Here is a 72,089-nt window from a genome sequence, read left to right as displayed (position 1 = left end):
AATAAAACATTTTCTAAAATTAAAAATCTTTGTTGAAACTTGATGCGGGATTTTCCTCTAGCTTTGACCGACACTAACTCGCCATTACCAACTTTAAGCTTTAACTCTTCTGGAAGCAGATTTTCCCAAGTTTCAAGCACCGATGAAGAACATACATGGTTAGTAGACCCAGAGTCAACAATCCAAGCGGATTTGTCGTTCTCTAAAGCACATGATTCAAAGACAAAAGCATTACCTTCGTTTGAATTTTTTAGAAGCCGGGGACATCGTTCTTCTTGATGTCCCTTTTCATTACAATTCGAACATAGAAGATTATGTCTGATAATTGTACTTGAGGAAGCAGCTTTGCTAGAGCCTTCATGCTTAATCCTTTTCCTCTGATTAAGATTTGCAAACCCAGGAGGACCCATTGCAATCAGATTCCGTTCATGGGCTCGTAATTCTGCTTCAAGCTTGTCCATGTCGGAGGAGTTGAAATTGTTGATCATGTAAGAAACAACAAATTCATTATACTCGGGAGGAAGACTATTAAGAATGAATTGGACCCATTGTTCTCTTGATAAATCAATCCCTAGTAGATTTTCCTTTTGGAACTTAAGATTCATCATCAACAGGTGCGAGTTTATGCAACTACCAGGATGCATTTTCACACTATAGAGTTCTTTTGCTAAGATATTAACTAGGAGAGGATCAGGGTGAGGGTTATTCATATTGGCACTACAACACATCAATAAAACAGAAGTAAGGTTTTGGTTCATAAATTCATTCAAATGTTCAGAAAATAACAAATAATCACATATGTTATAAAAATACTAAATCTAACATAGTTTATTTTTCAAGGTTTTCAACAAACTGATACAGTGTCCCGTTTAGGCGAGAGTCAAAGCATCATCCATTGAATAGAGTTGTCAACTCATCTAAAATGATAATCATTCTAGCAACCTTTTATTCGATCAAGATTGGAATTCAGCATTGTCCCGTTTAGGCGAGAGTCAAGGCAATTCTATCTTATGAGCTTCCACCATTGTTTCATATTTTGCAAGTCAAATATGGTCGCCACCATTAGGGTGATCTATAGCATATAAAACACTTACAAAGCTACTTATCTTTTGAGATTAAACGGTGCGAACTTGCTAATGAACGTTCTTCCATTAGGGAGGATTACTCACTAAAACAAACGCTATGTAAAACCAACAATGGAGATCGAATATCTCTTGATTAAAGCTCATTATTTTAAAATATGTATTTTATTTAATCATTTACTCCGTATAATAATAATGAAAAATTACAAATTAAAGTTGGTTTAAATAAAAAATCAACTTTAATTAAATTTCAATTATTATTTAAATTCGAAAAATAAATTCGAATAAAATGGAACAAATTTGAAAATATCTTGTTTAAGTTGTTTTAGAAGAATCTAAAAAATCAACTTAAATATCTTTCAAATTAGATTTAATTAAATAAAAATTAAGTTGTAACCACTTAATTTTGAAAATATTCCATTTTAAGTTAATATTTGAAAAAAATATCAACTTAAAAAATATCTAAAGAATCTTAATAACCAATTCCTAAAATTCCTCAACTTAATTTTGAAATTTTAAATTCAAAAGATATTCAGATTTAAGTTGATTAGTTATAGATAACTAAATATCAACTTAAATAGGAATATTTAATGAAAAATTTAAATTAAGCTTCAGAAAGAATCTAGATGGTTATAATTCTATATTTAATTAAATACAAGAAAATACATATAGTTTAGCTTAGAATAAAATCCTTTAAACTATGGTTTTCTTAAATTAATTTCAAAATAAATGAAATTAATTATGTTGCTAATCAATTTTATTAGGTTAAACTAGTGTAATTAACCTAGTACAGTTATTCAAATCAGGCAAATGAGCCTTCACAATTGGGGTAGTTCATGTGAGGGGGTGCTGGGTTCAATATGTCGTACCCACTTCTATGGCTCTCAACTCTCACACAAGGCCCAAAAGAGAGGAATTTAACCTTAAAATGAACAACTGTTATTAATTGAATAGGCCCAAACCTAAATGGGCCTAAATAAAATCTATCAAAAACTATGATGTTTTATTTAGCAACAACAACCTATATGCATCTATAACAAAATTAAACATATAGGCTCACACAGGCACACAATTTGGATGGATCCTATCATGTTGCTAGGTCATACACAGATGAAAGAAGATTGTAAAAATTACTTGTTACAAATTATTTACTCGACCAATGGAACCATGAGTTAAAATCAGATCATTGGATCTGTCAACAAGTTAACCATGGCTATTTGCAATCAAGCAATAATAGGTTTTATAAAACTTACAAACAAGCTAAAACACATACTCCTCCAACAAGGTTAGCTGGATAGTTGGATGTAGGATTTATTTAATTTTAAATAATTAAATTTTGAAAAATAATTTTTTAAAAAAATTATTTTCGAAAAATAATTTTTTAAAAAAATTATTTTCGAAAAATAATAATAATATAATAAAATATATATATTTTCGAAATTAATAAAATAATATTTAAAATTAAACCTACAATTTTGAAAAATTAGGTTTCAACTAACCTAAATATCATTTCAAAATTTGCTAACTACTTTTAAAAATTTATTTTTATTTTATAAATTAAATATTCAATAAAAATAAAAAAGATAAATAAATATCTTTTTCAGATTTTATGATTTAATTTAAATAAATAAAATAACAAAATTTAAAAGTTAGTAAAATATCTTACTTCTATTTAAAATTATATGATTATACAGTTATCTTATTTTAAATTTAAATAAGGTCAAATTATTTTAAAAAAAATATTTAATTTAAAATTTAAAATCTGACCTTAAATTTAAAAAATAAGATTAGATATAATCAAATTTAAAATAAGATAGATAATTAAGCAAAAAACATAGATATTTACTATTTTCAAATTCAAATTACACTAATATCATGAATTAATTTAAAAAAAATTAATTAATTTAATTATGATATTTAGAATTGAATTAGGAATAGTAAATATCTAAATACAAAACTACACAAAAAATCGGAAGTAAAATCCATGAAATAGCATGAAAAATTGAAGAAAAACGAAAAAATTACGAGCTGTACGGACAATATGCATTGCATACTGTCCGCGCGCGCGCATCAGCATGCATGACCGAGAAACCTCGGCGCAGGAGGTTGCTAGCAGCCTCTCCACGCGCGCGAGGCTCGGTTTCAGACAAGAATCTTGTCTGTGCGCGTGTTGTCCGAAGGTTGCCCCTCGTCCGCGCGCGGGTGTGATGATGCACGACTCCTGATATTTTTCGAAACTTCAAAAAATCATAACTAATTCAAATTAAATCGAAATTGAGTTCTGTAAAAAAGTAAATTGCTTAATTTTTTCCATACTATCCAATAGAAATAATTCCAGAAACAGATATTCAATTATTGTTCACGAAAATTCACAAACATCAATCAATCATCAAACAACACTCAAAACAACATGATACCATCCAAAACATCAAACAAATCGTTTTAAGTCCAAATTTCTTGCAAGCAAATCAATTACCATAGCTCTAAGGCCAGTTGTTGGAAATTATTTTACCAGGATCTTAGATCTACTCATGTTGCTATAATTTATAAACACTACGCAAGTATACGCAATCAAGTAGTAAACTCACACAGGTGAGGTCGAACCACAGGGAATTGGACTAATTACTACTAAATTATACTATTGATTCTATCTGGTAAAAGAATACTTTTATGAATTAAATAAGACAATTCAGGAAATTAAAAATAACAAAGGAAGATTAATCAAGATAAGAAAATAGGGAGACGAATCCTGTTGTTAAGTTACCAATGTTAATGTCTAAATGCTATCCTTCTCTTGAAGTGAATGACAGATTATGAATTAACCTAGCTCTTTTCAGATCTTCTAGGTTCTAAATCTCATGCTCTCTAATTAATCTCTTAATTAAACTAACATGAAATCAGCATTAAGCAATAATCTAAATGTCACAAAGGCTATGTAAATACTTTCATTTCACATCAAAACCTAGACTATCCAATTTTAGCATTCTCAATTCTCACTTTTCAGATTTCGAATTGAGATCATAAAACATGCAAAAGGTGATCAATCTTGCACATGGAAATTAAACACAAATATGAATAGTGTTCACAATCAAGATGGAGGAATGGCAATTATCCATTAACTAGGAAAAGCTTAAACAACATTCATCATTCTCCCTAAATAGGAGTTTAGTTCAAAACATCCATAATCAAATCCATAATTAACATTGAAATAGAAAAGAACATAGAAAAATTAAAGAGAAGAGAAAGAACTAGTTGAAGCAATTGATTCGGGTCGCCACAAGCCGCTCTTCTAGCCTCCTCCTTTGTTTCTAGGGTTCCAATTCTGAATAATCCCTAATTTTCACGAACTCTCTCTATTTAAACCAAATCTCATCTTTAAAATTCGTGAAATTACGAAACTGCCCAAAAATCCCGTCACTGGGGTCCCCGTCGCGACTGGCAAAGCCCCCGCCGCGACGGGGTTAAGCAGCGAATTCTTGAAAATCTTTCTGCCAGTTCCCGTCGCGACTGGGATATTGCCCGTCGCGACGGGATTTGGCAGCAACATATTTTTTTTTATTTTTCTTCTCAATTCTTTCACCACTTGTCCTCAATTCTTGTAAATACTTTCTTTAAACACCCGAGGACCTGAAACAAAAGAATCAAGCGTAAAATAGTCCTAAAACTAGAAACAAAGAGTGAAAACTAACCGAAAATACGACCCGAAACTTAGACTAATTTTAGCCTAACAAATTCCCCCAAACTAGATTCTTACTCGCCTTCGAGTAAGATAAATACTACTAACTACTAATCTACTAACTACGCTATCAGATAATCACAATACTACTGCCTCATGTGTTGTTCTCTTCTATTGCTCAAACTAGAATTTCAATTCCACCAACTCTAACAATTAATTTAGATGCTCAGTTTGTCACATACTGCACAAACACAAGATGACTTGACGCTCGAAACAATGTTATAATGGTTTTACTCTTTCCAGCCATTCCACTACCCGATAACTCATATGCTTGCATGCTTACCTCTCTCCACTAATGTTGACAACATCCTTTCGGAATCAATAGGGCTTTTTGATGTTTAGAGAGTATGGCTTAGATATTTGGAGAATGAAAAACAATTTTGGCTAAAGATATCATAAGCACAAAAATAACCCACAAGCTTCTTCCCACAACTAACCATGATTGAGAATTTTTTTTCTTTTCCCAACATCACTGAATTTTATTATTTTTCTTGAATCATGTTTTTTTTTTCAGTTTTTTTTTTCAGTGATATTGATCTTACCAAATATCTGTTTTTTTTCTCAATCTTGCAAGTTTTCTTTTTTTTTTTTTTTTTTTTTTTTTTTCTATCTGCTCTCACACCATGTATTTTCCTCCCCCAAACTAATTGTATAGCTTATGATATCATTGATAAAATAGTGAGGACAAAATTAACAGTGTGGATACATGTATTTCGGTTCAACAGGTGAAGAACAAAACAAGTTTAGGCTCAAGAGGGTTAACTAAGGATAATCATTTCATGGTAGGCTTGAAAGGCTCAAACTATCCAACAAATGCCTAAATCATATTCCTATTGAATGTTGTCAAGGATTTCGCCTCAAAAGAATAAGACATGCAAGTTCTAAGCTATCCTGTCAATCTTACCACAAACCATAGTAAAACAATTATAACATATTTCACAGATCGTCAAATTGCATTCTTACCCATGTTTCTAAGCATCCAAACTAATCCAAAGAGTTAAGAGAATTAAGCACACAGTTATTTTGCAATTTTAGAGCACATTACATTAAACAACAGCACACAGTTATCTTTTATCTTATTGCCATTCCTAACTAAAACAGAAAACTAAAGCTATAAAATTAAAAATGCAACTTAAAAATGCAGAAAATAAAATTTTTAAATCCCTCCCCCCAAACTAAAGATTCACATTGTCCCCAATGTGTTATTATACTCAAGGTGAGAAGGACTTACCTGAACCCCCATCAGAAGGGGTTTGGCCTCAATACTGCTTCAAATTGGATCAAGTCCACCTCTTGCATCCAATAGGGTCCTTGTACCAAATGAAGAAAATTGACCTCCAATGTTGCTAATTTCAGAGTTTTGCACAAGAGTAAGTTCACCTTTAGAACAACCACACATCAATCTTTTCCAACGACGTCGAATCGTTCGAAGTCTCTCTTTAGGCTTTGCTCTCTTCTTATCATCTTTAACAAAAGAATCCTTCACCATCTCAATCTTGCAAAAGGTAGGAATGTCGGTTGGGGTAAAAACATTAAAATTGACCTCTTCATCTTGCACTCTCAACTTTAACTCTCCCTTTTGAACATCTATTAATGCTCGGCCCGTGGCTAAGAATGGTCTTCCCAAAATAATGGGAATAGTTGAATCTTCCTCCATATCAAGAATTAGGAAATTAGCAGGGAAGATAAACTTACCAACCTTCACCAGTACATCTTCAATTATCCCACGAGGATGAGTCAAAGAACGATCCGCTAGTTGTAAAGTCACTGTTGTGGGCTTTGCTTTTCCCAATCCTAGCCTTTTGAAGACAGACAAGGGCATTAGATTAATGCTTGCTCCCAGATCACATAGAGCTTTAATTTCCACCGAACCCCCTATAGAGCATGGAATATTGAAACTACCCGGATCTTTAAGCTTGGGCGGTAGTTTCTTTTGCAAAATGGCGCTACACTCCTCAGTTAATGCCACTGTTTCATAGTCCTCTAATTTTCTCTTCTTAGACAATATCACCTTCATGAACTTCACATAGCGGGGCATTTGTTCCAAGGCTTCAACAAAAGGAATGTTGATGTGTAGTCTTTTAAAGACCTCTAGAAATTTTGTGAACTGCTTGTCTAGATTGGTCTTTCGGAGTCTCTGAGGATAGGGTATTTTCACATGATGATCAATACTGATTGGTGGAGACTGCTGTGGTGGTGCTGGACTATCAGTAATCTTCTTATCTGATGATGCTTGAGTTGGTGTTGTTTGATCTTTAATCTCTTCATCCACTGGCTGTATCATCTCAGGCCCATCATATTTCTTTCCACTCCTTAAGGAAATTTCTTTACATTGTTCTTTTCCTTTTGCATCATTAGTGCTAGGCGAATTTACTTGAGCTTGTTTTTCCACTTGAGTAGCCAATTGTTCCATTTGAGTTTCTAGAGTTTTAATAGAGGCTCTAGTTTCCATCATGAATTGGAGCAATAAATCAGCTTGGATAGTGGAGCCTCCACTAGAACTTTGTTGTCGCAGCTGTTGTTGGTTTTGTTGGGGTTGGTTTCTCTGCTGGTAGAACCCCTGTTGGTTGTGCCCATAATTATTGTTTTGGGAATAGTTTCCAATGGCTTTTGCTTGATCCATTGGCAAATCATCCACATCTGCCTGACACTCAGAAAAGAGATGGGGACCTCCACATATCTCACAAATTACTTGAGCTTGTTTGGCTTGCACTGCGATCAGCTTTGTTAGGGCCTCAACCTGAGCTGTCAGCTTTGTAATGGCATCCACCTCTAGCACACCAGCTACCTTCTTAGTTTGACTCCTTTCAGTTGGCCACTGCTGATTGTTTAGAGCCATCTCCTCCAATAGATCATAAGCCTCATTAGCACTCTTTCTCATAAAGTGCTCCACCGAGCTGCATCTATCAGGGTTCTAGTGTTACCAACCAACCCGTTATAGAAATTATGAACCAACATCCACTTCTCAATACCATGATGAGGACACTTTCTGATTAAGTCCTTGAACCTCTCCCAAGACTCATAGAGAGACTCATTCTCTTGTTGACAGAAATTGTTGATCTCTCCTCGCAGCTTAGCAGACTTTGCTGGGGGAAAGAACTTAGACAAAAATTTAGTTGCTAAGTCTGTCCATGTTGCTATGGAATTTGGTGGCAAGGAGATTAACCAGCTCTTGGCTCTTTCTCTAAGTGAGAATGGAAACAGTCTCAAACGAATGGCATCATCACTAACTCCATTGACTTTAAAAGTCTCACAAAGTTCCATGAAGTTCGAGAGATGCAGATTAGGATCTTCAGAAGGGAGGCCACCAAACTGAACTGAAGACTGTACCATTTGAAGTATGGCAGGTTTGATCTCAAAGTTATTCGCATCCACTGCCGGTGGCCTGATGCATGACTGAACCCCCGTAAGAGTTGGGAGGATGTAATCTCTCAAGCTACGACCATTAGCTTGATCTTCCACGGCACCACCATTATTACCGTTGTTTGCAGCATTATTCACAACATTAGCGTTGTCAGCCATGATTTCTAGTGTTTCAGCAGGTGCTGAAACTCTCTCTTGCCTTTTGTTCCTCCTGTTTCTCCTACAAGTTTTCTCGATTTCACGGTCGACGGGTAACACAACTGCTTGCCCTTGGCGGCGCATGCACTCAAGATACCTGAAATAGATAAAAGTAGCTTTGCAAGAGACGGGTTAGAAATTCAGCAAGAGAAATAAACCAAAGTAGAAGTTAGTATAATTTTGTCTAATATTAATCTTTAAACAATTCCCCGGCAACGGCGCCAAAAACTTGTTGCTATAATTTATAAACACTACGCAAGTATACGCAATCAAGTAGTAAACTCACACAGGTGAGGTCGAACCACAGGGAATTGGACTAATTACTACTAAATTATACTATTGATTCTATCTGGTAAAAGAATACTTTTATGAATTAAATAAGACAATTCAGGAAATTAAAAATAACAAAGGAAGATTAATCAAGATAAGAAAATAGGGAGACGAATCCTGTTGTTAAGTTACCAATGTTAATGTCTAAATGCTATCCTTCTCTTGAAGTGAATGACAGATTATGAATTAACCTAGCTCTTTTCAGATCTTCTAGGTTCTAAATCTCATGCTCTCTAATTAATCTCTTAATTAAACTAACATGAAATCAGCATTAAGCAATAATCTAAATGTCACAAAGGCTATGTAAATACTTTCGTTTCACATCAAAACCTAGACTATCCAATTTTAGCATTCTCAATTCTCACTTTTCAGATTTCGAATTGAGATCATAAAACATGCAAAAGGTGATCAATCTTGCACATGGAAATTAAACACAAATATGAATAGTGTTCACAATCAAGATGGAGGAATGGCAATTATCCATTAACTAGGAAAAACTTAAACAACATTCATCATTCTCCCTAAATAGGAGTTTAGTTCAAAACATCCATAATTAACATTGAAATAGAAAAGAACATAGAAAAATTAAAGAGAAGAGAAAGAACTAGTTGAAGCAATTGATTCGGGTCGCCACAAGCCGCTCTTCTAGCCTCCTCCTTTGTTTTTAGGGTTCCAATTCTGAATAATCTCTAATTTTCACGAACTCTCTCTATTTAAACCAAATCTCATCTTTAAAATTCGTGAAATTACGAAACTGCCCAAAAATCCCGTCACTGGGGTCCCCGTCGCGACTGGCAAAGCCCCCGTCGCGACGGGGTTAAGCAGCGAATTCTTGAAAATCTTTCTGCCAGTTCCCATCGCGACTGGGATATTGCCCGTCGCGGCGGGATTTGGCAGCAACATATTTTTTTTATTTTTCTTCTCAATTCTTTCACCACTTGTCCTCAATTCTTGTAAATACTTTCTTTAAACACCCGAGGACCTGAAACAAAAGAATCAAGCGTAAAATAGTCCTAAAACTAGAAACAAAGAGTGAAAACTAACCGAAAATACGACCCGAAACTTAGACTAATTTTAGCCTAACAACTCACAAGTATGTTGATTAACACCCTAAATATGAAATTCTAAAACGATTATGAATTAAACACATATAAAGTATTAGAAATCTTACATTGGGTGCAGCAGAATTAAATGTCTCATTCCGTTCAGATCTCTAACCCTTGTATCCTTTCTGTCGCAGAGTATTATCAAGATCTGAACCTGGATCTCTTTCTCTCCTTCTTTAGTGCTGAAACTCCTTCTTGTTGAATGTCTTTCTTCACAATCTTCCTCACTATGATTGAGGTATCACTTGATGTGTGTGGGCACTACTCTAATCACTAAGTGGTTCAAAATTATGAAGGAAGAAGAAGAGTAAGAAGTGGCGGCTAGGGTTTAGAAAGAGAAGGCTCAGGTTTTTCTTTGAATGAAAGTGTGAAAGTTAAGTGTAAATTTCCTGAAGCCTTCACTATCTATTTATAGCATTCACTAGGGTTAGGTTTGAATTATTTGGCATTAAAATAATGAAAATATCAGATGATAAACCCTATAAAAGTGGCCGGCCATGGCTATATGGATTTGGGCCTCACTTTTGCAATTTTGCAGTTCTATCATTTCTGCATCTCATTTTCTCAAAAACGCCAATTTTCAAATTCAACCATTTAAATGCCAATTCTAACTATTTGATAACTATAAATAATTATTAAATAATATTGTCATTTATCATATTTATTAATTGAACCATACAAAGTATCATAATTAACAAATATGCCCCTAAAACTCTTTCTTTACAATTTCGCCCTTACTTAGTGAAAATTTCACAAATAGACATAGTCTAATTTGAGAATTATAATTGATTAATCAAAACCAATTATATGAGTCTTACAAGCAATATTATCTCAACTAGTGGGGGGACCATGGGTCTATATAACCGAGCTTCCAATAAGCAGATCAAGAATTTATAACCTAAATTCACTGACTAATTAATTCTTCATTGAATCCACGCATAGAACTTAGAATTGCACTATCAGTATATAGAATGCTCTATATGTTCCACCATATAGACACATCATTAGTTATCCATTGTTATAATCCTAATTTGATCAATGATCCTCTATATGAATGATCTACACTGTAAAAGGATTAGATTACCGTTACACCCTACAATGTATTTTATCCTTAAAACACTTGACCTTGTATAAATGATATTTCAGCTTATGTGAAATGAGTACTCCACCATTTATTTTCGTTTGGTCAAGCTCGAAGGAGATCATCCTTTACTTACTATTCGCCAGATAGAAGCTATAGATTCCATGTATATGTTAGCGCTTCCACTCAATTGCACTACCGTGTTCCCAAAATGTACGTATCACCCTGACCTAAAAGTAGGCTTAACTAACAAATCAAAGAACATGAATAATCTCTTAAGATTGAGCGTAATCATAACAGGATTAAGATCATTTGATCTAGGATCAACTAGGCGATATTGACTTGAATAGATATTACGGTAAGTTTAATAAATCTAAGTCAAAGTTCAATATCGGTCCCTTCCGATGCATACTCCATGCACCCAACCTGAGCTTTACTTTAACCAATGCTCTGGAAAGAACATAGCATTTCTCCAAATGCAAGTACACTTTGTTGTAGATTATCATATCAGTAAAACCCTGTGTCTGATAAATCTAGGAATCTTTATTCACATAGTCATGTTTACTTTCCAATGTGTTGACAACACAATAAACAGGATCAAGTATGTGAAAAGGGTTTCAGATGAATTTATAAATCAAATAGACAAGCAATTGATAACATGAACCAAAACATACACAAATGAATGAAAAATACTTCTGTTTCTTTATTGATGTTGAATAAAATTGATTACATTCAAATAGAGTTTTATTTAGGGCATAAAACCCAACACAACTGGAATTCTTGAGCGAGAAAATGCAACCTTTAAGGAGGAGAACGCAACATTTAAGAGTGAAAATGCCGCAATAAAATCACAAATGGAGTCACTGAAGGCTACCATGACGACTCCTGGTGTTGCTCAAAGTCGTTATCGAGTTCCAATTACACCAATGGCATCACTAGACTTAACTCCTATAAGAACAGAGACCCAAGTCTCTGATCAGTAAACACTCAGAGGGACATCGACTCTAATGTTAGGAAGTCATTCTGTCGTAGGAGGTTCTCAACCTCAGCAATCTGAACATACTGATATGCAAACAGATGGGACAAACACTGGAGGTCTAACGACCAGCAACGTGGCCTCCGACCTGCCTACGATCAGTCTCCCTACAACTGGCCTACCTACGGTCAGCCTTCCTACAACTGGCTTGCCTACAGTCAGCCTTCCTACAACTGGTCTGCCTATGGTCAGCCTTCCTACAACTGGCCTGCCTACAGTCAGCCTCCCAACGACTAGCAACTTGGGGGTTAGCACTACAACATCTGATCCTTCAACAACGTCTCCTCTTGAAGGAATCCCACCATCACAGGTAACTGCCACACAGGTTATGCTAAACTCCAATCTGATTCCATCTTTTGTTGATGCATGTCATACCACCATTCATACTCTAGCTTAGGAGGATTTGATTGAATGAGCAATCGCTCGGACGTTCGAAGGGATGGAAGCAATGATCCAACGTATCCCAGGGGTTCCAACACCAATAAAGAAAAGTTTGCCTAGCAGTTTTGCCGACTCACCTTTTGTTGATGCCATTGCATTGGTCGAGATGCCAAAGAAGCTTGTCTTCCCATTAATGAGGATGTACGACGGAACAACCGATCCAAATGATCATATAGCTAGTTATAAGCAAAGGATGTTCACTGCCGCCATCCCTCGTGAGTTGCGCGAGGCATGCATGTGTAAGGGGTTTGGGTCTAGCTTGGCTAGCCCAGCCCTCCAATGGTATATGAATTTACCCAATAATTTGATTTCTTTTTTTGCTCAATTAACGGATGTTTTTGGAGAACAATTTGCGAGCAGCAGGAAATTGGAGACACTATTAGATGACCTATACCGCATCAAACAAAGGAGAGGCGAATCCTTACGAGACTATGTGGCAAGATTCAATGCTGAAAAAGTTTCCATCACAACATGCAACGTGGACACAACCATTACTGCCTTCCGTAAAGGCATGCTGATAGAATTTAACCCTTACAAAGAATTGACAAAATATCCATGCAAGACAATGGAGGACGTGCTTGCCAAAGCTTGGGCGCAAATCAAGTGGGAGGAAGACGAATCCAATAGACAATCGACAACATCCTACTCTTAGTCTCACGATAGTAGAGTACCAAAGAGGGTAGAGCGACGCCAGTCCTACCATTATTCAAAACCTTATCCAACCAACAAATCACGGTCATACAGAGATAGCGAGAACTCCACCCAATCACACAGACCAAGGGATTACATTGCCAAGACAACACTACCTCGACGGATGAGGGAATCTGACAAGGGACCGATTCCTGAATACAACCTAAACATTAGCCTTGTCGAAGTAGTTGTAGTAATGAAGGGAATGGGAAACCAAGTCAAGTGGCCTGAAAGGATTAAAAAACCAGCAGCAATGCGCGACACGACAAAGTGGTGTGAATTTCATAATGACCACAGACATACCACTCCAGAGTGCGTAGCATTAAGGTATGAAGTGGATGGACTCTTGCGCAAAGGTCAATTGCGAGATTTTTTATCAAACAAGGGAAAGACGATCGTGACGGAAGCAGACAAGAGGCCGATAACACCACCAGAGCCACCTCAGCACACCTGGACATGTAATGTCATCTCTGGAGGATCAGAGGTCAGCGGCATAACATACTCAGCCGCTAAGAGGCATGCACGCGAAATAGTCGGATAGAGGGTAGACCAAAGAAACAACCAGCAACCTATAACGGCCAAACCATCAACTTCATGGACGACGAAGCTTGAAATTTTCTTAATCCTCACCATGATGCTTTAGTCATTTCTTTATTTATTTCGAATTGTTTTACTAAACGTATACTGATCGATAACGGTAGCTCTATTAACATCTTATTTTTGAATGCTCTCAGGGAGATGGGGATCGACGAGGCCACCATCATCCGCAAGTCCACATTATTGGTTGGGTTCAGTGGAGAGCAGAAACACTCAGTCAGCGAGGTTATACTCCACGTTTTTGCAGAAGGAGTCAACCTACAGACGAAGTTCCTTGTAGTTGACTCTCCATCAGCTTATAATGCAATCTTGGACCAATTGTAGATCCATTCCATGAAAGCTGTGCTATCTACATACCACCAAGTGATCAAGTTCCCAACCAAGTGGGGAGTGAAAGAAATGTGGGGAGCCTAAAAAACTGCTCGTGATTGTTATCAAAACTCGCTAAAGAGAAATCGACAACATTATAGCAACTACAACAGTTTAGTCCGACCTTTGCACCAGATGAACCCATTATGGAAGACCTAGATGATGTGTGCATTAGCAAGGAGTTCCCAAACCATAAAGTCCAGATTGGAACAAAGCTTACACCTGAGTTTCGAGCTAGGCTGATCGAATTCCTAATCAAACGCCATCACTGCTTTGCATGGTCCCATGACGACATGACATGTATTGATTCTAACATTATTGTTCACAAGTTGCAGGTTGACCTTGATTACCCGCCGGTCAGGCGAAAAAGACGTAAATTTGCACTCGATTGCAAAAAGGTGATAAATGAAGAGATACAAAAACTAATCGACGTGGGATTAGTTAGAGAGGTTGACTATCCCGACTGGTTAGCAAACGTAGTAGTTCTCAAGAAGAAGAATGGAAAATGGAGGGTATGTATCGACTTTACTGATCTCAACAAGGCATGTCCAAAGGATTCATTTCCATTTCCTCACATCGACATAATGGCAGACGCAACAGCTGGACATGAATTGTTGAGTTTCATGGATGCCTTCTTCGGTTATAACCAAATCTTAATGCATCCCAATGATCAAGAAAAGACATCATTCATAACTGAGCGAGGGACTTTTTGCTACAAAGTCATGCTGTTTGGACTAAAAAATGCAGGTGCCACGTACCAAAGGCTGGTCAACTGAATGTTTGCTGATATGCTTAGAAAGACGATGGAAGTTTACATCGACGACATGCTTGTCAAATCTTTAGCAGCAGAGAATCAACTCGATCACCTCAAGCAAGCATTCCAGGTATTAGAAAAATACAATATGAAACTTAATCCTACTAAATGCTCTTTTGGTGTCTCTTCAGGAAAATTCTTAAGTTACCTCGTCACAAAAAGAGGGATCGAAGCAAATCTAGACCAGATAAGATCAATCAAAAATATACAATCTCCAAAGTCAATCAAAGACATTCAACGTCTCAACGGAAGGATAGCAGCACTCAGCCATTTCATTTCAAAATCATCTGACTGTTGCCACTTATTCTTTTCAACTCTCAAAAAGACCAAAGACTTTGTGTGGATGGAGGAATGCGAAGAAGCGCTAAGACAGCTCAAGAGCTATCTCACCCGCCTACACTCCTAGCAAAGCCAAAGGATGGAGAAACACTGTACATGTATCTGGAAGTTTCAGAAGCAGCGGTCAGCGCTGCACTAGTTCGAGAAGATGAAGGAAAGCAACAACCAATTTACTATGTTTTGAAGACATTGCTAGATGCTGAAACAAGATACACTCAGCTGGAAAAATTGGCCTTAGCACTTGTCACAGCAGGGCGCAAGCTCAGGCCCTATTTCAAGTGTCATCCGATAGTGGTGCTGACCCAATACCCACTCCGTAGCATTCTACACAAACCAGAACTTTCTGGACGCATGACCAAGTGGGTTGTTGAGCTCAGTGAATACGACATAACATATCAACCGAGGACAGCCATCAAGTCACAGTATTGGCAGATTTTATTGCTGACTTTTCTTGTGTTGGACAGGTACAAGTAGAAAAGGAATTATTATGCTTAAATGAGCAAACAAACTCGACATGGATGCTAGCGGTAGATGGATCAAGCAATAGCAAGGGGAATGGCCTAGGAATCGTCCTTACCTCCCCTTAAGGAGATGTTATCCAACGGGCAATCAAATGTGACTTCAAACTTACCAACAATGAGGCTGAATACGAGGCGTTAATCGATGGGCTAGACCTATCCATTGAGTTGAATGCCAAAACCATTGAAGTCATGTCAGATTCTCAACTTACCGGAAACCAACTCAACGGGTCATACTAGGCCAAAGATTCAAAAATGGCATCCTACCTCCAGATTGTTCAAGACAAGATTTCAAGATTCACAAAATTCACCATTAACCAAGTGTCAAGACTAGAGAACAACCACGCCGACACTCTTACTAATCTCGGCTCATCTATTCAAACCAAAGATGGAGTCACAATTCTTGTGGGGATAATGCAATGGCCAGCGACATGGAAAGCCAATGAAGATGTAAAAAGTCTGACTCAACAAGACAACTGGATGACACCAATAATGCGGTACCTAGAGGATGGAACCCTTCCACATGACAAGAACAAGTCAAGAAAACTAAGAGCTAAAACGACCAGATTTACACTATACAATGGGAAACTCTACAGACGATCATTCTCAGGGCCATTGCTCAGATGTCTCTTACCGGCTGAATCCAATTACATTCTCCAAGAGCTACATCAAGGGGAATGCAGAAATTACTCAGGCCATTAGAGTTTATGCAACAAAGCTCTAACAATAGGCTACTATTGGCCAACCATGCAAGCAGACTCCTATAATTTTGTTCAACAATGCGACAAGTGCCAAAGGTTTGCTCAAATATCTCATCTACCTCCAGAGAAGCTCCACTCTTCACTTACACCTTTGCCATTTATGAGATGGGGGATGGACATTGTAGGCAAGATGCCAACTACTCCAAGACAAAGGGTATTCATACTTGCCTTAACTGACTACTTCACCAAATTGGTAGAAGTTGAAGCCTTTGCACAAGTTAGAGATCGAGAGGTAAAGAACTTTATCTGGAAAAGCATGATATGCAGGTTTGGAATTCCAAAGGAGATAGTTACGGACAACGGTTCACAATTCATAAGCAAGGACTTCCAAAACTTTTGTGTAGAATGGGGGATACAATTATCATTCTCAACTCCACGATACCCTCAAGCAAACGGACAAGCAGAATCAACCAACAAGATAATAGTCAACACGCTCAAGAAACGACAAGAGAAAGCCAAAGGGAGATGGGCAGATGAGTTACTAGGGATACTGTGGTCTTACTGGACAATAGCAAAGACCTCGACTGGAGAGACCCCATTTGCATTGACATATAGAACTGAAGCGGTCATCCCGGGGGAAATTGAAATACCAACCATTAGATATGAACACTCGACGGATGATCTAAATCAATAGAGCATGAATAGAAAACTGGATTCGTTAGATGAAAAGAGAGAACAATCGCTCATCAGAATAGCAGCATACCAGCCAAAGGTGGCCCAACATTTCAATAAGAACATTAGGGTCCGACAATTCAAGGAAGGAGAATGGATACTACGACGAGTGTTCCAAAAGACGAAGGAAGAAGGAGCAGGCAACTTAGGACCCAATTGCGAGGGGCCTTACCAGATTACAAAGATAGTTGGCAAAGGGGCATACAAACTCCGAGCAACAGATGGAAGAAACATAGGAAATAGCTGGAACGTTGTACACCTTAAGAAATACCATTTCTAATCACATGTGTGGCAAAACAATGCCCCCCCTTGTACACTCTCATTTTACGTAGTGGATTTTTGCATGCTTTGCCCGTGGTTTTTTCCCGAAAGGGTTTCCACGTAAATACCTGTGTTAATTATTTTAAGTGTTTGTTATATTTTAAAGCTCAAAACGTAAAGTAAAAGCAATATCAAACGAGGCACACTCAACCCAACTATTTACTTATGAAATAAGTGATAGGAGCTACGCTCGACCCAAATATTCACTTATAAAATAAGTGATAGGAGCTACGCTCGACCCAAATATTCACTTATAAAGTAAGTGATATGAGACACACTCAACCCAACTATTCACTTATAAAATAAGTGATAAGAGCTACGCTCAACCCAACTATTCACTTATAAAGTAAGTGATATGAGCTACGCTCAACCCAACTATTCACTTACAAAAGTAAGTAATAGGAGCTACGCTCAACCCAACTATTCACTTATAAAATAAGTGATAGGAGCTACGCTCAACCCAAATATTTACTTATAAAGTAAGTTATATGAGCCACGTTCAACCCAACTATTTACTTATAAAATAAGTGATAGGAGCTATGCTAGTAAAAACACAATTAGTAACACGTTTTTTTTAACTATAGAAAATTAAAAGACAACACTTTTAAAAGTGTTGCCTCCTAATGTGTTACTAAAAGTGTTAATATAAGACAACACTTATAAAAGTGTTACCATATATTGCTAATTAAAAAAAATACACAACAACATTTTTATTAAAGTGTTGCGAATTTAATTTCATTAATCAACCTTTAATATAACAATATTAATTAATTTTTTTGAAAAAAATATTAATTATATATTTTCTATAATTACAAATTTTTTCAAATAATTATTTATTATTTAAATATATCCATATCCATAATTATTTATTTTATAAATTATAAAAAATAAAATTTCATTCAATAAAATTCATGTTTAATTACAATAAAAAATTTCAGTACATAAAATTCATACATATAAATGTTCTTTTTATAAATATTGCATTAAATACATTGCTATATAATTGGTACAAACGCAAAAATATATGTTCCAAAAAGTTTAATTCTTCTTGAAAGTTAGAAGTTGTTCATCTTTATTTTTTGACAAATATACATATATGCACTTATCCATTTCATGAACACTGCAAAAAAGAAAAAAAAATAGCATTATTATATATTTAAGAGCAGTAGAAAGTGAGTAAAAAATTATATATAACATAAAATGTATGAGTCTGTTGGTTTACCTTAATCATTATCATTCTATATAAATATAATAATGGATGAGAGCTTATAAGTGAGAAATGAGCTAATGTTAGAGCTCGATCCATTCACTTTAAGAACATAGGACAAGAAGTATATCTGCAAGAGAGAAAAAACAAAAATGAAAATATGAGTTAATGGAATAACCCAAATGATATTTATCATATTACCCAACCCAATAATATTTTCACAGAATTAAAAATAATTATATATAAATATATATTATAATAATTGTTCAAACATATCCTTTAGAACCTAAAAGGTAGGAATTTGAATTAACAATCGACTACTAGAATGACTTCCTACCTATATAATATAGGATAATTTTACAATGTACCCCCTTAAAAGAGATGTACTGATGCACCCTCTACTTATTTCGGCATCTAGAAAAAAATTTAGTCTATTTTTTTTTCATATTCATGTACGTTATAGCTATTTAAGATATCCTACAAAATTTTGAGAAATTCGGAATAATTTACAATATAGAAAACAATGTTCAAACAGTCTATTTTACACGCGTATAAAATAAAATAGTCACGCGTGCAACACACTACTTGAACGTAATTTTCAGCGTGTTAAACTTTTTCAAATTTCTTAAAATTTTGTAGGATGTCTTAAATAAGTATAATTTACATGACCATGAGAAAAAATTTGACTAAAAAATTATTTCGCATACTAAACCAGATAGAGATGTATCGGTGTATTCTTTTTAAAGGGGGTGCATTATAGAATTTCCCTATAATATATGTATATATAATAAATATATAGTATAAGCATCATAGATTTTTTTGAGAGATTATGATAGTTTGATATCTCTTTGGTGGTTTTACGAGAATGGCAGTTTTTATTTTTTTTCCTCATTAATAGAAGCCATATGAATAGAAGATATATGAATAGAAGTTAAAGAGTAGTTACAATCCACTAAATATTAATTTGATTCTAATTTGAATTACTTTTTTATTTTTTTTATTAATTGTAATTATATCTAGCAACACTTATTTAAAAGGTGTTTTTTTTTTTTTATTTACATATAGGTATTAACAACACTTATTTAGAAGTGATGCTATTGCTTATTTTTTATTTACTTAAAAAAAATAAATTTAAAAATCTGAGAGTTATTAGCAACAATTATTTATCAAGTGTGTCAAAATATAAAAATAAATAAATTAACAACATTTTTTAATTGAGTGTTGTTGAATAAGTGTTGGTAATTGCAATTTTTGTAGTAGTGGCGCTCAACCCAAAATATTCGCTTATAAAGTAAGTGATATGAGTTACGCTCAACCCAACTATTCACTTACAAAGTAAGTAATAGGAGCTACGCTCAACCCAACTATTCACTTACAAAGTAAGTAATAGGAGCTACGCTCAACCCAATAAAGTAAGTAATAGGAGCTACGCTCAACCCAACAAAGTAAGTAATAGGAGCTACGCTCAACCCAACTATTCACTTACAAAGTAAGTAATAAGAGCTACGCTCAATCCAACAAAGCAAGGCCGTCTCAAGGTATTGAGCGGCCTAAAGCGAAATTTAAAATGAGGCCTTTCTTTCATAAAAATTTAAAATAAATATTATTTAAATTATGACACAATATAAATTTTAACTTTTTTTTATCACCATATAACAAAATTTTTCTCACCACGTAAACTTACTCTATAAAGTAATATTTAATTACTAAGAGCATGCATATCTATTAAAGTGTTATATATTTTAGTACTCTTGTTAAAAAAAATCAATAGTGTATAAAAAATTATGTCTATTTTTTTTAAAAATATATACATAACTGTAAAAATTTAAGAACATACATAATAATTAATAAATATATTTTGATTTATAATTAACAGTATTATTTTTGATGAAAAAATGGTTAATACTAAACATGCAAAATACACTTTAATATAAATTTTTGACTAATATTTTATTAATTTTTTATTATCATATATTTTTTTTTTATTTTAATAATTTGTACCTTGAAATACTGTATATATAGGTCACTAAGAAAATTAAATAAGTGTATGTACTATTCTTGACGAAAAAATAGTTAGTATTAAACATGAAAGATAAACTTTAATATAAATTTTCAATTAATATTTTATTATCATATATATTTTTTTTTTCATTTTAATAGTTTGTACCTTGAAATACTATAAGGCCACTAAGAAAATTAAATATATGTAAAACTATTTAAATTGTAAAATAACCACAAATGAAGGATTTTCAAGTAATATTTCACTAATTTTTTACATTAAATATGTGTAAAACCATTTAAATTGTAAAATAACCACAAAATGAGGGAGTAAAGGATCGAACCAACCACCACAACATTGATATTCTCAACCGCTTACCATTTGTGCTATAACACTATTATGCATTTTATTCAATCAAATATTTATATATTATATATTTTAATTTACGTATATTAATTTTAATTTTTCGGGGCCTCAAAAATTGTAGGGCCTGGGGCCTATGCCCCGGCTGCCCCACTCTCGGCGGCCACCGCAACAAAGTAAGTAATAAGAGCTATGCTCAACCCAACTATTCACTTACAAAATAAGTAATAGGAGCTACGCTCAACCCAAAAAAGTAAATAATAGGAGCTACACTCAACTCAACTATTCACTTACAAAGTAATTAATAGGAGCTACGCTCAACCCAACTATTCACTTATGAAATAAGTGATATGAGCTACGCTCAATGAAACTATTCACTTACAAAGTAAGTAATAGGAGTTACACTCAACCCAACTATTCACTTACAAAATAAGTAATAGGAGCTACGCTAAACCCAACAAAGTAAGTAATAGGAGCTACGCTCAACCCAACTATTCACTTATAAAGTAAGTAATAAGAGCTACGCTCAATCCAACAAAGCAGGGCCGTCTCAAGGTATTGAGAGGCCTAGGGCGAAATTTAAAATGAGGCCTTTCTTTCATAAAAATTTAAAATAAATATTATTTAAATTTTGACACAATATCAATTTTAACTTTTTCCTATCACCATATAACAAAATTTTTCTCACCACGTAAACTAACTCTATAAAGTAATATTTAATTACTAAGAGCATGCATATCTATTAAAGTGTTATGTATTTTAGTACTCTTGTTAAAAAAAATCAAGTGTATAAAAAATTATGTCTATTTTTTTTAAAAAAATATATACATAACTGTAAAAATTTAAGAAGATACATAATAATTAATAAATATATTTTGATTTATAATTAACAGTATTATTTTTGATGAAAAAATGGTTAATATTAAACATGCAAAATACACTTTAATATAAATTTTTGACTAATATTTAATTAATTTTTTATTATCATATATTTTTTTTTATTCTAAAATTTTTTACCTTGAAATACTGTATATATAGGCCACTAAGAAAATTAAATAAGTGTATGTACTATTCTTGACGAAAAAATAGTTAGTATTAAACATGAAAGATAAACTTTTATATAAATTTTTAATTAATATTTTATTATCAGATATATATATATTTTTTTTCATTTTAATAGTTTGTACCTTGAAATACTATAAGGCCACTAAGAAAATTAAATATGTGTAAAACTATTTAAATTGTAAAATAACCACAAATGAAGGATTTTCAAGTAATATTTCACTAATTTTTTACATTAAATATGTGTAAAACCATTTAAATTGTAAAATAACCACAAAATGAGGGAGTGAAGGATCGAACCAACCACCACAACATTGATATTCTCAACCGCTTACCATTTGTGCTATAACACTATTATGCATTTTATTCAATCAAATATTTATATATTATATATTTTAATTTACGTATATTAATTTTAATTTTTCCGGGTCTCAAAAATTAGGGCCTGGGGCCTATGCCCCGGCTACCCCACTCTCTGGCCGGCCCTGCAACAAAGTAAGTAATAAGAGCTATGCTCAACCCAACTATTCACTTACAAAATAAGTAATAGGAGCTACGCTCAACCCAAAAAAGTAAATAATAGGAGCTACACTCAACTCAACTATTCACTTACAAAGAAATTAATAGGAGCTACGCTCAACCCAACTATTCACTTATGAAATAAGTGATATGAGCTACGCTCAATCAAACTATTCACTTACAAAGTAAGTAATAGGAGTTACGCTCAACCCAACTATTCACTTACAAAATAAGTAATAGGAGCTACGCTAAACCCAACAAAGTAAGTAATAGGAGCTACGCTCAACCCAACTATTCACTTATGAAATAAGTGATATGAGCTACGCTCAATCCAACGATTCACTTACAAAGTAAGTAATAGGATTACGTTCAATCGTAACTAAATATAAAATTAACTCAACAATGTTACAGTCAGCCAAACTCGATGTACTCAGTCAAGCCGTTCCAAAATCTAAGTTTTAGTGACACTCACTAAGACTTGGACTAGGGGATATAGTACATGGATCAATGCTAAATTTACATCAACGGAATAACATAAAACATCAACAAAATGCAAAATGAAGAATATTAATACCAAATTAAGATAATAAGTCATACCACCGCAAAGGCAACGTTCATACATCAAAGCGTCATAAAATTCAAAAGGGAAATCGCTAAGAGGATGTCCGCACATCAAAAGGATCGTTAAGCATACATACTCAATACCACTATGGCGATGTTCATGCTTTAAACAAAAAAGACTTAAGAGTTTAAATCAATTGTCACTTGTAAACAAAAGGGATAAACTTAAAAAGACCCACTATGGAGCAATGGTACCATATTTAGCAATGGAGAACATCACATCGTCAATGCCACACCCGCCAGAATTAGAAGTATGAGCATCGACACCCATACCAGGGACAGAGGTATGAGCATCGACGCTCACACCAGACATAGAGATATGAGCGTCAACATCCATCTCATTCTCTTGCTCAAGAGCTAAATATTCTTCATGAAGTGCAATAGCACCATCGACATCCCATCCACGATGGAGCCCTTTCTTATACTGTATCATCAACTCCCCCTTGTCTTGATGGCAGTCTTGAGCGAAATATCATCAACCTCCTGGTACAATGCGACATAATTAGCCTCCTACTCCTTGAGTCTGGCATGCACACGCTCCAACTCAGTGTTCAACGAGGAATAATCCAGTTTGAGCTTGTCATATGATGATTTGGTAGTCTCTCCTTCCAGTTTCAAGTTCTCCACTTCCTTGCTAAGTCTAGACTCCTCCTTGTTCAAAGCCTGTTCTTATGATTAAGAGAAATTGTTGTAGAGGACTGCTTGAATAGCCTACAAAAGAAAAGTCGAATTATCATGAGTAACACGCAAAAATAACTACATATGTGTAAATACAAATTCTTTCCAAACTTACTTGGTAAATCGTAGAAACACCATAATTCACTCGCCCCGCAACTCTGATGCCCCTCAAACGCTCTTCATCTCTCGAATGGAGAAGAGCCTTAACATGACCTTTGATAGAAGCAGGGTCAGAGTAAGCTGAAATATTAGAAGAGATGGACAGGTTGATCATACTCTCCTCAATAGACAACACGTTGTCACCCCTCAGTGGAGAAGCCGCAACCACACCATCAGTTAGCAACAGAGAGCCACCAGCTTCATGTTCCTTAGCAGGAACTCGAGATTTTGCAACATGACTTGTGGTCTTCTTAGACCTCTTTCCAAGTAAATTAGTCTTACCCCTAGCAACAGCATCATCTGCTCCACAAACCTCGAAAGTCATCCTCTTATAGTAACGGTCTACAAGAAAACGTTATTCTTCCGTTAAATGACGAATCAAAGAGAATAGACCACTAACCTTCTCTAAAGCTCGGGTCAACAAAAGGATGGGGCGCGCTTGACAACGTTGAGTGAAAAAATACTACCTTCTTGACGTTGCGCAGCTCTCCATAACTTTCCAACACAAGATTTATTCAAAATAAGAAGCTTTTTATGGGCACTATGATCGGAAGGAATAGAGAGCAAGTCGTTAACTTGAGCTTCAGACCAACACCCCCTGCGAGGACATCGAGCAAGCCCCTTACCTACAATGACAAAGAGAAATAGTTAGTATTCATAGACAAATCAAGTATCAAATAAAAAACAACAAAGAAATCAACACTCCTCACTCACTTAAGGTTCTCCATGAAGTAGGAACCACATAATCACTCATTCCAAACAGGTCACCTTTGACAAAACAATATTTCTTCCTCCAACCCCTCTTGTTGCTAGCAACCAACTCTGTTACCCAAGCTTTTTTGTTTGCTCTAAGAATGAATCGATATCGACCTTTATCTGTATCGTGTTGTTTAAGATAATAACTTGACTTGAAATCTACAAAGTCAACCCTCTTCCCCTTCACTCTAACTATGACTTCTATACCCAACAATAACCTCCAAGCATTTGGCATGAGTTGGCTAGGAGCTACCCCATAATAGTCCAACACTTCTTGTACAAATAGAGGGAAAGGGAATCAAAAGCCAATCTTAAAAGGAAATTCATACATACAAACCCAATCGCCACTATCCCAATTGGGACGCTCAACGATAGTTGGAAGTCACATTTGTATAGAAGAATGAATCTCATATTGATGTCACATGCGTAGGATATCTCCCTTAGTCATACTCGACCTCGGGTTGTCCCTCAAAAAGTGAAGGGACCGCCCGACATACTCATTCTTATCACCCTCATAATCATGTACCATTATCGCATACTGAAGAGCTCGAGGCTCTTCATCAATCTTACATACACTCTCATCAAAAACTTCCCCCTCATCATCACTGTCAACCAAAGTGACTTGAGGTAATGGTTGAGCATTAGGGATATCTTCATCACTATCCAACATTGAGTGAGCACATCCTTCTGTAGAAGAAGGGATCCCAATCATTAATGGTGAAGTCACACTTTCCCAACATTCCATCTCACCACTCAACAAGAGTATGGTCACAAACACTAGACAAATATTAATGATCTAAGTGTTAGGCTATTTTTAGCCTAAGTTCCAAGTCGATTTCATAAGCGTTTTCTCAGTTAATGTTGCCTTTTGGAATGCTTTTACGCTCGATTTTCCTTGTTTTAGGTTCTCGATGCATTACAGTTCAAATTTTATCAGTTGGTGAAAAGACGAGACATTCTGGAGAAAAATCTGCTGAAGCTGCCAATTTGGCCTTCAGTAGTCGCGACCAGGTGAAGCCATAGTCGCGACCCTTTTCCATGGTCGCGACCATGGTCGCGACTAGGGGATTAGGCAAAAAGGGGTGTTTTTCCAATTGGCCTATGGTCGCAACAAGGGCTTTATGTAGTCGCGACCAGGGGTGAAACACGAGATTTTTGACCAATTTCGAAATTTTGCCATTCAGAGGTAGCAACCCTAATTCCTATATAAGTGTAAAGACCGCTTAGTTAATTTGAAAATTAGCAGTTAATTATGATTAATTATGAAAATTATTTATAGCTATTTAAATAATTTATTATACTGTTATTTATTGAATTCAGAGATGCATTTTATGTCATGTAGTAGTTTGCATAATTTTGCTTTCCGGTGCCCGGTATTTTGGAACCCGGTGTTTGGCTCAGTAGAAATCACAACTTAGTATGTTAGTAGTTTGGGACGGGTTATTTGACATTGGGAATGTCGGGAATGGCCGGGAATTTAGAATTTCCCAAAAAGACCCCTTTAGTGTGATTTATGTGATTTTGGTGTGGAGGGGCAAAATGGTCTTTTTGCCCCAATGATATTTTGTCTTTAGTGATTTTATTAATTGAAAATAAATGTTTATTTTATTGTTTTTTTTGGCTGAAATGAGTGATATATGCTATGTGGCTTTTATTTCTTTTTTCAAAAATCAACACTTAGAAAAAAATTTCTAAAAACCACTCTCTCTTTTCCTCTCTCTCTCGGCTGGGTGTGTGTGTGCAAGGAGTTGGATTCTTTCTTTGAATTTCAAGCAATTTCTCTTCCAATCTAAGCATTCTTCAAGCTAGGTAAGCTCCTCTTCCTTGTTTCTTTAAAAATTGTTGAATTTTGATGAATTAAGTGTTATGCATGCATGATTATTTCGTTGTGGTTGCTGCTGTGTTTTGTGGTTAGATTCTGTTAAATTAAGGTTGTTGGAGTTGTTTTTGAAGCATGATTCTTAGGTTGAGCAAGCTATGGTTTTTCTATGCAAAATATATGATTTTTGAAAGAAACGTCTTGAATCTGTTGCTGTGTTGTTGTTGATGTTTTTAATTGTTTTCAGAGGCTATATTATGCTTGTTTAAGTAGATTCAAGCTTGGTTTGATTGCATGTTAGCTAGGTTTGCTCAAGTTTGAGTTTAGAACTCAAAGCTTGAGATTTAATGGTGATTTGTGATTATGTGCAATCTGGGTAGTTTTGTTGCCTTAGAAATGTTCTAGGGGTTATATGGAGTAGGTCTGGAAGGTGTGAATTGATTTGGAGTTGATTTGAGCAAGTTATGAAAATTTGAGTTTGCTGCCTGCGAGGAACCGGAATTCCGGTTGTGCATCCGGAATTCCGGTTGTGCATCCGGAATTCCGGTTGTGCATCCGGAATTCCGGTTGTGCATCCGGAATTCCGGTTGTGCATCCGGAATTCCGGTTGGGCAACCGGTCTACCGGTTGGGGAAAATTCAGGGACCCTAGTTTTCCTTGTTTTTATGTTTTAAGGGGTATTGCCATGCTTTTTATCGATAGGGAAACTTTTAGTTCCTAGTTTAAGTCCCCGGGAAGTGATTTAGCGTGTCACTTATAGTGTTGCGATTTTCATGGTTTAGGAGCACATGTCCGTAGCGCGCGATTAAAGTTCCAGTCAGGTTGACCGGCACACCTGAATTCGGAATCCAGGTAAGATTAGTATAACAGTATGCATATGTAGATTACATGTTTAGCGTGCATGTACGAAGCCTGTTAGATTACATTAGTTATGTATGTTGGCTTCGAACCATCCAACCATGTCACGTCGGTACAGGCTGGAGTATGACCAGCAGCCGGAGTATGACTGGTTCGACCGATCAGGCTGACACTTGGTTGGTGGTTCCGTACTATTGACGTATCCCGTCGGTATAGGCTGGAGTATGACCAGCAGCCTGAGTATGACCGGTTCGACCGATCAGGTGGATATAGTAACACGTCGGTACGAGTGGAGTATGACCGGCGGTCGGAGTATGACCGGTTCGGCGATCGGGTTGTTACGTGTCAATAGTACCGTCCCTATGAACGTTCGAACTCGATGCCGTGTTGGACACGGCAGTAGTGGGACTCAGTATCGTGTTGGACACGGCAGTTAGGGTTATGATCAGGGGTATGGGCGTCTGATCATGACCGGGATTTATGTATGAGTATTCTTATGCTTTTCTTACTGAGTCTGTCGACTCATAGTTCTACGTTTATGTGTAGGTAAAGGCAAGGCTAGAGCTGATGGACCGTGAGCGAGCTTATGAAGGTTGTACATGTCGGGGCGGTTAGGCCTGGAGCGTACGATCCTCGGGACAGCAAGGCTATTTTTGTAACTAGTCGCTAGGCGACAATTATTTTGTATGAACAGTAAACTTTTGTAAATGATTTTGTAATCGGGATCCCGAGTCTTTTGTAATATTATTTTATAAGTTTAATAAAAAAGCAAAAATTTTAATTAATCACGTTTTCCATAAACCTCGTTGATTAGCAACGAGCTGCACAACATGTTTAAAAATCACTTAATACGCCTATGTTAGTTAGGGTGTTACAATTTGGTATCAGAGCCGCCAGGTTGTCTTCCGAAGATCGTCACGACATGTACAATCATCATCAGCAGTTAGCTCGTTTCGCGGTTCAGTAAGCCTTTATTGCTTTAGTGGTTTATTTATTTATTTATGAAAAAAGAAAAGCCTGTTAGGATGCATGTTAGTAGCCTGATAGTAGAATAGGCGCATGTTTCGTTTTTAATTTCCAAATTAAGCGGCAAAGTGAATGGAACCCTTGTATGAACGGTTCCGGAAGCAAGCACCTCCGGTCATTCTGGGAGGTCCAGATGTGATGAAGGCCGAACAGTGGCTAACGGTGATCACCAAAATCTTGAATTTTATGGGTGTCACTGGGAATGACAGAGTGGTGTGTGCCACTTTCCAGCTTCAAGAAGACGCTCTTGTCTGGTGGGACATGGTGTCTCAGATTCATGACGTCACCACCATGACCTGGGAAAGGATCTAGGAACTCTTCAATGCCAAGTATTATAACGAGGCGGTCAGAAGCGCCAAGAGGAAAGAGTTTGCCCACCTGACCCAGCGTGAGAATACGAGCGTGACTAAGTATACTACTCAGTTCGATCGGTTGGCGAGGTTAGCCTCAGGAATAGTTTCAACCGACTTCAACAAGAAAGATAAGTACCTGGACGGGTTAAATGTGAAGATTAAGCATGACTTGATGATCACTACCGACGATAAGATCACCTATACTGAAATGGTGGAGAAAGCATTGTGAGCTGAGGGCGCAGTTAGATGTATGTTGGAATCAATTAGGACTCCAGTATGTGGCGGGGCTCCTACCCCTCCTACGTCAGGTTTCAGCAGGGGAGATAGTGGTTCGACCATGGACTAGAGGAGGAAATCATCCACTGCATCCGGTGGCTCGCGGCAGAACAAGAGGTTCCGAGGGAACCAGAATCAAGACGGTCGTGAGGGTAGTGTCGAGATCCGTTATTCCTACTGGAGTGTCTCATTAGCTAGAGGCATCCTCCGGGTGAGTGTTTAGGTCAAGGATGTTCTTGTGTGGCTGCTAGAATATCTAATAAATTGGATAGACCGTATGATAGATATGAATCAGGGTTTGGAACCCTATTACCTGGCGGAGAGTTGGTTATCTCCAACAGGTGGATTAGGTCTATGCCGATCAGGATAGATGGTAGGGAGTTAAGTGCTGATTTAATAGAGATGAGTTTAGTAGAGTTCGATATTATTTTAGGAATGGATTTCCTATCTAAATATTTGGCGAGCATTGATTGTAAAAGAAAGATGGTGATCTTCCAACCGGAAAGTGAAGAACCATTTGTGTTTGTTGGTTCAGTTCAGGGATCTCGGATCCCGGTGATCTCGGTTATGTCAGCTAGAGATTTATTGCATGGCGGTTGTTTAGGGAATCTGGCCATGGTGGTGGACACCACTCAGCCAGATACCATTCAGCCAGAGGACATCAAGGTGGTTCGGGAATTTTTGGATGTTTTTCCCGAAGAACTTCCAGGGTTACCACCTCAGCGGGAGATTGACTTTGTGATAGACTTGGCACCAGGGGTGGAACTAGTTTCCAAAGCCCCATATAGAATGGCTCCAGCTGAACTTAAGGAGTTAAAGATTCAGCTTCAAGGGTTGCTTGACATAGGGTTTATTCGGCCCAGTGTGTCACCCTGGGGAGCCCCGGTTTTATTCGTCAAGAAAAAGGATGGATCTATGAGGATGTGCATCGACTACAGAGAATTGAACAAGCTGACGGTGAAGAATAAATATCCATTACTTAGGATCGATGATTTATTCGATCAGCTTCAGGGGAAGACGGTCTTTTCTAAGATTGATCTCCGTTCGGGTTATCATCAGTTGAGAATCCGAGAGGAGGACATTCCGAAGACGGCTTTCCGCACTAGGTATGGACATTACGAATTTCTGGTTATGTCATTCGGACTAACCAATGCTCCTGCAGCATTCATGGACTTGATGAATAGAGTATTCAAGGATTTCCTCGATATCTGTGTGATTGTGTTTATCGACGACATCCTCGTGTACTCTCAATCAGAAGAGGAGCATGAATTACATCTTCAGATGGTACTGCAACGGCTTCAGGAACACAAGCTTTATGCCAAGTTCAAGAAATGTGAATTCTGGCTATCTCATGTGTCCTTCCTAGGGCACATTGTGAGCAAAGATGGGATCAAGGTAGATCCCGGGAAGATCGAATCCGTCAGGGATTGGCCGAGACCGAAGACAGTGACAGAGATCAGAAGCTTCTTGGGTTTAGTTGGGTACTACCGTAGGTTCGTGGAAGGGTTCTTAAAAATTTCTATGCCCCTAACCGAGCTTACAAAGAAGAATCAGCGATTTATTTGGTCAGACAAGTGCGAAGCTAGTTTTCAGGAGCTAAAGCAGAGGTTGATTACCGCTCCAGTGCTAGCTTTGCCTTCAGACAAGGAGAAGTTCGTAGTTTATTGTGACGCATCCAAACAGGGTTTGGGGTGTGTATTGATGCAGGCCGATCGGGTTATCGCTTATGCCTCCCGTCAGTTAAAGGATTACGAACAGCGATACCCGACTCATGATCTAGAGTTGGCCTCAGTGGTTTTTCGCATTGAAGATTTGGCGGCATTACCTTTACGGAGAAAGGTGTGAAATCTATACCGACCATAAAAGTTTCAAGTATTTCTTTACTCAGAAAGATTTGAACATGAGACAGAGACGTTGGTTGGAATTAGTGAAAGATTACGACTGTGAGATCCTTTATCACCCTGGGAAGGCCAATGTAGTGGCCGATGCCCTGAGCAGAAAGGGTCCCGGGCAAGTAGCTAGTATGGTTCAGATCTCACCTCAGCTAGCAGAGGATATGGTTAGATCCAGCATTGAGTTTGTGGTAGGTCAGCTTCACAACTTAACGCTGCAATCTGACCTGTTGGAAAGAATAAAAGTCGCTCAGATGACGGATCCAGAGTTAGTGAAGATCAGAGATGAGGTGTTGGCTGGTCAAGCCAAGGATTTTTCAGTGTCAGATAACGGGATGCTTTTGTATAAAGCTAGGGTTTGTGTTCCGAATAGTGTGGAACTTAGGAATGAGATCTTTGATTAGGCTCATTCTACCCCGTATTCTCTGCATCCCGGCACCACTAAGATGTACCAAGATTTGAAACCGTACTTCTGGTGGAGCGGTATGAAGAAGAATTTGGTAGAATTCGTATCGAGATGCCTCACTTGTCAGCAGATTAAGGCTGAACATCAAAGACCAGCAGGGTTGTTGCAGCCTCTAACCCTACCAGAATGGAAGTGGGAAGATATCACGATAGATTTTGTGGTCGGGTTACCTAGGACCACGGGTTTGTTTGATTCCATCTGGGTAGTGGTGGATCGATTTACGAAATCTGCTCATTTTTCTGCCGGTTAGAATGACATTTTCAGTGGATCAGTTGGCAGAGTTGTATGTCAGAGAGATAGTAAGACTTCACGGGGTACCGAAGTCTATAGTTTCGGATAGGGATCCGAAGTTCACCTCCAAATTTTGGCAAAGTTTGCAGCGAGCAATGGGTACAAAGCTGAAATTTAGTACAGCATTCCATCCTCAGACAGATGGTCAGTCCGAAAGGACAATTCAGATATTGGAGGGCATGTTGCGAGCCTGTGTCATGGATTTTGAAGGCTCATGGAATAAGTATCTACCGTTGGTAGAATTTTCTTACAACAACAGTTATCAGAATACGATAGGGATGGCTCCCTATGAACCGTTATACAATAGAAAGTGTAGATCTCCCATTCACTGGGATGAGACAGGGGAGAGGAAATACCTTGGTCCAGAATCAGTACAGCGGACCAATGAGGCAATAGAGAAGATAAAAGCTAGAATGCTTGCCTCACGGAAGCGAGACAAGAGTTACGCAGATCCGAAACGCAGAGATGTTGAGTTCCAAGTAGGGGACCATGTGTTTTTACGGGTATCTCCGATGAAGGGGATCAAACGTTTCGGGAAAAGAGGCAAGTTATGCCCTAGATTTACAGGACCTTTCGAGATTCTCGAGAAGATAGGTCAAGTGGCATATCGGTTAGCATTGCCTCCAGCTTTATCAGCAGTTCACAACGTATTCCATGTCTCGATGTTGAGAAAATACGTTTCAGACCCCTCTCATATACTCAGTTATGAGAGCCTAGAACTAACGACGGACATGACTTATGAAGAACAGCCAGTGCAGATCCAGGATAGAAAGGATAAAGTCCTTCGGAATAAGACCATAGCTTTGGTCAATGTTCTGCGGAGAAACGACAAGGTGGAGGAAGCCACCTGGGAGCTAGAGTCAGATATGAGAGCTCAATATCCAGAGTTATTCAGGTTAGATTTCGGGGATGAAATCCTTTTAAGGGGGGAGTAGTTGTAAAGACCGCTTAGTTAATTTGGAAATTAGCAGTTAATTATGATTAATTATGAAAATTATTTATAGCTATTTAAATAATTTATTATACTGTTATTTATTGAATTCAGAGATGTATTTTTATGTCATGTAGTAGTTTGCATAATTTTGCTTTTCTAAGTGTCTCGTATTTTGGAACCCGGTGTTTGGCTCAGTAGAAATCACAACTTAGTATGTTAGTAGTTTGGGACGGGTTATTTGGCATTGGGAATGTCGGGAATGGCCGAGAATTTAGAATTTCCCAAAAATACCCCTTTAGTGTGATTTATGTGATTTTGGTGTGGAGGGGCAAAATGGTCTTTTTGCCCCAATGTTATTTTGTCTTTAGTGATTTTATTAATTGAAAATAAATGTTTATTTTATTGTTTTTTTGGCTGAAATGAGTGATATATGCTATGTGGCTTTTATTTCTTTTTTCAAAAATCAACACTTAGAAAAAAATTTCCAAAAACCACTCTCTCTTTTCCTCTCTCTCTCGGCTGGGTGTGTGTGTGCAAGGAGCTGGATTCTTTCTTTGAATTTCAAGCAATTTCTCTTCCAATCTAAGCATTCTTCAAGCTAGGTTAGCTCCTCTTCCTTGTTTCTTTAAAAATTGTTGAATTTTGATGAATTAAGTGTTATGCATGCATGATTATTTGGTTGTGGTTGCTGCTGTGTTTTGTGGTTAGATTCTGTTAAATTAAGGTTGTTGAAGTTGTTTTTGAAGCATGATTCTTAGGTTGAGAAAGCTATGGTTTTTCTATGCAAAATATATGATTTTTGAAAGAAACGTCTTGAATCTGTTGCTGTGTTGTTGTTGATGTTTTTAATTGTTTTCAGAGGCTATATTATGCTTGTTTAAGTAGATTCAAGCTGGTTTGATTGCATGTTAGCTAGGTTTGCTCAAGTTTGAGTTTAGAACTCAAAGCTTGAGATTTAATGGTGATTTGTGATTATGTGCAATCTGGGTAGTTTTGTTGCCTTAGAAATGTTCTAGGGGTTATATGGAGTAGGTTTGGAAGGTTTGAATTGATTTGGAGTTGATTTGAGCAAGTTATGAAAATTTGAGTTTGCTGCCTGCGAGGAACCGGAATTCCGGTTGTGCATCCGGAATTCCGGATGGGGTTTTGAATTTTCCCAGAACCGGAATTCCAGTTGGGCAACCGGTCTACCGGTTGGGGAAAATTCAGGGACCCTAGTTTTCCTTGTTTTTATGTTTTAAGGGGTATTGCCATGCTTTTTATCGATAGGGAAACTTTTAGTTCCTAGTTTAAGTCCCCGGGAAGTGATTTAGCGTGTCACTTATAGTGTTGTGATTTTTATGGTTTAGGAGCACATGTCCGTAGCGCGATTAAAGTTCCGGTCGGGTTGGCCAAGCACACACGAATTCGGAATCCGAGTAAGATTAGTATAACGGTATGCATATGTAGATTACATGTTTAGCGTGCATGTAGAAAGCTTGTTAGATTACATTAGTTATGTATGTTGGCTTCGAACCATCCAACCCTGTCACGTCGGTACAGGCTGGAGTATGACTAGCAGCCGGAGTATGACCGGTTCGACCGATCAGGCTGACACTTGGTTGGTGGTTCCGTACTATTGACGTATCCCGTCGGTATAGGCTGGAGTATGACCAGCAGCCTGAGTATGACCGGTTCGACCAATCAGGTGGATATAGTAACACGTCGGTACAGGCTGGAGTATGACCAGCAGTCGGAGTATGACCGGTTCGACTGATCAGGCTGTTACGTGTCAATAGTACCGTCCCTATGAACGTTCAGAACTCGATGCAGGTGTTGGACACGGCAGTAGTGGGACTCAGTATCGTGTTGGACACGGCAGTTAGGGTTATGATCAGGGGTATGGGCGTCTGATCATGACCGGGATTTATGTATGAGTATTATTATGCTTTTCTTACTGAGTCTGTCGACTCATAGTTCTACGTTTATGTGTAGGTAAAGGCAAGGCTAGAGCTGATGGACCGTGAGCGAGCTTATGAAGGTTGTACATGTCGGGGCGGTTAGGCCTGAAGCGTACGATCCTCGGGACAGCAAGGCTATTTTTGTAACTAGTCGCTAGGCGACAATTATTTTGTATGAACAGTAAACTTTTGTAAATGATTTTGTAATCAGGATCCCGAGTCTTTTGTAATATTATTTTATAAGTTTAATTAAAAAGCAAAAATTTTAATTAATCACGTTTTCCATAAACCTCGTTGATTAGCAACGAGCTGCACAGCATGTTTAGAAATCACATAATACGCCTATGTTAGTTAGGGTGTTACAATAAGGGACTCGACTTTTATGACAAAAATTATCAGAAATCAAATTTCCGAAAAGTGAATGAAGGAGGAGAGGAAGCTATTGTGACGATCGGGAGCGCAATCACCAACTAGTTCTTTCTTAACTCTTGAATTTCTCTATGTTAATTTCTATTCTAGATTTAATTATGGATGTTAGTATGGTTTTTATGAACTAAATTCCACATTGGGAAAGACGATGAATGTTGATTAAAGTTTTTGCTTAGTTAATGATAATTGCCATTCTTTTTATCTTGTTTGTGAAATTATCTATATTTGTGTGTAATTCTATGTTTAAGATTGATCACCTTCTACATGTTCTATGATCTCAATTCAAAATCTGAAAAGTGAGAATTGAGAATGCTAAAATTGGATAATCTAGGTTTTATGTGAAACGAAAGTATTTGCATAACCTGTGTGTCATTTATATTATTGCTTAAAGTGTTGGATTATATTTTACCAGGATCTTAGATCTACTCACAAGTATGTTGTTTAAACACCCTAAATATGAACTTTCTAAAACGATAAATTAAACACATATAAAGTTAAGAAAACCTTACATTGATGCAGCGGAATTAATGTCTCCTTCCACTCAGATCTCTAACCCTTGTATCCTTTCTGTAGCAGAGTATAATCAAGATCTGAGCCCGAATGTCCTTCTACTTCAAGTTTGATCCTTCACAGTCTTTCAATCTATGATTCAGTTACTACTTGCTCTGTGTGGGCACTCACTCTTTCACTAGGTCACGAAATTGATGAAGGGAAAAGAGAGGGATGATTTCGGCCAGGTATAGAAAGTGGGGAAGGCTCAGTTTTTCTAAAGAGAGAAATTTCTGTCAGAAAGTTGATCTGAAAACTTGTTGATTTGACTGAGCCATCACTTTCTATTTATAGGCAACTACTAGGTTTAGGTTAGGAATTATTTGGCATTAAAATAATGAAAATATTAATTTGAAAACCCACAATAAGTGGCCAGCCATGGTGTAGTATTGGGCCTCACTTGATTTTGCAGTTTTACCAAATTTTATCTCTATTTTCTCAAAAACGCCAATTTTCCAATTCTAACCTTTTAAATGCCAAAACTAATTATTTAATAACTAAAATAGATTATTAAATAATATTGTCATTTAATTTAATTATTAATTAGACATATAAAGTCCATTAATAAATAAATAAACCTAGAAACTCTTTTCTTTACAATTTCACCCCTGCTCAGTGAAAATTCATAAAATTAGACATAGTCTAACTTTAGAATTATAATTGATCAATCACGAATCAATTAATGAGTCTTACAAGTAGAATGTTCTCAACTAGAATGGGGACCATGGATCTATATGCTGAGCTTCCAATAAGTGAACCAAATTTACCAAGTAAATTCCTACTTATTAATTCTTCGTTGAATCCACTCTTAGAACTTAGAATTGCACTCTCAGACTTATATAGAGCATATTGTATGTTCCACGATATCAATATACTATCTCATTTAACCATTGTTATAATCTTATTGTGATTTAAAGATCCTCTATATAGATGATCTACATCGAGATGGGATTTCTTTACCGTTCTCACCCCTCAATGTATTTTGTCCCTTAAAACACTTAGCTACCTGTAAATGGTGTTTAGTGATCTAATAATTAGTCAGTTAAACAAGAGCTCATCCATTTACTTCTATTTGCTAAGCTCGAAGGGAATCATCACTTGACTTCTATACACCAGTAGAAGCTATAGATTCCATATTTATGTTCAGCACTCCCACTCAATCATACTATCATGTTCCCAAAATATACGTATCACCCTGACCCAAAAGTAGACTTAACTAATAAATCAAAGAACATGAATAACACTCCTGAGTTGAGCCTAAGCATATCAGGATTTAGATTCTTTTAATCTTAAGATCAACTACTGATATTGACTTGGAAAGATATGTATAACGGTAAGTTTGTAATATCTTAACTTAGTTGCAATATCGGTCCAGTCCAATGTATACTCCATACATTCGAAACTAGTATACTTTACTAATGTCCTGGAAAGAACATAACACTTACTCCAAGTGTAAGTATACATCATCGGTGATTATCACATTAGTGTAAACCCAATAACACTAATGAAACAGGGACCAAGTCTTTTGATTCATATGATCACAATCACATTCCACCGTGTTGACGATACTGTAATTGTGAATAAACATATGATCTGGATTTAACTGATTTTATATGTATGAATGTAGTAAACATATTAAACCATTAGCATGTAGAATTCATGCAAACATCAATCACTTCAAATTTCTTATGTTGATAACTAATCAGATTGTAAAGAGTTTTATTTAGGGCATAAAACCCAACAAACTCCCACTTGCACTAATATAAAACAAACTGTGCAAATAGGTCAATCTTATGTCTTGATCTTCAGATCAAGTGTAGTATATTCGAATCCACCCAAACTTCTGGAAACTAGTTCACAAAAACTCTTATGAAACATTCTTTACTATATGTTTTACTTATCAAGGGATACTGAAATCTTTACTGTTTTAAAAGTACATTTGAATTAACAGAAAACGTATCTCTCATATTTTAAAATATGTAATTGAGATAATACAGTGTAGACTTATCTTTAGTGATATAACTTTCTTGGATTTCGAATACACAAAGTTATAATTCTTCTCTGGTAGAGCTTGAATTATTATACAATAATTCCTCCACCCCCAAAGTAAGCACCATCTCAAGAATTTCGAAATTAGATGGTGAGATACAAGGACAACTGATACACAGTTCCTTAATATCTAACATATAGATCACTTTCATAAATCCTTCTTGAATATCTTCTAATGTTCCCTATTTGATTACATCTCAGATAGCTCCCACTCAATAGCAGATGTCTGGTTAAATAATACTTTTAACCTCTGATTGTTTAGAGAGTTACCTAGTTGTGACTTTTGTATTAGTCTGAAACTTTAAGTTAAGACTAAGTCATCAACATAGCAGACTAGTATTTTGAAGTGAAAAATACATGCCAGAGATAAAGTAATCAAAATTAAGATACCATCAAATTTTATGAGCATTGAGAATTCTTGGTTCAAGTCATTCGAATGGACTGAACTAGAGTTCTTTATCTTATTCTCATAATTCTGATAAGCTATTCCTATCCATGTGAATGGTTAGATTTGCTTTTCAGTAGTGTTCTTAAGTACCTATCACAAGTATCAACCTAATAAAGATGGGTATAGAACTTTAAAATTCTCCCACTCAATTAAGGTAGTGTGAAACTTTAACAAAGAACTTTCAAAGGTATCAAACTTTTACTTACAACAGTAAAATCGAAATGGAACATACAATCAAGATCAAGAATTTATATTGACAATAGCTGACTCATTATATTACTTCCATGTTTAAAGAAGATATGTGTTACATAGGGAATTGTGGAATAGACTCCACCCCTAAGAATATACATATAGGGTACTATGGATAACCTCCACCCCTAAGTATATAGAGATTATGATCCACCCCTAAAGGTTGTAAAGATCATGATTCTCTAAGTGTGATAGAGTTTATGTGGAGTTGAATACTATCCAGAGTTCATTAGATATAAAAGATCGTTGAACTGCATAGTTTTCTTAACTTTTCTCCACTCCTATCAGATCAAAAGATCCTTTTATTAAACAAATTCTTAATAATTGTATGAGAATTAACAATTATTAATAAACATAGAAATAGTTTCTATTGTTTATTTAATATAACTCTATGAAGAGTTGTAAATATTATAGAATTTGCATCAATAATAAAAACACTTACACATACAAACATACAAATATAATGTGGTAATAATTGATGAAGATAAAATTAAATGAAGCTCAATCTCATAAATTGCAATAGTGAATTTCGAAAATAATAAACTTTATTAATAAAAAAAATGTATTACAACAATATGAGAGAAACAGGGATAAATATCCCTAACTAAAATTTGAAATCCAAATTGTATTTAAACTAAAACAATTAATTCAAAATAAATTGAAGAGCTTCATCTTCATCTGGACGATTTCACCCTTGGTCCAGCTTGCTGATCCAACTCATCTGAGTTCAAGTAGCTTGGCCTATAAGAAGAAGAAAACAAATAAACAAAGTTAGTCCAGAATCATAAATCCAATTGGATAACAATTCACTAAACTCTTAAAGTTTATAAATGGAAATACCTTGTTTCTTTGCAAGAAGTTTAGGACACTGGGATTTCCAATGACCTTTTTCATTGCAGTAGAAACACTTTCCTTGTGTAGCATCACCAGAAGGAACAGCCTTTTTATTCTTTATGGCTTTAGTTCGCTTCTTGGTGTTGTTCCACTTCCTCTTCGATTTGGGCTTTGAAGCAGAGGCAACATTTGCTTCAGGTTTTATCGTCCCATTACCATTCCCAGGATTGTGAGGTTTACTCCCTTTCTTCTTGGGTCCTCCAATCAAATTTTCATAAGTTTGAAGGTCATTGACTAATTCATGAAAGTCAATTTTCTTCTTATTCATGACATAATTTGATGTGTATGGTAGAAATGCTGGAGTCACGCTATTCAAGATAAGACTTACTTGAGTAGCACTGTCCATTTCAGCACCATGATCCTGGGCTTCTTGGACATAACTTGACATGAGGAGAACATGGTCACGCACGTTTTGATGAGGTTCCATCCGTGCATTAATGTACTTCTTATTCGCGTCAAAGCGTGACTGAAGTGATGCCTTACCGAATAGCTCATTTAACTTCGTCATAACTTCAGCAGCCTTCTCGGTTTTAGAAAACCGAGTTTTGAGGGTGTCAACCATGCTAGAAAGCATAAAGTATAGAGCTTTGTCATTTGCTTTCTGCCAACACTCATACTTTTCTTTCACAGCTTTGGATGCATTCCCCAGGCACTTCAGGTGACGGCTCAGTTAAAACAAACAAGACACTTTCTCCTATGAGAGCAATATTAATGTTCTCATTCCATTTATTGAAGTTAGATCCATTCAGCTTATTTTCAGTCAACAGTGACAACATGGGATTTATTTTGACAAAACAGGATACTACAAAATAATAGAAATCAACAAATAGAAATAAATAATGGTTTAACACAAAATCAATTCAGAAATTATAAGCACATAGCAAGTAGGAATGATATGAGAAAATACTTAAAAAATTCAATCCTAAATAATTTCCAAGGTTTTTCAACAAACTGATATCAGTGTCCCGTTTAGGCGAGAGTCAAAGCTACCATCTATTGAATAGAGTTGTCAGCTCATCTAAAATGTTAAACATTCTAGCAACCTTTTATTCGATCAAGATTGGAATCCAGCGTTGTCCCGTTTAGGCGAGAGTCAAGGCTATTCTATCTCATGAACTTCTACCATTGTTTCGCAATTTGCAAGTCAAATATGGTCGCCACCATTAGGGTGATCTATACCATATAAAACACTTACAAACCACTTATCATGCGAGATTAAACAGTGCGAAATTGCTAATGAACGTTCCTCCATTAGGGAGGATTACTCACTAAAACAAACGCGGTGTAAAACCCACAATGGAGATCGAATATCTTAATAATAATAAAGCTCATTCTTTAATATGTATTTTCTTTATTATTCTAATAAATAAATTCTCATTAAATTCGAAATTAAGAATTGAAATTCAAAAAATAAGAATTTAATATAATATTTATAAAATTATACTTAGATGGTGATTGAAATAAAATTAATTATTTCCATCTTAGTAATAATCTTAAATATAAATATTAAGGAAATTAATTTAAGTTGAATTAAATTAAATAATTAGAACTTAAAAATTTCCTTTGAGAATATATTTATTGAGTTCGAAAATTTAAAGTATATAAAAGAAATATACTATTTTCGAAAATAATAAAATTAGAAAAGAAATACTTCAAGCAAAAATATCACCTATCTAGATTTTCTTTTGACTAGTTAATTCAATTTCTAATAATATATATATATATTTTTTGAATTAATTTATTTTAAATTAATCAATTAAATGAAAAAATTATTGATTGTAGTTGGTCCAAGAATTAATTAAAATAAATAATTAATTTACAACTCAATCTATTTTTCAAAAAAAAAAAAATCAAAAATATTGCATAATTAAAATGCAAATTTCGAAATTGATTAATAAAATAAAGAAAAATATATATTTTGAAAATTATTTAAATTTAAGTTGAAAAATTAAATTTCAACCTAAAAATAATTTTCTATTTAATTAAGTGTCATGAAAAATCAATAAATATTTAAGTATCATGATGAAAATCAACTTAGATATTTAGATTCTTCAAGTTAATTAAATGTATTAAATTCAAGAAATAATAATTAAGTGTAGAGAAGGCTTAATTGTTTATTTCTAGTTTAATACTAGGAAAAATATACTTAATAAAATTGTACCGAAATTAATTATTTAAATAATTAATTTCACAAAGTATATTATTTTTCCTATTTAAATATTAGAAATAATAAGTAGTCTAGAAATTATTATCTAGAAAATATCTTATTTGACTAAGTATCTTTTCAAAAATTTGAAAAATATCTAATTTAAGTTATATAGAAAAAATCTAAAACTTAAATAATTTCAAATTTAGATTTAATTAAATATCAAAAATTAAGTTGTAACCACTTAATTTGAAGATATCTTTTTAAGTTAATATTTGAAAAGATATTAACCTAAAAAAAATATCTAAATATTCCATTTTAAGTTAATATTTGAAAAGATATTAAATTAAAAAATATCTTAAGAATCTTTAATAACTAATGCCTAGGATTCCTCAACTTGATTTAAAATTTAAATCAAATATTCAAATTTAAGTTAGATAAGAAAAATCAGTTGATACAACTAATTTATAACTTAAATATGAATATTTAATTAAACAAGCTCCAGAAAGAATCTAGTTAGTTAAAATTCTATATTTAATTAAATACAAGAAAAATACAAATAGTTTGTCTAGAAATAATATCTAAAACTAAAAGTGTTTTTCTTAAAATTAACTTTAAAATATTAAAATGAAAAATAAATTTCCATATATTTTAAAAGTTAATTATGTTGCTAATTCAATTTTATTAGGTCAAACTAATATAATTAACCTAGTACAGTTATTTAAATCAGGCAAATGGGCCTTCACAATTGGGGTAGTTCATGTGAGGGAGTGTTGGGTTCAGTATGTCGTACCCACTTCTATGGCTCCCAACTCTCACACAAGGCCCAAAAGAGAGGAATTTAACCTTAAAATAAATAACTGTTATTAATTGAATAGGTCCAATAACTAAATGGACCTAAATAAAATCTATCATGGTGTGACATTTTATTTAGCAACAACCTATATGTATATATATTAAAACAAAATAAACATATAGGCTCACACAGGCACACTTTGGATGGATCCTATCATGTTGCTAGGTCATACACAGATGAAAGAAGATTGTAAAATTTGCTTGTTACAAATTATTAACTTAACCAAGGGAGCCATCAGATCATTAGATCTGGCAAAAAGTAACCATGTCTATTTGCAATCAAGTAATAATAGGTTTTAAAAAACTTACACACAAGTTAAAACCACATACTCCTGCAACAAGGTTAGCTGGATAGTTGGAAGTAGGATTAATTTAATTTTAAATAAATAATTTCAAAAAAATAAATAATTAAAAAAAAATTAATTTAAAAATAATTTAATTTTTGAAAATAAAAAATAAAATAAAATAATATTTATTTTTCGAAATTTTTAAAAAAAAATTATTAATTTAAATTTCGAAATTATTAAAAAAAATTTAAAATTAAACCTACAATTTTGAAAAATTAGGTTTCAACTAACCTAAATATCATTTCAAAATTTGCTAACTACTTTTAAAATTTAAATGTTATTTTATAAATAAAAATTAAATAAAAATTAGAAAAGATAAGATAAATATCTTTTTCAGATTTTAAATTTAATTTAAATAAATAAAATAACAAAATTTAAAAGTTAGCAAAATATCTTACATCTATTTAAAATTACATGATTATAATTATCTTATTTTAAATTTAAATAAGGTCAAAATATCTAAAAAAGATTTAATTTAAAAAATATATATAAAATCTGACCTTAAATTTAAAAATAAGATAAGATATAATCAAATTTAAAAATAAGATAGATTTTAAGCAAGAAGATAGATACTAATTCTATTCAAATTCAAATTACACTAATATCTTGAATTAAATTTAAAAAATATTAAATTAATTCAAAATGATAATTAGAATTGAATTAGGAATAGTAATAGTATATATACAAAACTATACAAAAAATCGGAAGTTAATTCCATGAAAAAGCATGAAAAATCGAAGAAAAACGAAAAAATTGTGAGCTGTACGGACAGTTTTCGCGATCGCAGGAAAATTTCAGCACAGCTTCGTTTTTTTTTTCGAATCTTCAAAAAATCATAACTAATTCAAATAAAATCGAAATTGAGTTCTGTAAAAGGCTAACTTGCTTAATTTTTTCCATACTATCCAATAAAAATAATTCCAGAAACAGAATCGCAATTATTTTTCACGAAAATTTACAAACATCAATCAATCATCAAATAAAACTCAATACAACATGATACCATCCAAAAACAAACAAACAATCGTTTTAAAGTCCAAATTTCTTGTAAGTAAATCAATTACCATGGCTCTGAGGCCAGTTGTTGGATTATATTTTACCAAGATCTTAGATCTACTCACAAGTATGTTGTTTAAACACCCTAAATATGAACTTTCTAAAACGATAAATTAAACACATATAAAGTTTAGAAAACCTTACATTGATGCAGCGGAATTAATGTCTCCTTCCACTCAGATCTCTAACCCTTGTATCCTTTCTGTAGCAGAGTATAATCAAGATCTGAGCCCGAATGTCCTTCTACTTCAAGTTTGATCCTTCACAGTCTTCCAATCTATGATTGAGTTGCGCTTCTTGTGTGTGGGCACTCACTCTTTCACTAGGGTCACGAAATTGATGAAGGGAAAAGAGAGGGATGATTTCGGCCAGGTATAGAAAGTGGGGAAGGCTCAGTTTTTCTAAAGAGAGAAATTTCTGTCAGAAAGTTGATCTGAAAACTTGTTGATTTGACTGAGCCATCACTTTCTATTTATAGGCAACTACTAGGTTTAGGTTAGGAATTATTTGGCATTAAAATAATGAAAATATTAATTTGAAAACCCACAATAAGTGGCCGGCCATGGTTTAGTATTGGGCCTCACTTGATTTTGCAGTTTTACCAAATTTTATCTCTATTTTCTCAAAAACGCCAATTTTCCAATTCTAACCTTTTAAATGCCAAAACTAATTATTTAATAACTAAAATAGATTATTAAATAATATTGTCATTTAATTTAATTATTAATTAGACATATAAAGTCCATTAATAAATAAATAAACCTAGAAACTCTTTTCTTTACAATTTCACCCTACTCGTTGAAAATTCATAAAATTAGACATAGTCTAACTTTAGAATTATAATTGATCAATCACGAATTAATTAATGAGTCTTACAAGTAGAATGTTCTCAACTAGAATGGGGACCATGGATCTATATGCTGAGCTTCCAATAAGTGAACCAAATTTACCAAGTAAATTCCTACTTATTAATTCTTCGTTGAATCCACTCTTAGAACTTAGAATTGCACTCTCAGACTTATATAGAGCATATTGTATGTTCCACGATATCAATATACTATCTCATTTAACCATTGTTATAATCTTATTGTGATTTAAAGATCCTCTATATAGATGATCTACATCGAGATGGGATTTCTTTACCGTTCTCACCCCTCAATGTATTTTGCCCCTTAAAACACTTAGCTACCTGTAAATGGTGTTTAGTGATCTAATAATTAGTCAGTTAAACAAGAGCTCATCCATTTACTTTTATTTGCTAAGCTCGAAGGGAATCATCACTTGACTTCTATACACCAGTAGAAGCTATAGATTTCATATTTATGTTCAGCACTCCCACTCAATCATACTATCATGTTCCCAAAATATACGTATCACCCTGACCCAAAAGTAGGCTTAACTAATAAATCAAAGAATATGAATAGCACTCCTGAGTTGAGCCTAAGCATATCAGGATTTAGATTCTTTTAATCTTAAGATCAACTACTGATATTGACTTGGAAAGATATGTATAACGGTAAGTTTGTAATATCTTAACTTAGTTGCAATATCGGTCCAGTCCAATGTATACTCCATACATTCGAAACTAGTATACTTTACTAATGTCCTGGAAAGAACATAACACTTACTCCAAGTGTAAGTATACATCATCGCTGATCATCACATTAGTGTAAACCCAATAACATTGATGAAACAGGGACCAAGTCTTTTGATTCATATGATCACAATCACATTCCACTGTGTTGACGATACTGTAATTGTGAATAAACATATGATCTGGATTTAACTGATTTTGTGTGTATGAATGTAATAAACATATTAAACATATTAAACCATTAGCATGTAGAATTCATGCAAACATCAATCACTTCAATTTTTTTATGTTGATAACTAATCAGATTGTAAAGAGTTTTATTTTGGGCATAAAACCCAACATAAAGCTCATTACTTGTTTTTCTAATTTAGAGATTAATTAGAGAACATGTGATTTAGGACCTAAAAGATCTGAAAAGAATTAGGTTAAATTGTGTAATCTGTCATTCACATCAAGAAAAAAGATAGCAATTAAGCATTAACAATTGAGTAAATAAATCAAGAGAATTCTCTTCCCTATTTTTATCATCTTGATTAATTCTTTTGCTATTACTTTTAGATTCTTGATACTCTTGTTTTGTGTTTTAATCATAAAAATTATTGGTTTGCCAAATAGAATCATAAATTTAATCTAGTGGTATTCAGTCCAATTCCCTGTGGTTCGACCTCACCTGTGTGAGTTTACTACTTGATTACGTGCACTTGCGTATTGTTTATATTTTTCGTAACACTATGAAAACTCAAAATATATATGCTATGATATCCAACGATCATACTATGCAACATACAAAAATATTACATCCATGCGACACATCATGCTTGTATTAAAATTCTAATGGACGTACTATGCATCAAGCTCATACGAAATCCTACGGTCATACCACACCCACTATGCTTATCAAAATATTCTTGTTGCTTTTATACAAAAACTAGGGAACTAAGCCACGCTTCGCGCGGTGTTACCCAACTTTTATAAATTATATAAATATATATTATACTTGAGTTATATAATCTAAAATATAACATTTAGATGTGTGTATTATAAACAAAGTAATAATATTAAAATTAAAAACATGACCATGAATAGCACTTTTATTATTTTATTTTATTTATATATTTTATTTTATTTATTTATATATTAATTTTTGATCCGTATTTTTATACATATATATTGTATTAGATTGTGCGGATTGTGAGAGTCACTAATCCGCGCTCCGCGCGGTTTTTTCACAATAATTATAATCTTTGTACTGAATGAGCGATGTAATATAAAATATAGTATTGTATTGTAAGATTAATAAGAGATGAATTTTTTAAATGATGTATTGCAATAGAAAAGTTCAAATTTATTGAATAAGTGAACATATTATAGTTTGAAACATAATTTACAATTATTGGAACATATCTAAATTTTGACTCTTTTCTCCTTTTATTTTCAACACTTATTTATTTATAAAATTACACAACAAATTAATAATTGGAAATTCAAATAAAATTTGATAAACACGTTCGAACTAATTACTTGCATCATCACCAACTTCATCATCAACAATTGGATTTTTTTTGTCTTTGTACTTTGAACTGACACAACGACATGATAGTGTTGTAGATAATCTTCCAAATCATGACAATCCTATCATAAAATGATGTCTTTTTTTTTTTTTAAAAAAAAAAAAAAGAAAAAGAAAGAGAAAAAATTACAAGATTATATGCACACTAATCCCCTTATTTTAATCATGTAATATTCATAGTAAAATAATAAAATTACCCTATTTTAAAAATGGCTTTATTAGTTCCTTTCATTATTATTATATATTTTTTAAATACCTCTCGTTGTATTTTTCCTTAAAATATAGTTATTAATTAATTAATTAGATTATTTATATTACATATAACGTAAATTTATAGGCTTATTTTTATCAAAATTTAGACTTTGCATACATATATAAATTACCTTTCTTACAAAATCAAGCTCATTATTTATAATATAAAATATTTATTGAATAACTTATATAATAATATACACATGTAATTTTATTGAGTGCTACAACTGTTTTATATATATATAAATCCTACTTATATTCTTTTTAGACATATATAAATAGTTTCTAATTATAATACAAAATTAATATCGCGTTAATTTTTAAATATCATTTTGTATTGCCTTTTTATATATTTTTTATGTGTATATAAAAGTGATAATAAATTTTATATTTATTTATTCAATATTATCGTTATCTATATTATATTCTAAAATTAAATTATTACTCCATACAAATATAATTACTAACTCTCTTTCTTTAAAAAAAAACATACAAAAAACTTAGAGAAAGAAAAAAAAAATAAATAAAAACCAAAATTATGAAAAAACAGTTTATGTTCAACAAAATCATAAAAAATAAAAACATAATTAATAATTAAAAAAAATGGGATATACCTTAGCTAGCTCTTGACTCTTAAAGCTTTCAAATTGGATGTGTAATTTGAATTATGGATCAAAGGTCCATGCATCTTCTTATATAAGCAATGTTTTTGATTTTTGATATACATCTCATTAATATCCTCTTCCTCATCTCTTTTAAATTATTTTTCAGTTTTATGTCTCATTACATTAATTAGAAAGGTGGAAGGTTGTGAATAATAGTGTTTATAAATTACTCTTTAATAATAAAATAGATAATTGGCAAATTTGTATTGAAAGACAATAAAATTGAAACTGGAAAAATGAATGAAGACACATTATCATGTTTAGACTTTTTCTTTAGTTATACAGTATAATTAAATGTACATTAATCTCTTAGATTAAAACTGAAAATATTAATGTATGTACATAGATTATCAAATAGAAAAAGTAATTAAACAAATTAAATAAATAACAAAAATTAATAAAACAAAGAATAGCAAAAAAATATATAATGATAAAAATATGATTAAACTATAAAAAAAAAAAATAAACAAAAATGTGAAAAAATTAAAAAAAATCAAAGAATGAGAAATAAAATTTAATTAGGATGATTATATGGATACTACTAATTAATTATATGATATAGTAATTATTAGTAATTATTTATTAAAGGAGAAAAATAAGGGAATAAGAGAAAAACATAAATATAAATAGATAAATAACAACAACAATAATAATTTATAAAATAATAATAATAATAATAATAGAATAGGAGTTATGAGAATGAATATCCACATAATAATAATAATGGAATAGAAGTTATAAGATTTAATAGATACTCATAAATAAAAATAGATAAATCTTAGAAAAACCATAAAATAAAATAATGACAATACTAAAAATGATAGAATGCCATATCACATACCCCAACAATACAATTATATAGATTATATATATAATATATGTAAATAGATTGAAGAGGTTTTGTTTATTTATTTTAAAGAACGAAAAAAATAGATATACAATTTCATTGCTCTTAAGAGTAATTATAAATTTATAAAATTGTTATGAAATATTATTAATATTTTTTTGAGGATGCCACAGAAACTATATGGTGATTTCTTTTTTTTTTAAGGTATTATCACTATTTTATTATGAATATATGATATTTTTTGTGTTTAATAAATAAAAATTAAATATATTTATTTTTTTTATAAGGAATGCCAATAGTTTTAAAATGCTATAAATTAATGTGCATATAAATAAATAATTTTTTACTATTACATATTTAATGCATTGATATGCTTTTATTTGATTTTATTGGAAAAATGTGTTAAGCTCATAAAAAATAGAAAAAATAGAATAAAAAATGTAAATGATGCCACCTAAACTATTTGGTACTTTCCTTTATATTGATATACTGATTCTATGGTCATACTATACAAGTCATGGATAAGTTCAAAACACAAAAATTCTACTGTGTTACAAATTCGAATTAAAGCATACAAACACTACACATCTAAAATTATGAATAATACATTGTTCTATGCAGGGCCGTCTCTAGCCGTTTAGAGGCCTTGGGCGAGCTTCAAAATAAAGGCCTTTTTTTACAATAATTATTTACTAAAAAAAATCTCAAATTAAATAGTAAAATAATAAATTTTACAAATCAAAAAAATAATAAACTTATAAAAAATTTATTTTTCTAGCTTTTTGAGATGCGAAATTATTTATTAAATCGTTATAGTCAAGTTTATCTAATAATTTTTTTTTTCAATAGACAACATTCCTAATCCATTTAATCTTTCTTGGGACATCGAAGATCTTAAATAAGTTTTTATTAATTTTAATTTTGAAAAATTTCTTTCTGCAGATGCAACTGAAACTGGAATTATTAACAATATTCTATAAGAAATATAAGCATTTGGAAATAAATCAATTTTTTTTTATATAATTAAGTACTTCTAATGGACTACATTGATCTTTTTGATAAATTTCTCTTAAAACTTTTAATTCTGAAAATAAATCTATTCTATCTATATCAGAATTCCCATTATAACTTAGAAAATTTTCAAGATTCAAACAACATTGTTTAATAGTATCTTCATCCATTGACTTTAATCTAATAAAATCAAATAAGAATCCAAAAATGTTTTCTAAAACTTCAAATTGCTCAAATCTTATTTTAAGTGAAGAAATTATTTGATCAACCAAATAAATAAAATACTCAATCCTAAATAATTCTTCAAGAGATTTTATTTTATCATCACTAACATCTTCATCAAATTGTTTCTTTCTACGAATCACACGTTTTTCACGAAATGTTGGTTCTATTTTCAATTCATTTGCAAGTTTTCTAGCTGAAGTCATGGCAGATATAAATCCATTTTCCCTATATTTTTTAAAAAGAGAAATAAGACCCTTAAGAAGATCTATGGCAACATTAATTGTTGATTCTTCACTTTGAAAGTTCTTACTAAGAGAGTTTACTGCAAACAAGATATCATACCAAATAGTCATACCTAATAAAAATTCAAAATCTTCTAGTTCATAAGTTACTAGACTGTTAGCTTCACTCTTTATTTTAGGATCTTCACTTGTGTCTGCTAGTTCTAACAAAGCATCTCTAATATTTGGAGTTTGATGTATATAGCTTTTACACTTTCAATATGACTTTCCCAACGAGTTTGTGATAATGATTTCACTGTTAAGTTAGATATATTATTTTTTAAAATTATCCATCGCTTTGGTGATGAAGAAAATAATGAATATATTCGTTGTAGAACCCCAAAAAATGATATGGCTCTAACACAAGAAGTGGCAGCATCACAAATTACTAAATTAAGACTATGACATGCACATGGTGTAAAAAGTGCCCTAGGATTTATATCTAATAACCTTTTTTGCACACCTTGGTGTTTCCCTTTCATGTTAGATCCATTATCATAACTTTGTCCTCTTACATCATTTATATCAAGTTCTAACTTCTTAATTTCTCTTATGAGTTCATCAAAGAGACCTTTTCCTGAAGTATCTACCACATTTAAAAATCCTAAAAAGTATTCTTCAATTTCAATAGGACAAGAAGAAATATTTACACACCTTAAGATCATGGACATTTGCTCTTGGTGGCTTAAATCTGGAGTACAATCTAATATAATTGCATAGTATTTTGCTTCTTTAATATTTGTTAAAATTAAACTTTTTATCTTGTGAGCCAACACTTGTATTAACTCATTTTGAATATTATGTCCTAAATAATGTTTATGAATTTTACCATTTTGAATACGACGAATATGCTCTTTCATTATTGGATCAAATTCAGTGATCATCTCAATAAAACTTAAAAAGTTTCCATTATTTTCTTGATAGATCTTTTCATGACTCCCACGAAATGCCAAATTATTTTTAGCTAAACATTTTATAAGAGAAATTATCCTTTTTAAAACATTTCTCCAATGTTCTTTCTCTTTATTAATTCTTTCTTGAGCATGTTTATCAATTGTTTTATTCATTAATAATCTCGATTCTAAATCAAACCAAGTACTCATGTTGATTATATGTTCGTTACTTGTTTCATGACTTTTTAACCTATCACCAAGATGTTTCCAATCTTTAGTTCCTTCGTTGCTCAATTGGTTCATCGTACTAGAATTAACACTAAATAATTTACAACAAAAACAATATACTTTATTCAAACACTTTGAATACACTAACCACTTTCTATCATGTTGTTCTCCATTTGATAAATTTCTAGTATAGTGATAAGTAGAAAAACGTCTACCATCATCTTTTGGAAACTCTATATCACTCAATCTAATTGGACCTTTTTCTACTAATAAGTCTATTAGTTTATTATCAAGATTTTTCCATCTTCCCGGATCATCAAGATAATCTAAATTGTTGTTACAATTTCTAGTTTCCATATCATCCTCCTTATTTTCTTGACATTCTTCATCAACTATCATATTATCACATATTTTATGATGGCAATTTTCTAAACCTTTTTCTACCATAATTTCATAATCACCTAAATTATTTAAATTTAATTGGTCATTAATTTCTTTATTTGTGTTATTTTCATCTCTTTTGCTAGTGGTAACAAATTTATCTAAAGCTCCTTGTTGAGTTTTTATCAAATTTTCTATTTTTCTTTTTTTCTTAAGTTTTTCATAACCTGATAAATATTTCTTACTAGACATGCTTCCTTTTTAATTTAGGAACACTAAACAAAATAATAATAATAATAATAATAATAATAATAATAATAATAATAATAAAGAAAAAAAGAATGAAAGAAAGATATAACCTAAAAAATTGCAAGCTAAAACAGGTACTTCAATATGAATATTTTCTTTGAAATTTTCTTTTCTTGGAAGAGATCCTATCCAAAAAGAATAATTATTATAAATTAAAGTAAGATGAAAAATATGTAATAATGTTAATAATACATATAAAAACAAAAATTAGAATATATACCTTTGTGTTTCTTTTGTCTCTTTCAATGCAAAAGCAAATACCAATATAGTCTATAAGTTTGTAATAATGATGGAATTGAATGAGAGCTCTTAAATAATAGTAATTGCTAAAGGAGAATGAAAATGAGTAAGAAAATGGAAGAAGAATAAATGAAGTTATTGAAAAATAAAAGAGAAGGATATATATATATATATATACATTTATCTAAACAATATATCCAATGGCTAATTAATAAAAAATAAATAAATTTTGAATATTATTTGTGTAGTCTAATCAAATTTCATTTTCCCACAAAATATGTACTATTTAAGTAATAAAAGATAATAAAAAATAAAAAAAAAAATTATAATTGGAGGTTACTTGTAGTAGTGGCTCAACGTGTGTACTATCTCATTATTATGATTTGATTTTTCTTTTTAGTTTGAAAGAGCAAAGTAAATATATATTTATATAATATGAGCATATAAGTAAAAAAAAAAGGGCCTTGGGCAGTTGCCCATCTTGCCCATAGCTTGGGCCGGCACTGGTTCTATGAATACCAAAAATATCAAGAACACCAAGAACACAATGGTGGATGAAAGATTATAAACACTTACCAACAAGAGAGACCTTTTAGCTCTTCACCACTTAAAGCTCTCCTCCACACCACTTGAAAATGAGAAGAAGACAAGTGACAAATAAAAAAAAGATGGGCCTACTTATGTATTTATATAGTACAATAATGCCATGGAAGAAGGAAAATCTAAATTACAAAAACACAATAAATAAATAGTCAACTCAAAGGTACATGATATACATGCTTTTGGTGCTACCCACACAAATAAATAGTCAACTCAAAGCTACATGAAATATATGAGGTATACATACTATTAACAAATCAAACAAGCATTATGTCTTCACAAGAAGAAAAAATTCCATAAACTACATCACTCCCACGTGACATCCATCCCAAAACACCAACCAATTCTACTAGTATTTGGTAATGAGGTGATTTGACACAATGCATTAACTTGTAGTATACTCTAAGTGCCCATCTCATACATGCTTCCTTCCATTCAAACATAAAGGGACACTCATCCCAACTAAACACATGTATATGATTCCCAAAAAATGACAAGAGAAAGGTCTATGAATAGAAAAAAAGTCTATGATGAGAGATTACTGTTTGACACACACATATATATATAGGAATATGATTTTGTCCCGTTATTGTACTTTCACGGATTGTAATCCGTGGTGTACGGCAACCGTCAGATGAGGGAGTTATTTGATCTGACGGCTGAGATTGATCTAGGGGTAATTAGGGTTAAAAAGTAGAAACGTACCCTGAGACTCATTTAATGTACCATGAGATCCGTTTAATGTACCACGAAATACATTCCGTGAAAGTACATCACGGGACAAAATCATATCCCTATATATATATATGTGAAATACCTCTTTGACTACAATTCACTACGACCAACTTTCTATAATCAATCTGTTATATTATTCATTCACATCAAGTTTAAAACATGAAGTGATAGCACATACTCATTTCATTTATATAAACTCTACTATGTGTTGTACTTTTTACTTCTCACACTACACACTAGAAAAAGACAATAATATTTTATCTATCTTATGTCATGAGAAGTGGCCATAGATCACAAAAGTTTGTGTCTATAAGTCAGTTTATACAAAAAGATATTTTGTGGAAACTACCCATGGTCATCCAATAAGTCTACATACATATAAATATTATATAATATTTTCATAGTCAGCCTCTCTTGAAGCAGATAAATCACTGCCAGTTAAATAGTTATAGCTATTGCTAGTACATGGACATACACACAATAAACATTAAATCATACTGTCCATATGAAACTATGCCCATGTACATAGCTCAATCTTCCTTTGTGGCATATATATACATAGAAATTGATACTTTACACAAAGATGAATATATATATATATTGGTAGACCAAAAGCCAGCTAAGCTTTACATACTTAATCCGCTACAAAATGAGACCCACACCAACGGTCAAGCTTCAATAAAGTTAATCATAAGAACGCTTGATTATACTCCTTATAAATACTTATATCACTTGTCCACCATATACCTAGCTTGCACTTAACTTGTATCAACCATACACAAGACATCGAAGAGGAGTTTTTAATGTTTTGCTCATTGAAAAACTATACTCATTCACTTATCTCCATTCATTTCCTTGCTCGAATTGTCTCCAACTCTAAGTAGCTACAATTTTACATTGAACAAGATGAGGCACTAACAAATTGAAGACAAACAATACACTTGTCTTGAAAATCACTGATGTAACAAACCCTCATCAAAACAAAATTACTTTTAGATATATTCAGTCTAACTACTTATGCCGACCCAATCATTCTTGATCTAAAATTACGCTACAGGCACTCTGAGTCAATCATGCACACCTACGAGTAATGCTCTTTAATTTGAGTATAACTCAACTTAAAGAGCAAGGGACAAACTGTAGTGGCCGAAAATTGCTCTAAGCCCAACGAAAGGGCCTAATGATCGAAGTACTTACAAAGCCCACTTATAAGTCAGAAACGAGGAACCCGTAAGCCCAATGGCTCACATGGGCCACACCCAATCCATGTCGTTTGGCTCATACCCATATTCGAATGTCCAACCAACAATAAAGCTTGATCTTGAAGTGTAATGTTAGGGTTGACACGTGGAGGAAGAAGAATGTTAAGTTTCCCGACTAACCAACGAAAATAGCGATCTTTCCTAGCATAGCGGAGCGAGAATATCAACCCTCTAAGTGATACGCTGATGTGGGGACGCTCATCCAGGAACGAACCAAAAAGATGACGTTCATCCCTAGAGAAGTGGAGGAAGACCGTTTCTCTAGGGATGGACCACGTTTCAAGAGGTAGCTATTTTCCTAATATAATGAATAGGCCCACACTGGGACATTAAGGAAAAAAGGAGGAGGGGATACTATTATTTACTCTCTTTCTATAGTTTTACGACTAAACTTATCATTTCTCTACGATCTGACGTACTCTTTCTCATTCCGGTGAGCAAGGTTTGACCGCCGATCATCGCATAACTATAGACACAGGAAGTATTTATTTACATTTTTTTTCTACTTCGCACTATAAATTTACTAACTTGACCGTCGGAGTGCCTTTGGCCGGAATTACCCCGGTGTCCCAAGGTTTCATGGTCATCCTTTGTCTTTGTTCCGCAGGTTGTCGGTGCCCGCAAACGCTCATTCCCACCATGGTAACACAAATCCCAACACCGACGCTCACCTTGTCACTTGTGACCAAGGTAGCATGTGTGGCGAGATGCCAACACCAAGCCAACGTGCGAACACTTCTATCATGCCCCACTCGATACTGTCCGAATAGTCTCCCTCCTTGCCCAAGGACTCCCATACGTCCACGGACCAACCATCAAGGCGCCATGCCTCCACGCATGTTGGCAGGCCCTCAAGACAAGACACCAAACTAGTTGCATACATTAGACCTCTGTCTCTTTCCAACATGGTGCATTCTTCCCATGCGTGCATGCAAGCTAGCCCATGAATGACTACCAGTGTCATCTTGTGTTGAGGCTCGTGGCCAAGGCGCGCCACAACGTCTCTTAGAGGATCTAGGCCACGTCCCGTGCAAGCGGCATACCGGCAAGCCAAGGAAAACGTACCAATGAACCTCTGGCGGCATTCTTCGATGCACTATCGGGTCGGCCCGATAATGTCCATGAGTACTCCAACTCATGGAGACATATGAGTCCCCTCGTGGTCCTCATATGCCCGCCCTACTAGTCCCACTGACTAGTAGTAGCTCACTCAGCACCAAGGTGCAAGGGGTGGTAGAGAGCTGACACCAGGGTACCCCCTTAAAGAGCATTCTGAGCTTTTAGCCTTCTACCAAGAACATAGATGATTTTGGTTCTGTAGACATATGGCAAGAACCATATACCAAATCACCTAGTTTCACCAAACCGATTGCACCATTCTATTTGTAGACCCAAATAAATGGCAAATACCAAGTCCGGTACCGTTCCGGACAATATTGAAGATATTTACGAAAATGCCACTGCATACAAACTAAGCATCAGCATGCCACAAGCATGCACCACAACATGCGCCACCACTTGACCACCACTTGGCCAACTTGTGGGCATCACTTAGCTTGTAACGTGCCATCTTAGGACGCACGTTACACTAATCATAGATACGAAATCTATAACTTCTATCTGGACATAGAAGTGAAACGATGATTTCCTTCGAGCTTGGCTAAATAAAGATAAATGATAGAGCGCTCATTTTAGTGATTATATTAGTTCACTGAAATATCATTTATAGGTGGCTAAGTGTTTTATGGATAAAATACATTGAAAGGGTGTAACGGTAATTTTATCCCTATGCAATATAAATCATCTATAGAGGATCATTGATTATTGAGATTATAACAATGGATAATTAATAGCGTATCTATATCGTGGAACATATAGAGCGTTCTATATAACTGAGAGTGCAATTCCAAGTTCTATAGTGGTTCAACGAGGAATTAATAAGTTAGAAAATTTACTTGGTAAATTCTAGATCTGCTTATTGGGAGCTCAGTTGTATAGGCCCATGGTCCCCATACTAGTTGAGACAAACTGCTTGTAAGACTCAGTTAATTGATTTTAGTTAACCAATTTTAATTCTAAAATTAGGCTATGTCTAGTTTATGAATTTTCACTATCTTATGGCTTGATTGTGAAGAAATAGGATTTTAGGGTTAATTTATTAATTAAGAGACTTTGTGGAGTCTAATTAATAAATATTATAAATGATAATTTATTTGGTAATTATTTTAATTATTAAAAAAATATTTTTGGCATTTATAGGGTTGAAATTGCAAGAAGTTGTATTTGTAAAAATAGATAAATGATTGAGAAAAATAGAAAAAATCTAACTAGTGTTGGGCCCACTAATGGCCGGCCACTAGGTGGTATTTTTGGTCCATTTTTTATCATTTTTTTATTCCAAATAATTCAACCCTAACCCTAAGAGAAGTGGTATAAAAGGAAAAGAAAGTCTCATTATCCAACTAATGCTTCAAAGGCAAGAAAACCTAGCTTTCTTTCTCTCTACGTTTTTGAGACTTCTTCTTATTCTTTTCTTCTCTATATTTCGAATTCTATAGTGTTCTTCACAAAATAAAATTTAGCCATTAGTGATTGAGTGCATGCCCACACATAACAAGTTAGTCCTCAATCATAGTATGTAAGACTGTGAAGAATCCAAACAATAAGGAGGAGAATCGGGCTCAGATCTTAGTGATACTCTGCTACAGGAAGGATACAAGGGTTAGAGATCTGAGCAGAAGGAGTCATTCAATTCCGCTGCAATCATTGTAAGGTTTCTCATACCTTTTATGTGTTTATTTTCATCGTTTTAGAAATTCATATTTAGATTGTTAAAAACATACTTATTAGTAAATCTAGATCCTGGTAAAAAAATATTCTAACAAACAATACATCCTGAATTCAAATAAATCTCCATAAAATAATAAATCATAATTAATATTCTAGTTTTATAATTAAACCCTAATTATGTACTAATTCCAAATTAAAACTAAGTGGTCTCTACATCGTCAGTTAACTAAAAATCCAATCAACACTTATTTAAATATTAGCTATCAAAATAAGCTAGATACCTATAATTAAGGAGCATTAAAAATATTCTATTGCTAATTAATTTGTTAATTTCACTTCAAGATAATAAAATTTTTGAGTCGTAAATAATTATTATTAGATCATTTTATTTGTAACTTTTCATTATTATTCTTTAAAGAAAACATGATAACTGAAGTTTGTTCTGTACACAAATTTATTTGATATATTTTTTCTTTATAAATAATAACTATTACCTAGTGCATAATAATAGGCGAAATCTATTTAACACCCTACTATTAAGTTTTATAAATATTGTATTTAAAGCTCTAATAATAGTAGTAAATTTCATTTAAAAAAATGCTACGAAATAATGTAGACACTTTTAATAATATGGAATGACATAACATTAGATTTAACGCTATATATGATCTATGATAAAATTTTATGAATAAAAACCCTAGCTAATTAATTAACTATTCAGACTTTTCTCCATCCATCGTAATAGGGCCTTTTCTAAATTGATCCCTTCTTCTCATATACAAATCTCTTACGATGAAATAGATATATATATATATATATATATAAATAATAATTAAGAGATATTTAGTTTAGGTTGAATAAATCGTGCACAGTTGCTTTCAATATGAGACTCGTATTTGAGAGACCAATTCAGGTGTAAAAGAATACGATTCTCTTTTCTATACCTGACACACTATAAGGAGTTCATTCCTTAATTAATTTTAATGTTGTGATCGTGTTTATGTGTTGAAATTAATTTAGTTTTTCCTATTAGTCTTGTCTTTTGACATGATTTTTTAGTCTTTTCCTTTTAGTTTTTCTTATTAGTCTTGTCTTTTAACATGGTTTTTTAGTCTTTTCCTTTTAGTTTTTTCTGGTTTGAGTCTTGTCTTTTGGCATGGGTTGTGTAACTCGAAATCATCATGGTGCTATGGTAGAAGCATTCAAGAAGGGAAAGATTGGATGTGTTAAACCCGAAATTGCTGAGATAATAGGCATTAAAGAAGCATTGAGTTGAATTGCAACTCATTCCTGGGATAGAATCATGTTGGAAACAGATAGCTTGGTGTGTGTCCAAGCGATTCAGAGCGGTATTTTTATGCCTTCACAATTTGGTCTTATTGTTCAAGATGTTCGAAATTTGCTTTTTGCTTTATCTTTTGTTGATTTGTGTTTTGTAAAACAATCTGTAAATAAGTTGGCTCATTGCTTGGCAAGAGACTCTTGTTTCTCTACAGGTCGTGTGCTTCAGTTGGAGGATTGGAAGATTGTTCTTCCGAAGTGCGTTCTATTGTTTTGTACGAATTTATTAAGTACTAGATCTTATGATTTTTATTCAAAAAAAAAAAAAAATTATGAATGTTATTGATAATTTTTTTGTGTTAATATTTTAGTCACAAAAAAAATTACATGTCATTAAAATGTTGTACTTAAATATAAGTTGTTAATTTAATTTTAGTTACAGGAAGTACTGTGGCTAAAAATACATTTAATGGCAAATTCAATTTATGATTTTAGTAACTAATATTTTTAGCTATAGGCTTTTTAATAATAAGATAAGAATGATTATTTATGTTTACTCACAATTTTTTTAGTCAAAAATTTCATTATGATTAAAAGTAAAATATGTAATATTGTTTGTATCTACATAGCAAGGAAAATGGATGACAAGTTATTCAAACGAAAAAAAAATGACAATGATCTTATTAACTCTAACTAAATATAATAATAACTTTATCTATCCTTTCAAAATAGTAATATATAATTTTATGAAAACTAAAGCATGTGTAGTAGTAGGGCTGGCACAAGTATTATGAGAGTCTTGTGCAAATTTTAAGATTGGGTCCTTTTAAAAAAATCGTGTACATTAAGATTGCAATTCCATCACTAATTTTTTTTTTTTTAAGATTGGCTCTTAAACATTTAATTATAAATTTTCTATTTATGTATGTATAATAGGGAAGAAATGGGGTGAGATGCAAAATAGTCCTAAATTTGAAAACTACGTTAATAAATGTCCCTTTTATAAAAAAAAAAAATAAGAAAATAGCCAGATTTAATAAATTAGCTAATAAAAATACATTTACTACACATTATGTTTTTACAAAAAAAAATATAATAATTAAATTAAGTTATATATTTTTTTTAGTATTGCATATTATTATATTATAGTAAAAATGAATAAATATATATAATAGTATTTGATATATTGTATCACTGAAAATTAATATACCATAGTAATAAAATTATACACCACAAAAAAATTATAACAATACTAAATTAATACTCAAAATATATACATCTTGCTAACAAAATTATATATACCACTATTAAAATATGTATACATGCTAAAAAAAATTAAATATAATAAAATAAAAATGAAATATTATTATAAATAAATGATATTTTTAGACAACAAAAACTATATACTATACAATAAAATATATATATACCTACAATAAAAAGAAAAATATAATATTATTGAAAAAAATTGTATATATTATATTAAAAAAATTATATACCACCATAAAATAATCATACCATGCTTGTAAAATTATATATCCCATTTATATATAATAAAATAGAAATTAAACATGCACGATCTAAAATAAAATAATATACTATATAATAAAATTTAAATATCATATAACAAAAAATATATACCTTACAATTGAAATGTATATATAATTGATAACACAAATTAAAATAAAATATATAAGATGCTAATAAAAATATATATCATGTCAACAAAAATACAATAAAAAATAAAATATAAATATTATTTAAAAAAAATGATATGCCGTATAACAAAAAATATATAAACTATTCATCAAAATATATATACTAACAATAATAATAATAATATATATATATGTGTATACTATACTGACCAAATTATATACCACAATTAAAATATATATACTATGACAATAAGATTATATACCACCATTGTGTATAGTAAAATAGAAACTAACTAAATATTATTTAAAATAAATATATATCATACAATTAAAATATATAAAAATAATAATTACATATATATACTATAGTAATAAAATTATATACATACATTAAAATATTTGTATTATGCTAATAAAATTATATACTACGATTATATATAGCAAAATAAAAAATAAATATCATCTAAGAATGATAATATACTATACAATAAAACAGAAATATATTGTACAACAAAATCCATATACCAACAACCCACAACAGCTCATCAAAAATTAAAAAATCGACATAAGTTTCAAATAAAAAATATTTTAACAAAACTAATATAGATATACTATAATCATTAAGTAATTTGCTTCTAATTATAAAAAAAAAATATGAAAAAAAAATTATTGATTTTTTTTTTTTTATATGGAATAAGACAATATACATAATAAATAATTTAAAAGAGTCATTTGCTACAAGTTTTGAAATGAGAACATTTATTAACATAGTCTTATGAATTGGGACTGTTTACTATAATTTCTCGAAAAAGTAGAAAAATAGGCTTTTTTTCAAAAAAAGAACAAAAAAAAAGAAAGTAGGCCTTAAAAAAGAGGGAGCCTTGTGCAATGGCCCAAGCTGTCCAATACTTGGGTGGACCCCTGCATAGTAGTCGTGCCAATAATATCAATATTAATTAAATAATAAAAAAAATATAAATCATAAATTCAAGGTAGGTTGAATCCATATGGGTGGTTGGGCCTCCATTTTTGAAATTATTGTTGAATCTTCATCATCTAATAATAATGTAAATTTTTTATAGCTGTTATCTCCGAGATTGTAGATGCCACAATCACAAGGAACTCCCTGAGGACCGTATGAGATTAAATCAGTGTCATGACTGAAATAGATGCAATTTGATTTACATCCAAGAAAGTTTGATGCACGCACATATATTGAAGAGTTATCTCCTAGAAAGAGAGCAGCATCTCCTAGACTTTTAACTATAACCCTTTTTACTCCTCCATCAACAAAATCCAATTTAAAAATATTTACTTTTGTAGTACGTCGTATTGTCAAACTATCTTCCCATTCACAACGTCTTAACACTTGTAAAATATCTCCCTCAAATGACTTCACAATATAAGACTTGATACCAAACCAATTGTCAGAATTATTCCAAGTTACTTTTGTACCACAGTATGGCTCACGACTATCATAAGATGAAAGAGTGTCATGATTATGATTAAGAAAATAAAACTTATTGCTATTGAACAATATATCACTAAATATTTCTTCATCTGGATCAATTTTTCTCCAAATATTATCTCTCCCGGGACTTATAATGGCTATTTTCCAACAATGTAAATAAATGACCACAACCATATAATCATTTGGATTTATTAATGGATCTGCAGTGATTGTCGCTTTGTAAATATGTTGATCACAATATTCTCTCATATCTTCCAATCCTTCAAGATCCCCATCTTCAACTTCTGGAGGAAACAAACACGGAAGATTGATGATTGCACTATCATGATCTGTAGAGTAAGGCTTGTATAGTGTAACCGTGAAATCACGATTCACAGTTACTAGCCATCCTTGTGATGATCCTCCAAAACGCTTATCATAAGGTATATGTAATTTAGATATTTCTTTGAACTTATTAGTCATTGGATCATACATATCCCAAGTATGTCGTTTTCTATTAGGAACCATAAGCATGGGAACTTGGTGTGAAGTCTTCATCAAGCATTTAGTTTTATTGTGTTTTACTATAGAATTCCATGAAACACACACACCATAAAATCGTAGAATATCTTTGAAAGACTCCAATTTTTCCAAAATCAAGAAGATGGCATGGTAATCTAGCCCAATCTAAAAAATAGAATAAAATATATATTATACATCAAAATTAGCTATACTTTTTTTTTTCTTGTATGAAAAATATTTTAAAATTTAGTATTTATAATTATAGAGAAAATAATAGAAAGTAGAATATTAAAGGCATTATTATTTTGAGCATATATATGTATATAAATAGAATAACGAGGATATACCTGGGTGTACTGTGATTGTCTTCTGTTTCTTTTTAGTAAGAGACATTGTCATCTTCTTAAAAATTGAGTTTTCTATCAAAAAATTAACATTCAAATATTTAAAATTTAAGAAAGAGAAAGTAAAAAGAAAATATAAATTCTTCATTAAATTAAAATGGTAAATAGATAATTTGAAAACATTCAAATTTGAAACTCCATATTTTATACTCATAATTTTAATCAAAGGCAAACTCACAAATTAAATTTCAATGTTAGCTATATTCTAATATATATAATATATATTAATTTAATGATACTAAATTAATTCATTGTAATTAACCGGACCACAAAAACCTTAAAGATCTTATTAAAAAAAAACAAAACCTTAAAGATGAACACACACATGTACCTCAATTTCTTGAAAATAATTAATAATTAAGCAACCGTATGTATCAAATCTTTGTCAGGTAAAACTGCTAGATGGCCCTTAATTGATCAGGGTGTATAATTTCAGTCTAATATATATTTATATGTATCTAGATTTAAGAATAAAACTTTGAAAATTTGTAGGATATATATATATATATATATAGGGATATGATTTTGTCCCGTTATTGTACTTTCACGGATTGTAATCCGTGATGTACGGCAGCCGTCAGATAATAGAGTTATTTGATCTGACGGCTGAGATTGATCTAGGGATAGTTAGGGTTAAAAAATAGAAACGTACCTTAACACTCATTTAATGTACCATGAGACCCATCTAATGTACCACGGAATACATTCCGTAAAAGTACATCACGGGACAAAATCATATCCCTATATATATATATATTTATATAAATAAAGTGGGAGAAAATTAATGAGAGATGACGATAAGTACATGGATTTTGGCTATATATATTTCCTAATTAAAATCCTATTCCTATTATTAAAACTATTATTACGTTTTTTAATAGATTAAAATTATTATTAATTATCATATTTTAAATTTTAAAAAAAATAATATAAGAAACTATTTAAAAATTTAAAACAACTCCCGCATAATAATTATAGAAAAATCTCCAAAAACATTTTATTTTTTTGTTAATATTACAAATATAAGAATAATCATAAACACGACAAACGATGCAAAAATTGTGGTAAGATATTGATAAATAACCAATATCTTACCCATAGATGTGAAATCTGATGTTGGCTACATAGGATGCAATTATAATCATAGGTAGAAGTATTCGTATAAGATTTTTCTTTTGAGTGTTCTTCTTTTCTTTCCTTTGTTTTTTTCTTTTTTTTTTTTTTATGTTGGATGATCTTGATGATATTGGACTATTGAGTTTATTAAACGATTATAAAGCAATCATTTTTGACCAGGATTGTAATCTATAGTACATGAAATTTATATTATATGCTCCAACAAATTAACAAACACAAGAGCTAAAAATAAGACAGACTCAAAACCACCATGAACTCAATCACAAATTTACATCCAGCAGAGTAAGAGAATAAGTATAGGCATTATCTTCCTTATTATAATCAAAGAGGCCAAAGTTTACTACCAAGTCAGGTCACGGACCAAACAATTAAGCACTTGGTACAACACACTATTGTTAAGTGAGATCAAATACTTATGCTTATCTCATAATTGTCAACTCCTACCCCTGCCACCCTGAATCCTAACCAATTGAGCTACGGAATAAAGAACTTGGAACAAACTTGATTTTCTAGTCTAATAAGTAACTATATATATGTATGTATATGTATATGTATATCTAAGTATACACATACATAAAAAGGATGCACGTTTAGGTTCTGGAAAATCCACACCCTCTTAAAGGATGGAACAAAGAGTTTTTGACATTTAAAAAAAAATTATTACCTCATAACCTTTTCTCCTTCCTTCACTTCACTTCTGAAAAAGCCTTGCCTCATGAGCATAAATGTCTCAAGTCAAGAAACACTTGCACAAAAATAAAAGACGCATAGTCATAGAAAGTCAGAATAGATTAAAATCCTATTCCTATTATTAAAACTATTATTACGTTTTTTAATAGATTAAAATTATTATTAATTATCATATTTTAAATTTAAAAAAAAAAAAAGATTTCTAGTACAGGTATGTTATTTTTCAATAGAAAAATTAGGGATATATCATGTTTACATTTTAAAACCCAAATCAAATTAATATACATTCCTAATTCACAAGCAAGAAAATCAGGGAAAAGAAACTTTGAGCGACTAAGAATATCAAAATGAAAGAAAAACTACTGTAAAACGTCCAACTTGTTTAAATCCAGAATGAAAGTCTCAAATGTATACAACTTATTATTCTACAGTTTTATTAAAAGAAAGAACAAAAAAAAAAACACTAAAATAGATTGGGGAGAGAGGAAAACATAAAACAAAATAAAAATGGTAAAAGAGACTACTCATTTCAAAATAAAAGGTACGTACCGAGATCCCTTTGGTCACCTGAAGAAGACAGAGAGAGAGATAAGGAGATGAGAGGCGGGCATGAAAGAAACGAGGAAATAGATGGTATCGAGATCCTGAGCCGACCCCATCGCCTCCACCATCGATACATAGATATACATATATGGATGCACTTTTTAAATGAATGCTTAGTATTAAAAAAAATATAAAATACTTATTTGAATTTTATTTTTTTTAATCTAAAATAGATATTTAATAAAATAATTTATGATTTTTTAAAAATTGTTCTTATTTGAATTTTGTTCTTTATGAAATATAAAATAATTTTCTTATTTAAATTTTATTTTTTGAATCATCAATAAACAAATTTAAATTAAAAATATATATTTAATAAAATAGTATACGTATTTTTTTTAGATTGTTCTTAAAAAATATTTAATTATTAAGATATTTTTGAAAAAAAAAAATATAGTAGTTTAATATGATTTTTTGATAATTAATTAATATTGTAATTAATAGTAATCAAAATAAATTATAATATTGTAATGATTTTGTTAGTGAATATGGTTATGCGGTTTTGTTAGTAATATTTTTTTTTGTTTATTATTAATTAATATAAATTATAAAAATAGAAGAAAGAAAGAGAAAAAAGAATTAATGTGGTTTACCTAGAAATATTTTTTATTTGAAAAATATGTTTATTAGTTTAAATTTATTTATTAAAAAATTAAATATTAACAAATATCTTTTTCAAATTTGAATTATCGTTGTTGAATTATAAATGATCTCTTAATTTTAGAAATTTAAAGTTTTAACTCTAAGCAATAAAATAACAATAAAAATTGAGCCTTATGTAAATTTCGTATAATGATAAGAATAATAAAAATAATATATATAAAAATCTAGACTTTACATATACATATTTTTAACCTTCCCAAATGTATTGCTTCAATAGGATGAATGTATAATTTATAAATACATATATTTCAACCTTCCCAAAATGTATTCCTTCAATAGGATTTTTAAAATTATATTCTCTTCTTTCACTTAATATTAATTTTAAGATTATTAATAGTGTCCGAGCTTTTCACAACAAAGTGATGGTTTAAGAATTTTGTATTAGAATATTTCTAATTAAGGAAATAAAATAATATTATTGATTCTGATAAATGAATATTTTATATTCATTGAATCTGGACAGAATCAATTACGTAATATTCTATATATGGTCAGATTTCTATATTCATTACCTGATTTGATTTCCTGAATTAATTGTCATAATATTCTGACAATTAATGTGGCATAGATACTGATGGAGTATCTCACCTATAAATATAGGGTCTCGGTCCCCGAGCTCCTCACTCATTCTGTTCATAACAGCAAATTCCATCTAAAGAGAGTTGAGAGAGCGAGGAAGCCCGATTACCCATGGTAGTCAATTTCCTTTGCAGATCAAAGCTTATGTGGGTTTGAAGCTCAAGATTCAATGGCTGGAGGTATTTCGATCCTTATTCATAGTGTATATATGTTTGATTAATTCCGCACTTAATACTTAAACATATACATTTCAGTTTATATATATAAATGTCTAACAGTTGGTATCAGAGCGGTTTTTATCTCTGCCTTGATTTTAGTTTGAGTTTCATATATATATATATACTCGTATATACAGTGTTTATATATATATATTTAATTCAGTGTTGATATATATATTTATTTTCGTTTGTGTATATATTTATATATTCATATTCATTCAATCCCAATTATATATATACATATATATTTTCATACATATATACTTGTTTATTCATTCGGTTCATATATATATATATATATATATATTCATATACATATATATATTTTTTCTTCATTTCATTACGTATATATGTTGTATATATATATTATTTATATATCTAAATACTATATACAAATATATACATATATACATTTCATGTTTATATATATACATACAGTATTTTTATTTTTCTGTATATATATGTATATATATTTATATATATATTGTATATGTATTAATACATTCATATATTAATATAGATTGTTCTAAGCATGAAAATCCACTTTGAAAAAACAAAGAAATCTCAAAATTATTTTTCAGAAAATTTTGGTGATTTTTAAAGTCTTTGTTTTATGTATTTTCGATGCATAAAATCTATATGAATGTCTTAATTTTTGCATTTAGATTCATTTGGAATTGATTTCATGATTTTTGGAAGTTTAAGGAAATTTTATTATGTCGTTTATGGCAGTGTATTTTTCAAAAAAAAAAAAAAAGGAAAAAAAATTTCGATTTTTTTTTATATATTTTTTATTTATTTGGAAATATAAATTATTCTCCTATTGTTAATTTAGTCAATAAATTACATTCATTAATTTCCATTTTTAATTTAATACATATATTTAGAATTAATATGTTATTTAGTATAAACTGAAAATGGAAATTTGTTTTAATATGGTAATTAATTACATGATTTATTTAGGCATGTAATAATTGTGCAATTTGTATAATTGTTCATTTAATTATTTATTACCAAATTTATGTAATTTATTGTTTAAATTAATAAAATTTGAAAAATCTGCCATTAAGTATAGTCTTTAATTTTGCATTTAATTCATTCCATATAATTAATTGTACTAATTTGTATAATTACCTTATTTATACAAATTAATTATTAGTATAAATATTTAAGATATTATATGGTCATAAATGCATAATTAATTATATATTATGGAATTAAGCATTTAATTTATTATCATACAATAATTGTATTAATTTGTATTTATTTGGCAAATTTATGTTTAATGCAATTAATTTAGATTTGTATGATTTAAATGCTATACATAAATTCCTTTTATAGTGCTAGATATATTTAGAAATATTCAAACATTAAGATAGGTTGAATATTTTATATAGCACATTAAGTTTCATAAAACTTCATAAAATATTCATAAAACTTCCTAAAATGAATAAAATATGAATAAAATGTAAGTAATTTTGTGGTTTGACATAAGAAAACATGAATTTGGGACAAATGCTCATATCTAGAACGGTTTTTAATGATCTTCGGACGACCACACTAGGAGCATTAATCTCAGTGATTGTCTACTATGTTAATAACGAAATTACTTTTAGGTAGAGCCCAATACCTAATGTCAAAGTGAAAATATAATTTTATATAATTAGGGAGTAGCCACAGCATCCTTATTTGTATAAAATTATATATTAATTAAAATTTACCTTAATGGACATAACTTGTAATTAATTATATAGGTATAATAATTTTACCCCACGGGGATTTTATTATATTTGTATAATTAATTAGGATAATATGTTAAATTAAATTCTCTTAATTTACCCCACAGGGAGTTATAGGGATTTAATTTAATAGTGTTATCACAAATTTAATTAAAGATAGATAATAAACCTTCATTTTCCAAAACTAATTGTTTAATTAAATCTATCATAAAGTTTATCTAATTTTATTAAATTTAAAATTTAGCCCACAAGCAATTTTGGATTTAGTAAAATTTTAATCTTCAGTTTATACTTTGGTGTCTAGTGAACCACATAATTTTAAATAATTAGGGAGTAGCCACAGCATCCTTAATTATATAAAATTATATATATTAAGTGGATTAAGATCACATAATGGACATGAATTATGTGAACATAATAATCTTACCCTACGGGGATTTTATTATATTCACATGATTAATATGTTAAATTAAATTCTCTTAATTTATCCCACGAGGAAATTATGTAGATTTAATTTAATAATTTTATCATAAAGTATAAAATTTTGAAACATTTATAAATAATTAAGTGTTTCATACCTTTCATTAAGATAGAAATATTAAACTTTAAGTTTTTCATAAATTGTGTAAATCTATCATAATCTACATCTAAATCTAATCTTATTAAATTAAAAATTTAGCGCACAGGCAATTTTTGTTTAATAAGATTTCATATTTAAGCATGTTTATTCATTGGTAAAAACATGATTCATTTAAACCTCAAAACTATATATGTAATTTTATTACATCACTATTCATAAATTTCTTCCATACTAGTAGAAAATTTCTTCCATAACAGTAGAAATTTTCAAAATTTATTACGATAATTTCATCTAGCATATACGGTTTTTTTTTGTATAATTAAGAAAAATAAATCACACTTTATTATCACCAATAAATTTTAATTTATTGTGTATGAATTCATTCTAATATAGTTAATGTGATTATTAACACATAGTGGATTATTTTAGATTGTTATTCCACATTCATAATTTCTTGCAAGGTTTACAAATAAACCTAAGAAAGTCGAGAATCGTGAGCAAATCTTATCCACGTACAAGATAACTTCTCACATTTAGAAGTTTAAGGAACAAGCAATATAGTAGTGACTTTGTTTTAAAATTGGCAAAGATCTTTATGTTCCAAGATTCTATTGAAACTTGATTTAGACACATTTAGAGGTCTTTACTACAAATGATGTCACTCATAAAGATATGCAAGTTCAATCTGACAATAAGAAATGTGTTATTAATAAGAATTCTTCTACATTATAGCACCAAAAATTATGGAACATATCTCCATAAATAGAATAAATGTTAGTAAATGGTGGGGATCTTCATTACACTTGATTTTACTAACTTTATTTAGAACTTGTGTGAATTTCATTAAGAATATGTATTCCAACAAGTCAAAATCGGTGCATACTAGAATTCTATCATATTAGAAATCATACAAGTCAATTAATTTTGAAGACATGGACTCAAATTTTGCATCTCTTTTTTAACGATTACTCACATAAATAATTTTTCTACAAAAGTATGGATTTATATGTTTCAAAGACATTTAAATCTTAAGTAGAGAAATGGTGCATTTTGCATATTAAGATAGTGAGATCAAATATAAAATGGAGAATACTACATCAAAATTCGTGAGTATGGATAAACTCCCCGTGTATTTGTAAAGTTTCTTTAAAAGCATGGGTTCATTGCCCGATACATATGCTTGGTCCACCCAAATTATAGTGTGTAACAAGAAACTAAGCATTTTTTGGACATGGGGTGGAGCCTACATAGCAAACTCCAATCTTTCCTAAATCTTTGTCTATTGATACTCAACAATGGGGTGTACATATCGAATCGTGTTCTAACCAAAGTTGTTTCTCAAACATATTTTGAGTTATGATAAGGTTGAAAACCGACTTGATGACATGTACACATTTTATAAATACCCATATATAGTTAGAGTACAATTGTCAAAGAAAAGATCTGGGCCCTAAACCATAAATGAGCATATTTCATTTGAAAAGCTATAAGGTTTAAGGGTTACATATTTTATTATCCATCTCACAACACTAGAATTGTGGAATTAAGAATTGACTTGATCAGTGGGAGTGATCAATCTAGGAACCTAGTTTCCGAGAAAGATCATTCATATTTTCTCAAACTTCCACCTCAAGTGTTAGATTAATTATGATTCACAACATCCACTTAAGATTAATGGTTATTGAGAATTCATAACTAATCATTAATAATATACAAGTCATTGGTAAAATTCTAATAAGTTATGTTATTTAGTAATTGCTTACAATTTCTAAAATAACATGTTATTGAACCATTTGCTCTTTTAAGAGTTTGTTGGTCCATCCTTAAGATGACTTATTAGAACAGTAAGATCAATGTTTTCTAGTGATTACATTTTGTACAATAAGAGTTCAACTACAATATTAATTTGAGACACAAATTAAATTATAGAATGATAAAGAATTTAAGTTGTAGTACAATATGCCATGAATGAAGAAATGAATATCTTAAATAGCAATAAAGTTTATCTTTAGTAAAGTTGTCTAATGGGGTGGAGAACATTAATTAAGCATAGGTTTTTTCACCAATAATATTCATTAGGCAACATTGAGAAACATAAAGATATAAAAGAATATTCATTGCTAAGAAATTCATTTTGAACTAAGAATCAATAACAAATGAGATTTACATTCTCACTTGTTTTTATAAAAGATTCTATTATAGACCTTGGCATTTGTTGCTTGTTTCAATTCATTAATCAATTCCAAACAGTGAACTAGAGAAGAAGGTATACAGCTGCCATAAAGATTTTTCTCTAATAGTGGTGAACATATGCAAGCTTAAGATGTCTACCTATAGATTAAAACAAACATCTCACAAATTGGTATTATATCATCTTTTCCTTTAGGTTTGAAAAGAGAATTATGGAAATAATTATATACCAGAAGGTTAGCGGGAGTAATATTTGTTTTATACGTAGACAATATGTTACTTGCAAATGATGATAAAAGTTTTCTATATAAGTTGAAACAATTCATATCTCAAATTATTATTTTGAGATAAGGAATATAAATAATATATATATTTTTAATTAATTAGAGAGTAGCCACAGCATCTCTGATTAAATAAAATTATGTATTATTCATCTGATATAACTTTTATCTTTAAGTGTGATAAATTCAACTCGAACCGGCATACGAAAAATGATCTGGAGTGAGAATAAATTAAGAACATTCATTTGCTTCTATTTTAGAAGCCTAATGTATGCCTAAGAGTCTGAATAAGACTTTGCATTACATTTGTTTCAAGATCGTTAAGTAGTATCAGAATAACTAAAGTTATGACCACTTTATTTTTCATACAAAGTGATGAGGTATCTTTAAGATACTAAAAATTATATTCATACATATTTTAAGATGAATTGACCATATGGAAATATAGTTAACCAATTAGATTCTAACATACTTCACTGGTTGTATTTATTAACGTAAATCAATATTTTATTACGT

The 72,089-nt window shown here is 32.0% G+C and overlaps 3 protein-coding genes and 1 non-coding gene across 5 annotated transcripts; 1 reads left to right on the top strand and 3 right to left on the bottom strand.

The window, feature by feature from the left end:
• The first annotated feature begins 7,786 nt into the window (after positions 1-7,786).
• Positions 7,787-7,893, top strand: LOC133033790 (small nucleolar RNA R71). Its single transcript, XR_009685853.1, has one exon. It is a non-coding gene; the product is annotated as a small nucleolar RNA R71 (small nucleolar RNA).
• A 15,137-nt stretch (positions 7,894-23,030) lies between these two features.
• On the bottom strand, positions 23,031-26,620 carry LOC133033721 (uncharacterized). 2 transcript variants are annotated; one of them, XR_009685806.1, is made up of 4 exons: positions 24,777-26,620; positions 24,463-24,688; positions 24,019-24,362; positions 23,031-23,936 (listed from the first exon to the last, which is right to left on the bottom strand). XR_009685806.1 is itself a non-coding variant. In XM_061108779.1 (2 exons), exons 1-2 carry the CDS (start codon positions 24,385-24,387, stop codon positions 23,901-23,903), a joined length of 405 nt encoding a protein of 134 aa, XP_060964762.1. In that variant the 5' UTR covers positions 24,388-24,447; the 3' UTR covers positions 23,031-23,900. The 2 variants fall into 2 exon arrangements, 1 of the variants encoding a protein (XP_060964762.1); XM_061108779.1 differs by lacking the exons at positions 24,463-24,688; positions 24,777-26,620 and having other exon boundaries at positions 24,019-24,447.
• A 21,307-nt stretch (positions 26,621-47,927) lies between these two features.
• Positions 47,928-52,130, bottom strand: LOC115717701 (uncharacterized). Its single transcript, XM_030646681.2, has one exon. The coding sequence runs from the start codon at positions 51,892-51,894 to the stop codon at positions 50,305-50,307; it is 1,590 nt and encodes a 529-aa protein (XP_030502541.2). The 5' UTR covers positions 51,895-52,130; the 3' UTR covers positions 47,928-50,304.
• Positions 52,131-60,569: 8,439 nt separating this feature from the next.
• LOC133033720 (uncharacterized) lies at positions 60,570-65,412 on the bottom strand. Its single transcript, XM_061108778.1, has 4 exons — positions 65,270-65,412; positions 64,695-64,775; positions 62,837-62,908; positions 60,570-62,272 (listed from the first exon to the last, which is right to left on the bottom strand). Exons 3-4 carry the CDS (start codon positions 62,886-62,888, stop codon positions 61,497-61,499), a joined length of 828 nt encoding a protein of 275 aa, XP_060964761.1. The 5' UTR covers positions 62,889-62,908; positions 64,695-64,775; positions 65,270-65,412; the 3' UTR covers positions 60,570-61,496.
• Positions 65,413-72,089: the final 6,677 nt, after the last annotated feature.

The sequence above is a fragment of the Cannabis sativa genome, chromosome 1, assembly GCF_029168945.1.
Source record: "Cannabis sativa cultivar Pink pepper isolate KNU-18-1 chromosome 1, ASM2916894v1, whole genome shotgun sequence".
Taxonomy (NCBI): Eukaryota; Viridiplantae; Streptophyta; class Magnoliopsida; order Rosales; family Cannabaceae; genus Cannabis; species Cannabis sativa.
The sequence above is the reverse complement of the archived record's forward strand: the minus strand, read 5'-3'. Positions and strand labels throughout refer to the sequence as shown.

Excerpts from the sequence above, each read along its gene's own strand:
- LOC115717701 (XM_030646681.2), bottom strand. The coding sequence starts at position 51,894 with ATGTCTAGTAAGAAATATTTATCAGGTTATGAAAAACTTAAGAAAAAA.
- LOC133033720 (XM_061108778.1), bottom strand. The coding sequence starts at position 62,888 with ATGACAATGTCTCTTACTAAAAAGAAACAGAAGACAATCACAGTACAC. Across the intron at positions 62,273-62,836 it reads GACAATCACAGTACACCCAG|AAGTTGAAGATGGGGATCTT; the intron begins GTATATCCTCGT and ends TGTTTCCTCCAG.
- LOC133033721 (XM_061108779.1), bottom strand. The coding sequence starts at position 24,387 with ATGACTTTCGAGGTTTGTGGAGCAGATGATGCTGTTGCTAGGGGTAAG. Across the intron at positions 23,937-24,018 it reads GTGTTTCTACGATTTACCAA|GCTATTCAAGCAGTCCTCTA; the intron begins GTAAGTTTGGAA and ends TTTCTTTTGTAG.